Source organism: Chironomus tepperi, unplaced genomic scaffold (assembly GCF_022539635.2).
Source record: "Chironomus tepperi strain 1889 unplaced genomic scaffold, CSIRO-AGI_Ctep_v1 contig_33, whole genome shotgun sequence".
NCBI classification, from domain to species: Eukaryota; Metazoa; Arthropoda; class Insecta; order Diptera; family Chironomidae; genus Chironomus; species Chironomus tepperi.
The window spans coordinates 933,492-984,057 of record NW_027226155.1 but is presented as its reverse complement, the minus strand read 5'-3'; the positions used below and the strand labels follow the sequence as shown (position 1 = coordinate 984,057).

The 50,566-nt window shown below is 31.7% G+C and overlaps 1 protein-coding gene across 1 annotated transcript; it reads right to left on the bottom strand.

Moving 5' to 3' along the window:
- Nucleotides 1-7,665: 7,665 nt before the first annotated feature.
- Nucleotides 7,666-35,064, bottom strand: Sox15 (Sox box protein 15). The gene is made up of 4 exons (XM_070645651.1): nt 34,840-35,064; nt 26,120-26,559; nt 25,956-26,042; nt 7,666-10,106 (listed from the first exon to the last, which is right to left on the bottom strand). Exons 1-4 carry the CDS (start codon nt 34,923-34,925, stop codon nt 8,284-8,286), a joined length of 2,436 nt encoding a protein of 811 aa, XP_070501752.1. The 5' UTR covers nt 34,926-35,064; the 3' UTR covers nt 7,666-8,283.
- Nucleotides 35,065-50,566: the final 15,502 nt, after the last annotated feature.

The following is a 50,566-nucleotide window of genomic DNA, read 5'->3' as shown; positions in this document are numbered from 1 at the left end:
GTCGCTATGTAAAAGACAAAGTATCACAGAGACATGGGAGTATCTTAAAAATTCTGTGATAGCTTCCGAAAGGCACAAGATGTGAAAAAATTGGAAAAATGTGTTTTCATGTCGATTAGACTCAGGCTTTGAGTCGGAATCGGCAAAATTCGATAGTACGCTAGAGTCATGCTAGCCTATACTTAGTTACTTGTTTACATGCTGACCTATGGACCCTATTTTCAGACTATTTCACTATATTAGTCTTTTTGGATTCATTCTACACCACAACAATTTAATCCTCAAAATCAAGTTGCTTAATAAATCATAAAACTACTCAATTACATGCTTCACAACATTAAACGCCATTAAATCAACATTTTTGCAAATCAAAACAAATTAAATTCATCAAAAAGCTTTATCGTCAAAATAAAAATGAAAGTAAAAATGTGTTTAGATTCATTAAAAAGAAATAAAAAGTGAGAGACTAGAAGAATTACTTAAACATGTGAGGTATAATAAACCCATAATGCGATAAATGCAAAGCACATCGATTATCACATAACGAGTAAAGTAATGCAAAAAAAAAAGTCTCTTTTCAGTTTCGTTTATCGCACTTGAGAGAACGCTTAATGTACATGTAAAACGTATGATATTTTAGATCTCATTTTGCAGTATGTAATCTGCATGAAAATTGAAAGTACAAATAAACTCATGATGTCGAAATGGAAAGCAAAAATAAAATCTGTGCGCAAAATTATGCTTTTGTGAAAATGACAATTTTTTTCCCTTATTTTCGTCATGATCACGATGATGATGATGATTATATTGCGCTCATGAGTAAATTACCCTAAATAATTGAACTCTATTTCTTACAATTTAACTCATATTTCTTCATGCAACAAAGTTTTCACTTTTTTTAAACTTCTTTTATACTAAAAAATATTATGTGTATGTAAATGAAATAAAATTGTTCAAGTTAAGTGGTTTTTGATATGAGACAAAGTTGCGGAAATTAGATTTGGTTGACTTTGTGGTTGACTAAAGCGCTTTATTTACTTCCTTACTTCGCTGGTCGTACATATCAGTTGTGCTCCATGTCTTCCCACAGGTGTCACTTGACGCTGGATTTATCGCTGGTTTCCTTTTGCCAAATTCCAATACCTAGTGTAATAGTTTCACTATTTAGACAACTAAAGCCCTTTAAAGATACTAAGTTGCTAAAGCTTCTTCATATATAGAGCATTTTGTTTAATAAGTGATAAACTTCACACCAGACTATCGCCATTTCAAATATTGACCGTTATTATTTGAATGAAAAAACGGGGATAAAAACTACGTTTTCAAATAATAAATGACCGTTGAAATTTTCTAAAATAAAAAAATACGTTACAAACATAAAGTCAATATTTATTTAAATTCTGGTGCTTGTAACTGTTTTCTTTCAAATGAGCAATGATATTAATGATCATTTGAGTCTTAATTTCATGGAATTTCATGAAAAGAATTGATAATTTTTAAAAATATTTTTCGTTGTTTGCATTCATATCAACGGTAAAATATTTTTTGAATTTTCGCATACAATTTCGAATCCTTCGAAACCAATGTCGAATCCTTTCGAAATGAAATGGCGCTAGTCTGCTTCACACGACCAGCCCAAGGAGCTTTGCAAGAAATAGAAGGAAAGTTTGACCAAAATGGAAAGGAAAGGGTTTTTGACTTTTTAAAATTCTAGCAAATTAAAGACTGTTTTCCAAAGAGCCTCTCTCCCTCAATAACAGCCCAATGCTCTCCTCTACTTCTATTTTAATACATTCCAGATAGATCCCTATCATTCTTATAAAAGAGGATCATTTGAATAAAACATAGAAAGAGACAGTTTAGTGACACAGCAAAGAAACTGCAATTGAAATTTGGGAATCCCTAGACCGGGACCGAGACTACACTGGAAGATTTGGTCTTGGTTTCGGGATCGAAAATTCTTAACTGGGCGTCATGGACAGAAGCTGTTGATAGAGATAGTGAAGCATTTGGTATTCGTAATTTATAATTGACAAAGGGCAGTCTGCAATAGAGTCAGCTTTAGACGCCAAATGAGAGAAGCCATGGGCTTAAGAGGATCTGTACGGCCAGCAACGTAAGAAAGTATTGCCAAATAAAAGAGAATACAACTAAGGAATCGCTTACTCGGATTCCAACACAAATTAAATATTCAAGTCCAAAAAAGTAGACAAAATGCTTAAAGTTCCTACCATAAACTTCTCAATTTTCTAGTGCAAAACTTTACCTCAATATCAAAATTTATTAATTTCCATAATAAAAAGTACTAAAGATACGGGCGTAAACTGATTATGACAATGTAAAAAAGGTGCACTATGGTAATTACTTATGACTTTTTAATATGATTAGCAACAAAATATGTTCCTTATTTCATTCAACTTATGAATAAATAAGAACGAAGGCAAAAAGAAGAAGTCACAACAACAACACAAAACTTTTATCGCTAAAAAAACACATTTTATGCGAACCAACGATGCATAAAAATTAAAGAAAAATACCTTCCTAACCTAACAGGTAATTTTAATGCTGATCATCATTAAAATAGTATTTTTTTCGTCATTATATCGTCAAATAGTGGAACTAAAAAGTACTTTTATTCTTTTCTTTACGCTTCTTCAAGTTAAAAGTATTTTTAAATATCAGCATATGTGTACGGGAAGAGGCAACAAGTCGGAATGGCAAATTGTGAGTTGAAAAATATTCAGTCTTGATGATAGAATTGTATTAATGAATATTTCTTGTATGCTATAATGTTGACACTTTCAAAGTTAAGTAATTCATATGATTATTTTCTTCATGTACGGTTTATACTTATAATTTTCTATTTCACTTATTGCTTATGAATATTTGAGGGATGAGTGTTGTGGGTTGACTTCCAGGTGGTCTATGAAAATTCAGGTTTTGGAAATATGGACCTAGAACTAGCTGTGGCAATGATATGATTAATTTAATCTTTATTAGAGCTAGGTCAAGAATTCAGGATCAGGCCACCTCGGAGGACTTATGTGCTTAGTCATCCATATGCTCCTCAACTTACCAAGATTCTGATTCAAACGACTTTTAGGCTAGCAGCACTTCTAACAATTTAATCAACTAAATTCCCGAATTGCAGCTCCAAATTCCTCAAAACTGCAACAATTCAAAACCATTCACCCCCTCATCCACCTGGAAGTCAACAACGACATTAACATGAAAGCGATAGAAAAAGGCAGAAATTGTAAAAAAATACATTAATGAGCTTTTGAGGGGAAATAAAATTGTTTTTGCGTGTGAAATTGCGTGTTTGATGAGTGTATGATACATTTATGTCGCATTTAATAGTTAAGAAAATTGATTTTACTTTGTATAATATTTAATGCGCAACGCTTTACGTTTCTTTTTACTTATCACACCGAATGACATTATGTGTGTGCACCGAGCGAAGTATGTGAATAGATTTTGGTTTTTGTGGATAGGTAATGTATTTGGTTGCAACTTGCAATTGATAAATGGTATCCTGAAAGGCACATGGAACTGAAATGGTCAAAAGTCTGACTTTAGGCTGATTTAGCTCTGATCTTAGACCAGGTTTGATGAAATCCGATTTCACGCCAGAGTCAAGTCGGACTGGGGGTCGGATTTTTGATCTGGGTAGATGCTGTCGATAGAGATGGTAATTCACTTGGCATCATTAATTTGCAAGCGGTTGCCAGCGATAGACCAAGCTTTAGATTGAGATAGAGTCACTCTGGTCATCATTTTAAGGTTAAAAAAGACAGAATCGATCAGATTCTTATCAATTTTAATAAATACAATAATTATTTATCATTTTTAACCAGTTTTTAGGTACATGGAACTCGACAAACCTACTAAATTGCTTATTATCACCCAATAATCATAAGTTTGGTCATGAATCCTATATTTTGGTCTGCTTCTTCATGTAAATATGACTTTCAAGCCTTTCAAAGCAAGTTTGACTGAAAATAAAAATTTAATTGTAAAAGTCTAACCACTTACGATTATACGCTGAGTGCATTGCCCGGGTTTTGTTTACGTACATATCTTTTTGAACCACAATATGCTAATAAAGTTGGAGTTTCTTCACTTTTAATTATCTTTTTGATGGTTTTCTGAACTTTTTTTTGTGTCTTCTTCTTTTACTTCTTATTATTTGTGAATAATATGTATATATGGTTAGATTGTGTATATGTATTTTTGATATGGAGATATTATCGCGACCATACAAAACTTTTCAACGGTAATAAATGAAGTAAAAGGGAGAAAAACACCAAAAACTCATTAAAATATTCATGCCAAAAAGAGGAAATGCTGGAATATATCAACCATACATGCTTCAATGTCCAGAAAACCGAAACAGATTGAGAATTTCTTTTTTTTTCAAGTATGTTAAAGTTTATGTTTTGAGGAAACCGCTAAACTAACTTAACGTCAAACGACGATCATGATGATGATGATGAGGATTCATGGACTTTTAATTGCGCTTTTTGAACTGAAAAAAGAAGATTAAAAAAAAATGAATATTATTATGAGATTTATGAACTCTAAGACGGTCTTCATTTAAATTGTCTGGAGATGATTATTTCACTTTATTTAGACTAAAAAAAATTATTATACAAAGGTTTTTTCATGTTTATATTTAACTATTTTGAATATTGCTGCTAGAAAAGAATCTCTTAATTATTATTTTATAATCTTTACAGTTGTAGATTGCTGATAATTTTTTAATTTGCTTATATAATTTTTTGCTTTAACTATCTATCTATAATAACTTTTTATATTTAACATTCCTTAAAGTTATTTAAAGTTTTATAAAATAATAATTTTATATTACAAGAATATTTTATTTTAAATTGAATTAAAATTGCATACACAATATTAAAATTTAATTTTTTTAACTTTCAAAGTTTTAAATTTTTAAAATCTTAAATTTTAATATTTTTTAATTTTTTAAATTTAAAAATTCTTTTTTTTAGTTTTTTATTGAATTTAAAATTTCACATTTTTTTAGATTTTTTAAAATTGAAATCTGATTTTATTTTCAATTCTTAAAATTCAAAATTTGAATTTTTCATCAATTTTTCAAATTTGAGATTTTAAAATTTTGCCAATTTATACAAATTTTTCAGTTTTGAAATTTAATTTCAAATTTTGAAATTTTTCAATTTTAAATTTTGAAATTTTTCAATTATAAATTTTGAAATTTGTCAATTTTAAAAAACTAAATTTCAATCCATTCAAAAAAATCCAATTTCAAATTTCATTAAAAATTCAAACAAAGTCTAAAGCATGTATGAATAACATAGCCCAATAGTTCTGTTTTGCATTTATTTTAAACTGAATATCTATTTTTAATAGAATAAGAAGCATTGTAGCTGTAGAATGAGCCATGTAGTTTTAAAAAGAACATAAAATCGCACCCTTGAATTTCTAATGTTTAGTCATTTTTTAGGTGCGATCGCATTCTTGCACAAATTAAGTTTTTTTTTGCACATGTGAGGCTTGTTAAAATTTGATTTATTGGACATATTGTTTGATTCATCGTGATTTGTAATGACAAATTTGTTTTATTTTGAATGTTTATAGATTGACAAATATTCGGGAAGTTAAAGTATCTGATTGACTTCGAGCAATTATTGTGTTAGACCGAATAGCGCACGTTGGTTAATCGATCCAAAATCCGGCATCAGTCTGATGTAATTCTGGGACTGTGTCGAATCGAGTCATGTCAGTCCGAGGCCGGATTATTGGTCGTTTAATCGATTTGTGTTATTCGGCTAACTTTGTTCTAATTTGTTCTAATTTCACTAGCTCAAGACTTTATTTAAATTTTTTTATTCATCAAAAACATATTTTTATATCTTTTTTAACTATAATACTTAATATTGCATCCTTAAATTGAATAGTTTGTTCAAAACAAACAAAATAGTACGAAGATAATTTGTGTAACTCATACCAAATTATCATCTGAATTTTAAATAACTCACTCAAGTGTGAAGACACAAAGGTACACATTAATCAAGACTTCCACATGATCCTTTTTTTGTGACAGGCATAAGAATAATCGACAAGATAAAATAAGGAGCTATGTAATTTGTTAACTATTTGGTCGCCTTACATATGCTACGTGGTAGTCTTAATTAATATGTATCTTCAATTTTTGATGATATTATACAAGTGGAACTTAAGTGATATAATTTTTTATGCTTAATGTCTTAAAATTATTTCAATAAAATATATACAGCAATATGTTTTAATCTAATATTTCATGTCTAGAATTTATAGTATACAATGTACATTTTGGATATAGTTATTGTCACTTTGTTAGACTTGGAGAATTAGAGGTATACAGAAATTAGTTTATTTGAATTTTAACAATATTTTTTTATATTTTCGTATTCCTTCCGCATGTCTTAATAAAAGTTCTAATTCCGAGGTATACCTTCTCTATTAAGGGTCTATTACATTCTTGTCCAAACTGTGTGCAGCGAAAGACCGAATATTTTGGATATACCTCAAACAGGATGCTTAATGCGGTCTTGGTCGCAGCTCACGACTAAGGTGTGCCATGGCGCAAAAAGGTTTGAACAACACTGCTCTAATTCGTCGTTGTGTTAACGACGAGAGTCATAGGTACCCTGACGACATCGTGACGACTGATTTTTGTACATTTTTACGGTAAAAAATGAAAATTGCCGCGTTATGCTTTTATATGTATCTAAAATAGAATTTTTGCTCTAAAATTCCAAGTCTTGGTGCTTATAAACCTCATTCCTTTTAAAGATATTTAAACCTATTCATTCACATTTTGGAATGTTATAATATTTGCAATTTCCTAAACTTATTTAACCTTAATAACATAAACTAGAGTTTCTTTTCATACCCTTGAATCCCCTATTAAATCATTATATATAATCAAATGCCTTTATAATATTTACAAAAATATTCATATTTATTTTAAAAATCGAAAATATTTTTTTGAGGAGAATTTAAAAAAAAAAAATCTTTGGCAACAATGCAAAAGGAGAAATAAGCAATAACAGCAGCAGTAACAAGAAGATATATTTATTTTTAATGAAAGGAAAAAAAAAATATTGTTCAATTTTGTCTCTTTTTTTCATGTTTATCTCATTAACATGCTTAAATCATTCATTTTTAGCACCAATGGTAAAGATACTACTATAATATTCAACACAGACAATAGACGATCATTTTCTGTAGTCAATTTGTAAGAGCTCACGATGACTTCTGTATTTGCTGAGCGCAATTTTTATATTGAAGGTTATGGATTGAATTCATTTTGGGTTTTGGTATGAGATTTAGAAGTTTATGGATTTTTAAATATGATTGCTGAACTCTTGCCAACTTTTTTCATTGAATTTCATTTAAATTGACCAAAAATCATGTTTAAATTCCAAAATATTCAACAAAAACTTTTCGAGGTGGAAAAATTCGCCATTTTGTTTTTCAACTTTAATTTTTCAAAATTTAAATTTGAAAATTTCGTTAAATTATCAACATTTTTATGGAATCATCAAAAGTTTTAAGGAATTGAACGAATTTAGGACATAAAATGCAATATGATCACAAAAACTCTCAAATCAGCTCCAAACCTTCTTAAACTGCGCTCAAAACATTCTAACCTACAAAACTCCCCAACTGAGCTCCCCAACTAGCATTTCTTTCATATTTAATTCTATGCATAAATAATCGCACACGTGAAACAATATTTACGTGCTCGAAAAGTACTTTATAGAATTTTTATCTACATATATTCATAAAAGAAGGGTATAAAAAATATAATAAAGAAGCGATAATAACGACATGCGATATGAAAATTATTCCAACTAAGTACATTTTCATATTGAAAATTTATTTACATGAAGGAATGGAATATAATAAGGAGAGAAGTCGGAACAACAAGAAATAAACATTACCAATTGCTACCACACATCATGAAATTTCATGATCATTGATTCATTCCTTCTGATTATTTTTTTTACAGTGTCTTTTTAAAAATTTGCAAATTGGATTTGTTGCTATAGCATGTTTTGTGGGATTATGAGTTGGATTATAGTAATGAGGTTAAGAATTTGGCCACGGTCTGGTCATTCTTAAGGAACAATCAGATAATAAAGTGGGATCATTAAGGATTTATAGTCTTGAATATTGAAATTATGCATATTATTAAGCATGATCCCATTATGAACCCCGCTTATACTAGACCCCTTGACCTGATCCTCCACCTCAGTTACTATAACAAGTCTTCCTCACACCTGCTAAAATATTACTAAAATCATCATCCTTCAACTGCTCCGGTGTCGAGTATGGATCAGCAGCCATCAAGTTCTGCCCTGGATGATGTAATGTAGCACCAATAACAGCATCAATTTTTGTCACCATCGGTTGAACAAGTGTTGCTGTTGTGGCACCAGTACTAATTGTATTTGTAACACCTGTTGTACCCATTGAATACGATTGATGATAATACTCAGGATTAGTGACATAAAATGTTGTTGGTGATGCAATTGCTGATCCTGTTGGATGTGCAAAATGTGTCGTCGGATGATAATAGATTGGATTATTTTGATAAGGATCATATTCGGCGGCAGCAGCAGCCGCAAAATTATTGTATTTATTTGCCTCAGCAATTTCATCTTGCATTTGTTGCTGTTGTTGTTGCTGTAATGCTGCTGTCTGTTGATCAGAATAATTGATGTGATTCTTATATTGTGATAAATACGATTGATGATGATATGGAGACAATGCGGCAGCAGCTGACGTTGGTGATGACAGGACCAATCGAGACATATCAGACATCTTATTGCCACTACTATTATTCTTATTGTCCGGATGATTATTATTGTTTGTATCATTTTTGATTAATTTGTCGTCAATATCGTCAATATTGTTGCTCTTTTGGCCACCGACTTTGTTGTCTTTGTAAGCTTTAAAGCTTTTACTTTCATTTTTGATGTTCATTTCATTCAATTTATTTGATTTATTACTATTACTATTGTTATTATTATTATTATTATTGTTGTTCTCACTTCCATGCTTATTATTGTTACTGTCATTTATTTTATTACTACTTCCACTAATAATTTGATTTGACGTAGTTTGTGAATAGTGTTGAGGATGATGATGCTGATGATGGTGACTAGATGATGTAAGTATATTATTTGATCCCAAATTTTGATGATCTTGTGATGTTGGCAATGGTGGAAAGTATGTTCCAGTCACAACATGTCCTTGATCGAGTACACCACGATTACTGCACATTACATACATTCCATTACCCATAGCAGCGATTGTTGTTGAAGGTGCTGATGCTATTGGCATACTATATCCATGTTGGGATTTAGATTTATCAATTAAATGTTGTTGTTGTTGATGCTGGAGATGCTGATGATGATTAGACATTTGTTCCTCATAAATTTGCCGATCATTGGATGATCCATAATGACTTTCATATCCACCACCACCATTGTCATAACTATAGCGACTTTTATTTGAGCTATTATATGAAGCTGTTGTTGTTGCTGGTAGTGCCTGCTCATAATCAATTTTTGATGACGATGAGTGGATACTTTCATTCATTTCCATCGGACTCATTTCAGGTGTTGGAACATTTTCCATTTTAAAGCCACTATTCATTTTCTTATTATGAGAATTCGGAGGTGATGGTGACGGTGACGATGGAATCGGTGACGTAATTGTACTTCCATCATTATAATACATACCATTATAATTATATGGACTCATTCCGCGATCATATTGAATCTCTGATGACGATGACTGATTGTGAGTTGACGGCGTTGACGATGGTGTATTATTTGACGATAACTGTACGCCACTGGATGCATTGCTGTTTGAATTATTATTTGCATTTGATGTATTATTTCCGTTACCGTTGCCACTCTGCGGTCCCGTTCTTGGTTTCGTATGCTTTCGTCTTCTCGGTCGATATTTATAGTTTGGATGTTCAGTCATATGAATAACTCGAAGACGTTCCGCTTCCTCTACAAATGGACGACGATCTTGTGGTGTTAATGATCGCCACTTTTTGCCTGTAAATTGGATGAAAAATGGAGAAATAAATCATCAATATTCATTAGCACATTATTTGTTAGCTATTTAGAATCTCGTATATAAGGAAAGAGAGAGGCTTGAGTAAGAAGAAAATGTTCGGGCGTGCCACGTGTTCGAATTGCAATACATACTGAGATCGTTTGTAATAAATGATGAAAAAAATAAGTACTTTTTTAAGTTAAAAACAGTGAAACAGCAAAAAAGTTGCAAGTTAGGAACGCACTTTTAGGAGATGCATGAAGCGCATTTTTGGGGTCTTTTGCTCAAAATCCACAATTTATTATCTCGAAAAGAAGATCCAATAATCCACAATATTGTCTCAAACCATCCCAAATTGATCACAAATTTCACAAAATTTTAAATAATCATCAAAATGAGGAAGAAGCAACGAAGCAATCGCTTATTTTTATACACAAACAGAACCTTTTAAAAATGAGCAAAAAAAAGAGCAAATGTAATGAAATAATGAAGAAATATGGGCATCGCAGCAAAAAGCGTGTCGTTTGTTAAATTCAATTTTCCAATATTTTATCGTTTCACGTCTTTTTTTTTGTTATTCTTCTCTTTACTTCTCGTCCCTTCCTATCCTATTACCGTATGTTGTCGCACAAAATCGCATTAAATTATGCTCTTTGATCCAATTTAAAATAAGGCAAGAGAGCGAGAAGACCTTTGAATAATGGAAAATAAAAGGTACGAGTTTTTTGTTGTTGTTGTTGTTGTTGTTCCTTACTGACTCACTCGTGTACGGTAGATTTTTAACAAAAGATTTAGTCTCGTGTGTCATTGCAAAACTTGCATAATAAGAAGGCATAAGAGAGAGATTCTCGAGAAGGCTATTTATATGTGACAAGCTGATTAAGATTATTGATGTGTTTAGATAAGTTGAAACGGTGAGATGTTAGAGGAGTTGGATATGAAGGTATAAAAAGTGGCAGAGGTTGTGGATGAGTTGACCTGGGATGTTGAGCAAGTGAGAATGTAACATTGGAAAGCACGTAATCTACCAAAAGCCACAAATAAACTCTAATCTAGTACAGCAACTAGATTCAAATTTTGTACGAAGCTGTGCCTATACATACCCAAATCCACATCAAGTTCTACTCAAATCCAACAATTTCTACCTCAATCTCCCGCTAGTCTTCATAAAATCCCATCAAAATTCAACTCAACAAACAAATTACTATCAACATCCAACAGCAATACCATAAATAAAATCAAATCATAACGAAAAAGTAAAGCATCTCAAATGGAAAGACTTGAATGCCCGACTGTGTCACATATTCTTTCATCTTTCTCGAAAAAAAATTACAAACACAAAAATTTCTATGCACGTAGTATAGATATGACAAACGTAAAATAAAATTATGTCATACCCGTTGTGATTTCCTGGAAGGAATGATTGAGATCTATAGTGCTGCATTGCCAAATTTTGGATGTTTTGGAGGAAGTTGAGACGAGTTTTGTGAAAGGGAATTTTTGGTAGAATTTTGAAGTTAAATTAATATGATTTCTATGAATTTCTAGTATATTTAGCTACTTAGGATAGCTTAGTAGAAGAAGAGGTCAAATCTGATCTCAGACTGGGTTCATGTCGGTTTGAGTCTTCATTTTCTGCTTTTTTCAAGCCTTCCGAGGAGAGTGCTACTGGATATTATTGCCAGACCAGTGTAGTCTAAACTGTGCGCTGCGGTACAATAGTATGCCGCTACAAACCGCATGTCGTGTGAAGTTTTGATCGTGACCTACCACTAATGTGTGCAGTGATCCAAAAAGGTTTGGATAAACTGGATTAGATGATCAAGTTTCCCAATTTTTACACATTTGCGTAAGTTTCAAGAGTCTTTAGACAGTTTCAGTTCCATAAGATGTCTTTTAAGTCACAAAAAATCTAAAAATCACAATTTATTCACTTAAAACCTTTAACAAGACTTCAAATCATTTTCCCAAAAAAAGAACCTTCAACCTTAAAAAATTATCTTCTAATTCTAATCTAAATCTCCTCAATCATGTGTCGTTTTCGCCAAGGTCGTTATATCAAAAACAACACATAGAACTCAGTAACAAGACAAAGAAAACGAAAATGAAAATAACAATGATTTGTGTACGTGTAAATATAGTCAAATTTGGCAACACAAGAAATAATAATCAACAACAAAAAAAATTGTTGATATCTGTGGCTTGTAATCTGATGATGATGAAGATGAAATAGAAGCTTGTTTACCCTTTGTGACCTTAGGAAGAGTTGAAGAGTTGAGATGGTAGAAGTTGAGTTGGGAATTTTTGATCGGATGAAGTTGGGGATTGCTTGATGGCAATAGCTGTAAGTGGAACTGCACAACGGGCTCCGTAGGGTATCGCTAAGTAGTTAAATTAATTTACGTCAGTTTTATGTCGAAAAATGCAGTAAACCGCATTTGTTCCGCTTGAGTGAATGATATTGGGAATAAGTTGAGGATAGAGCTAGCTTCAGGTGATATCTATGGGAAGTAAGTAAGTAAAGGAATAGTTAGACTCAAATTCTTACATCAATTGTCAATACTTTATCCAGAGCTGACGAAACAAGTTCTTAAACCCCGCAACTGCAACATGATACCAACAACTTCAATTCCATCAAAAACCAGCCACGCTAAACATTCAAATTTATCATCATAAAGAATATTCCTACATTACCCACAAAGAAGATTCATTCTTGATATGATACAAGTAATTTATCATCTAATGAACGATCAGTCACACAACAACAAGTACGATCGTCATTGAATCGTTTCTTGATGAGCACATCAAGCTTGTGGGCTGATAAATATTATTAAAAAAAAAAATTTACTCGTATTTTTTGTGACAGGAAATCATCAAAAATTACTACAAGAAATTATAATATTTATACTTATGAGACAGACATGAGCGGTAATTGTACATTGAGAATAAGAAATATTATAATTTTGTGTCACACCTTAAAAAATATGATTCTCTCTTCTCGCATTTTGATATGATTAACTTTTTTATACAAGAAATACAGGAATTAAAGAAGACGAAGAAGAAAACAGACTGTGATCGATAATGTTCCTCTTAATATGTTCAAAAAATTGATGAATGAACGAGAATTTCGTGGAATAAATTAATCACTTTGAGTTTTTCTTATTTTTTGTGAATGAACATGAATAGGTTGAGGATTTAGATGGAAGAGAGAGTTTTATTAGCAGTAGAATTTATTAATGTTACAGTTATCGTTCATGAACATAAGCCTTCATTCGGTGAGAAATTAGTTAAATTGAGAAATAAATTTATTTTAACGAGTATGAAGACTGGCTTAAATGGGGTCGTAAAACTTTTTAACAAAAATTATTTCAGGCTTTAAAGCTTTTTAAGTTATAGCCAAACTGTACAAGGAGTTTTTATTGTTTGTCTGCTTTTAAAGTATCCATTTTGGTTTGTTAATTAGGATGATAGCCCGAGTGACACAAATTTGGATAAAACGGATCTATAAGCATAACGTTAAGTCAATTGAAGATGGAAACAAGAGCCTAAATTTATTTGAAGCCTAGGCTTGTTATGAAAGTTGTATTTTTGTTTCAATACCTGATACTACATCATCAATAATCAATATGAAATGAATTACTAACTATGAATGTGCAAAATTAATTCCAGGACCGGAATCAGGACTGGGACCAAGACCGAGACTTGGATCAAGAACGAGTCTGGGATCAAGATGGAAACATCAAGAGCATTTTACGATGTGAGACATGTTGGTTTTGACCAAGATTTGAAGAATTTGGAGACATATATTGAGATATCTTGGTCGCGGTCTCGAGAACGCTTAAACGAAACAAGCTCCTAACTCGAGAAAGCTGTCAATTGGATCTATTTGTCTCCTGGTTATTTTTACATTATGAGAAACGTGGAAATTGTAACTCAGTCATCCAATTCTCGGAATATTTAGACCTAAATACTCCAATGTTGGAAAGTTTTGATTCCGATGGTTTAGGGATTTTTGTAGGGTTGGGCCAAGAACCATATGCGCATCCCATCAGTTTTCGGTTGTACCTTAAAGTTTGTTTAAGGCAGCAGGTTTGCATTTTTTGTATGCAAATTGAAAAATATGGTCGATGCAAGTTGACTGAAAGAGAGGATCTTGACCTTTAGCTCCACTCTTGAACTCATTTGTAGTACAAAAACTTTACAAAAATTTAATATCTACAATGTAGAAACAAAACCATTAACAGGATTATTCAAATAATTCGGCATATCCAACTAATTTTCCTAATTAATCATATCTACATGTCAGACATACACTTTCATTTATGACTCCCCCAAAAACAGTCACCTAACCAAACACGAGAGTGACAAATATAATAAAAACTATTGCCAAAAAAGTAGAAATAGATTAAACGACAGCAACAACAGCAATGAATTAGCATAAGCCTAATAAATTTATCCATTGTGCCCTCGTTTCACTCTTGACATTAACTGCGTGCGTATATTTTCTTCATTTTTATGTACATAAGTGATAATTTCAACGAAAAAAAAAAATAGAGTTTAAATAAAAAGAAGAACTCCCCACTGACTGATGTGGATATTAATAAGATTTTTTGTAGAGCAACAGGCATGTAATATTTATAGTTTCTCTAGTCTAGCGTTTTCTGGTGCAATAATAATTTTTATAATTTTAAAAAGAGAGAAGCAACTCTAAAAATAAATACATACATACGAATTTAAAGCAGAAATAAAAAATCTGGACTGTGGGAATTTTTCATGGGAACTGCTCATTGTTTTCAACAATCCGGGTTGTTGTGTGTGTTTTTTTGATATTTTTTTTTCTAGTCGGGTAAATTATTTCATATACATATTTTTAAAAGAAGCTTCTTTTTTAGGGGAGTTGAGGTAGAAATGATGAAGCTTTGGACACTTTGTCTATTGAACAGACAAGGAGCATGTTCATAAGTACGCTTACTAAATTGAGCATGTTCAATGATCTTGATTAAATTTACTCAAAAACTAGCTCATTTAGGTGAGTATGCTCATTGTCTGTTAGGATCTACAGTTTTAATAGCAAGTTTAGTAAAATGTTCTCCTGCAAATGACGTCCATACCTTTTATTACGGACCATGGGTTGTCCCTTAAGAGCCAGATGCAGTAAATTTCATTATTTTGCAGTAAAAGTGGGCCGAAAACAGCCTTCTTGAGCCGTCAAGGTATCATCATGTCTTGTCGTCAACCAGGGTACCTATCGACACCCCAGCGACCTAAATGTATTGCATATAAACTAATTTATTTGAGAATGATCCCTTGAGTGACTTTAAAATTGATCAAAATATAATAAATCTTTAAAATTGACATAAAATAGCAAATTTTTCAAAAATGCGCTCTAAATTCTTTTTTAAAAATTTCCCAACTTGCCAAGAAATACTTCGTGCCATATTTTTAAGGGTAATACACGCAAACATTTTTTTTGCAACATTTTTACATACTCAACAAACATTTCATTAACTTGAAACTATTTTCTGCCCCCCATCTCACTCATTCACCTGACTTACATGAAATAATTTCATAAATTAATTGTAATTATGCTGATGTATTCCCTCTTGAGCATTAAATTTCTTACAACCATCGAGTTAAAAAGAAAAATGTAAAAGTAATAATAATTTTTAATATGGGAAAAAAATGTGAAATCTGAACCGAAATCAACAAAAACTAACTGGATTAGGGTAATTTTATAAACAGATCTCTTCATCGCCATGAGCAATTTAGATTTTTATTTTTCAATTTCTGTTTTATGCTTTTACTTTAATTGCATTTTGTGGTGGAGAGGACGGAGAAGGTGGAACTACTAGATTTAGTAGATTAAGTTGCTTTTTGCCGGTTTCTGTGTGTTCATATGGAAGTTGGTTAAGATCTAGTTTTGTAGAATTAAAATAGTAAGTTTCATGCAGGATACCCGAATATCACAAATTGGCTAATCGATCAAAATTCCGAATTTAGACCGGGGTGACTCTAACTTGATGCTGAATTCGGTTTAATTCCGACACAAAGCCAGGGTAACTCTAAATTGTTATCAGATTCGATTTAGATCTGGCACCAGACAGACGTGACTCTAACTTGCTCTCAAATTCAGTTCAAATCAGGCACCAGCCCGGAGTATCTCTGATTTTGGATTCACTTACCGACTTGTGCTATTCGACAGACACCTAACTGTTAAAATATCGCTTAAATCTTGTTTTAAAATCAGTTTAAAAATTCACCACTCAAAAATTCATGAACTGCATCTGTAATTATTTGGTAAACACCAATGATGTCTTTGTCCACAATTTTAATGAATTAATTTGATTTACTTTTGCAACGTTCGTTAAGTGCAAATTTATTTTAATGGCTTAAAATTTTAATTGTGGTCATTTTTAAAAGTCAATTTTCTTGTTATTTTGCTTCATTTTCATATTTATGAATTTCTGATTTTTATTTTTAATTTTGTAAAATTAATTTTATTTGTAATTTATGAAATAATAAAGATTTTGATTGAGGAAGTATGCAGCTTATGAATAAGAGAATGACCGTTTCACAGCACAAAGTGTGATTTCCTTGTCATTTCCTCGCTTAAATGCATTTTACTCTGGTCAGTAACTCAGTAACAGTTTACTGTCAAAGAATCAGTAAATGTTTGTAGATTTTGATACTCTTAAGCTTTATCGGCCAGCTTGACAGCCATTACGGATTATCCAAAAACAGTACCTTTGGTGGTTTGTTAATACGCAATGAAAGCCGCCTCTATTTTGAAGTCATATTGGGACCACAGGGGTCAGAATCCATTTGGTGTTATTAAAAGAGTCTTATCGGAGCATTAAAGCTCGATAGCTGAGCCTTCTGCATTTGTCACTCAGGAATACTTCAATAAGTTTGCACAAATCTTTTAAAATTGACAAAAATTCTCAATTTTCTATTCAAAATTTTACAAAAATACTAATTTCATTCTAAATTTTTAATACCTTTTCAACACCCAATTATCACCCATCTAACACACTATTAGCCCTTCTAAATTCACAACAAAGCATAAACATTACAACAATAAAAATGCTTTAACATTCTCCCATTCAAAAAAGTCATCATTAAGTAAAGCACAAACACTAAAAGCGTAATTTGATAAAAATAAAACTAAGTCGCGTGTTATGTTTATGGTCAGTTGACGATATGCATCAGGCATACATTATTATTAATATTTCTCATATTTCTCTTCGTTTTGTCGCCCGTTGTTCGAGCACTCTGCACTCAATTATTGAAATAAGACTTATTGTAGTTGGGATTGTGAGTAAGGAATTGAGAATAGAGCGCATTTTGAAAGGGATATTTAAATTTGAGTTTTAAAATGACGTAAAAAAGCTAGGAAAAATTTGAAAAAATTGAAAATTGTAAAAGTGCAAGTTAGGAATTGAGGACATTAAGCGCATTTTTGAGGAGGTAGTCAAATTTGATCTTTAAAAAGATGCAAAAAAGTTAAGAGAAATTTGAAAAAAATTGAAAATTGTTAAAATTTCCATTAAGATCATCAAAAATAACACAATATGCAAAAACATGCACATCAAAAAAAAGTATGTATAGTAATGTGCCATTTAAAATACGTGCAACGATTGAGAAAAGATAAGCAAAAATGCAATTTTGCAACACATTTGTATATTCATTGTAGTCTATGCTTCCGAATATTTCATTAATGTCACATGGCTAACTCACTAAAAAAATCAATGTTTTTTTGTCTCACAACTTTGTGTTATTTTCGAGTCTTGTGTAGATTATTTCAACTTGTTACTATATATTTTCTATGTATGCATTAAAATCGTTGTCAGTTTGTACAGTGGGAAAATATAACGGCACATTTTCATAAAGATTAATTTAAATTCTACATTCTATTGTTTTCGGTTTTATAAGGAATATTAATTATAGAGAGGAATATGTATTAAACTTTTAAATACACACATACACAGTCATAGTCATTGTGTTTGCCTTACTTCTTGTTCATATGCCATAGACATTGTTGTAATGAAACTCTTTAACTCATTTCTTTTTCGACATTTGTGAATTATCGCAAAAGAATAAATTATGAGACAATTTTGAACTCTACTCGACAATTTATGTGAATGGATTTAAAATGCTTCTGTAGAAATAATAATAAAGTAAATAAAAATGAGGAGAATTATGAAAGAGTTTATGTTACTTTTAAGTGCTGTAATTTGATTTAATTTAATTTTGATGAATTTTAAGCAATCTGAGCTATTTTGTTGCTGACTTAGAGTAGTTTTTAGACTGAAATGTAGACTTTAAAACATTTTTAAGGCTTGTCTTTTATGGAAAAAATGACTGATTAGTTGGCATAAATAGGCTAAGTTTAGTTTTGGGATTGAGCAGAGCTTTGCAGAGTTTAAGCTTACGTTAGATTAATAAAAAGTTGAAGCTGACTCAATGAGTTTGAATTTGAGTTTTGTGCTTGAGATTTATTCAGGGCTTATTTCTTGCAATCTACAATTTTTAACCTTAACAGTCAAAGATACTGCTCTCTATGTACCATGAAAGCTTTACTCTTTGCCCATTAGGATAAGCGAGTAAAGGATTAAGAGGTTTACATCAAAATCTGTCCTAACATTCAAGCATATGCTCAAGTATCTTACGGTACTAATGAGCATTCTTGTATGCTAGTATGCTAAGGCTGATAGTCAAATGTGTAGAAATGACGAAAAATTTGAATACGGTCGGCGGAAATCTAGCTTTAAGCAGAAGTTCATCAAATCTTGTCCCAGACTAGAGTCATGCTAGCTTGATACTGGATTTTTAATCATTCTTGGGACGACTGCTTTCTGAGATTCAAGCAGTTAAAGACAGATACAGAGACATTGAAGGTTGCTAGGCAAGCAATCCTCAAATGATCCTCTGCATGACTAACCCTGTCTTAATCAATTTACATTACATGTCAATGACAAATCTCTTCCTAGAAGAATAAATATCCATACTTAACTATTCATCATACTTATCATCAACAGCACATGACAAAAGCTATTAAAAATTCATCAAAAATTATTTTTATTCATCATTCGTTCAAGTCATATTTCTTAAAAATTGACACATTTGTTCGCAATTTATGACAAGATACAATTTGAATATTTGATGAAAGACAGTATTTTTGGATGTTTCTGTGTAAGACAAGTGTCGCTGATAATTTTTATGAAGGGACATAAAATTGAAATGTTATTGCCAAAGTCAAGAATATTTTTATGACTTTTAAGTCTTCCGGTTAGTGAATTGCAAGTTGTTCTTTTTTGGACATTGACAATTCAGTTCTATGCTTAAGAACTGACAATCTATTAAACGGTTTATCAATAATTCATCAACTAATCTATCGTACTTCCTCTAACATAATCACGTAAGTGTCTTTGACCCTCTAATTACCAAAAAGTTTGATTCAACCTCAATTGTCGACATGTTATTCCTCTTTATTCTTCAGATAATGTTATTTTCGACATGAACTTTTCTCCGTCTTTCGTTGATATTTACGCATATTAATATGCATTGAGTATAGCTTTCAAACTATCTACTTAGCTTCATTGACAAACATCTACAAAGGAGGAAAGTTGGGAAGTTGATTGTGGTAAAGTCAATGGCTTGTGCGCATAACTGATTTGAAGTTTAGAGGGATTTTGTTGGAAACTTGTGTGTTGGTTCAATACGATGATAAGAGCTGTGCAATGAGGATTGTACCCTAATAGGCAAAGAGCATGCTCTCGAGAGCTTGCTTACATGAAATATACTGGATGAGCATGTTCATTTGCGTTGCTTTGAGCTTGTTCTGCTCTTGAGAGCACCCTATTTACCTGTTAGGACATATAAAGAAGAAGCTATAAGTGAGCATTGTACTACACTGGAGATAAGAGCACTTGACATGCAAATGAGAGGACTTGTGTTAGTGTTCCAATCAGGCTATGATGTAGTATCCAGGCAGGGCACATTAGACTACCCAAGAAACCTGACTCAAATTCAAAGTTTTTCCATAATAATCAAATATCATACAATACTCAGCCATAAGCTTAGCCCCGTTAATCCCATACCGACAAACTACGACCATCAAACTCTTCACATTTTCCCACAAAGTCCACTAAAAATCACCATAAGTAAAGAAAACAGAGAAAAAAAAACACAGTTTTCATGTTGTTTATGTTAAGGCACACGCGGCTCTTTCCGGAATATTTTAATCTATGACTTGAATATTAAATGCTACTAACTATGAGAGACTATGGAATAAAAAATCTTTAAATCACGACATTGTTCGGTCACATAATCAATCTTATTTAAAAAGACTGTTCATGCAACATTGCTACCTTTATACGCACATACGTGTATGTTGAAACTGCCTCTTAATTTTCTCAAAATGAAAATTTTAAATTTTTTCTCAAAATCGACCCGCAACACACGTAAGATTCGAATTAGCATTAATGCGTGTATCCCGCATTTCATAACAAGTCAATGGCAAAAAAATTACTTTAAAAATTTTATTTCGTTGCCTTTTCCGCTCTTAATTTGCTTTCTTGTTAATTATTCTCGGAACAGATTATGGCTTTTAATTCTGTTGTTTCTGTCTCAACAAAATGGCAAGCTTAGAGGGTTTTTTAATTTAGTTTCATTGAATGCTTTAAATTATAGACAGTTATGTAGTCATGTTTGCCATGATGAAATTACTTTAATGATTTCGCGTTTTTTTTTCGGTCAAGTCAAAATGGTAGGTTTATGGGTAGTAAATTTTGGAGATCAGATTAAATTAAGGTGGATTTTGAAGTTTTTAATTGAATTAAATTTTTGGAAGTAATTAAAAACTTTAGTTGGATGTTTTAGGCATTTTTGAAAGGAATTTGTTTATTCACAAGATTGATCATCCTCAAACATATTGATTGAATATACTCATATGCAATCTCATACAAGTGTGTCTGTTAGCTCACTAAGCCATAATTTCAAATCAAGGCATTGGCAATCGAATAAACCAATCAAAAATGATCATCCAAGTATCAAAATGTGATTTTTCAGTTCCTTTTTTCTTGTTTCAATGCTGGATTTTAGTTAAAATTACAATTCATCCCAAATTACACACCTGTTGACAAAAAATTGAGGCCTGTACCCTAGGACGACCTGTAAGGTACATTAGAAAGCTCTAGGCTTGCGCAAGAAATGCAGACCTACGGTTCTTACTCGAAACTAGTCTAGAATCCACAAATAGTCTTTAATTGTTCGAAAAGAATCAATTTGAAGACCATCAATAATTTATTAGTAATTTATATTGTTAACTTGCAAATTTCAAAGCCCAAAATTGACAAAATTGATTTTAAATTAAAATCCAATTCATTCCTATTTTAATTTAATTTAAAACTAAATTTAACTTTATTTTTATATAAAAAAATAAACAAAATTAAATTTTCATGTAGTTTTATGTTCCTCTTATACTCTGTGTTTCTCATTAAAATTTACTAAACGTTTCGCTCAGTTGATTGAAGGAAGGGATCGTCATCACATCCGGTTAAAAATATTTTCATACTCTTTCAAAAAATTGTGTATACTTGAGAGAGTCTGATAGAAACTCACATGCTAGTAAATCGTTTTTCAAATGTAGATTATTTTAATTTTTTTTATGTATAAACGTTTAAGGTCATTTTTGCATAATTAAATAAATTATTTTGATCTTTTAGAACTTATCTGATTTTTTACTTGCTTGATATCTAAGATTTATGAATAGTTTGCAGGATACAGAGTACTCTAGTAGCCTAAACTCGAATAGACATGGAGCATACTCATGAGTATGTTGACATGGAGCATACTCATGTTTGACTTCACTTAGGAACATGCTCATTTAGGTAAGTATTACCACAGCCTTCTAGGAAATTGTAAAGAAATAAAGCACAATCCTTACAAATCACAACACTAGTCATCCCAGGGGCTAGTCCACAAAGCGAATCTTTCATTTTATTTTCGGCATAGACTTAATCGACTTAATGCATTCATTACAAAAAGTGCCGTAACATTTATTTAAATTTTTTTTATTTCTACATTTTTTTTGTGATGTTTCTCAAGCTGTATAAAGAGCCTCGAAGATGTCAAATAGACCATGAATTGAAGTACAGAGGTGTCTTGGCTTTTTTTCTCTCTTTTGCTACTACTTCTGACTGTTTTATGTATGGCACTTCTGTTATTTATTGTCGAAAAAGGAGAAAAGAGACATGAGCGAAAAAAAATTGTACAAGGGGGGAATAAAGAAAGAGATTCAAAGAACAGTTTTTGACCTTTTATGTTTCCTTTCCTTTCTCTATTGGCTCTCGTTCACTCGCATGTACAGAAGCATTTAATGCATATATCTTCTGCCGTAATTTCATTATTTTTTTCGATGATTTAAATAGCGGAAAGTTTTAAATCATTTTGATGGCTCTCTCATTAATCATCATAAAAGACTTTCTTATGTGATGTGAAATAAATTAAGACTGAGAGGCAGAAATGACGAGAATTAATTGGATTTTTTTTTTTTGGGAGGAATTGAAGGAAAATTTATTTGGATTTTTTTTATGGTGGCTGTAAAAATGTGAACTCATTTTCATAAATTTTATGTTCTTGGATGCATAATTCAAATGAAAAGCTGACTCAACTATGAAAAACTTTAATGTCAAATGCGATAAAATTATTCAACTTTAAATAAATTTACAATTACAGTAGCTAAGTGTACAGCAGTAATTTTAATACTTGGCAACATTTCAAGTTATCACGAATAATAGAAAATATTTATTACACTACATTAAAAGTGCGTGGTAGATAAGACTTTCCTTATTACGGCAATAATTATAAATAACAAAACTTTAAATAAAGTTGATGTGGCTGGTTATGACTGGTTGTTGGGTGGAAGGTGTTTGAAAAATAGTTCTGGAAAATCCGGTATAGATTTGAAAAATGGTTGATCAGACTTAATAAACATTTATACGAGATCAAGACAACCTTTGAGCTCTGGCCAGCATTACGTAGATTAAGGAACGGGTCAATAATATGTAATGTAGTTGGATAATAGGAACGGGAGCTTTAAGAGTACCTTAGGAATGAAATATTGATAGAATAGACCTAAAAGTATCACGGTATACATAAGAATAAAGTTGAAACAAATTTTATATGGAGTTGAGTAGACTTGAGTGGACTTTTTCATACAAAATTCTAGTCAAATTCGAGCTCTGCTATATATCAATTAAATACTGCAATAAGTATGCTCTCGAAAACTTGTTCACCTTAATTATACTAAATGAGGTTGCCCATGAAAATACATGATCCTACATCATGAAAAACCAATTTTAAATGCATTCCTAATTAAATTTGTACAAAAATGAATAAATTTCTGGTATGTGTGTTAAGTATCGATCCCGATCCGCGCTTATTCAAGTGTTGCTGCCTCGTCGTCGTGGTTTAATGTGTACCGATTGGAAGTTTTACAAAAAATTCAGAAACGATGAAGAAATTGCAAAAATAATTAGTCTAGAATTCCTGCTTTGGGATATCAAAATCTAAGTTCTTCAAATTAAGCTTACAATAAATGAGCCAGATTGATTCAATTTGGATTCAACGATAGTTTTAAAAACAGAAAGATCTGGCGATCTTTAAATCTGGTAATCTCGATAAAATGGGATAAAATCTATCAATAATCATAACTATTCCTATCGTCTTATCCTCAGACAGGAGAAAGAAACCACATAGATTAGAGAAGATAATTTCATAGATAATAAAAAGTCCCGCTTTTGTCCAAACATAAGCAGTAAATATCACTAATAATAATAAATATAAAAACTTTTCAAAGTAAATATTTCTTTCTTTTTTTCTGCATTTCTCTCCACTTAATATCGAAAAAAAGCACCACAAATGAATAAAGCATGCAGCATATATTGTAGAATTATGCCAAATATCTCATTGCAAATTTATTTTTTCATTCAATAAAATGCACACACGATGCTACGATAATTTCGCTTCCATTTTATTATCATCATGATTTATTTTAAGTAGCTCCTTTCCCTGGCTTGTTTCAGCAAACAAGATCATAAAACTTATCGGCAATTCTTCTTCATTCTGTACATTCTTTCTCCGTATATCTCCGTACCCTGCTTAAGAAGGCACTAAAAGTGATCGCCTGACTTTGAAATTTTAAAAAAGAAAAATCTTGAGCAATATTTTATCAGTCTTTTGCTTTAACATGTTCAACACAGAAACAAGCTTTTGGTCGATGCTACTCGTCCATCCGAATACAACCAGTCTACATAAATCCCAAAAATGGAGCCAATAGCTAAAAGGTGTATGTGGAAATGAAGAAAAAAAAATAAATATAAAAAATCAATAGGTGGGGCCATTACATTTTCAACCGTGAACAGCGCGGAGAGCAACAGAAAAAAAAGTTGTATATACAGCGGAAAGAGAATAAATATGAAAAAAAAAATCACGACCAAAAGCCGACCAACACAGCACACAGAAATATGTGAAACGAGAAATGAAGATTAAAATGAAGCACTGTAGGAACAAAAAAAAAGTGTGTGCGTTTCTCGACCGTAGCGATTCGGCTTCAGAAAGAGATAAATCTATTTTTAATTGGATTTAACAATTTTTTTTCCTCAACTTCACGGATTAGCTACCGTATTTAGTATTACAAAATGATTTGTTACATTCTCCATCCATTTGGACATGCTTCTCAACTCTCGATTCTGTAGCATGGAATGATGTCGAAAGGGCTCACTTTTATTTTGATGCACTATTGAGCAATGAATGTTAAGTGAAGTAAAAAAATGTATCGCATGTACAAGATCTTGTTCAATTTAATATATGGAGCATGAATATTAGATTGAGAATGGATGATGTAGAATTGCATAAATATAGATGACTCAGCGTGGATGATGGAAGATGAAAGATGGTGTCTGTCCATTGTGTGGCATCATATTTTAATTAGTTTAAAAGATGAAAGATGGATGTTGATGGCATGGAATTGTAATGCAGTCGTGAGTTTGTGTTACGAAAATTGTTTTATTTAATGAAGACTAAAATGTGATGAATTTCATATTTATTCTGATTTTGAAACTTTTTTAGGCTTCAATGTTGACAGTCGTGCAGAATTTTTTAAAAATAAATTGGATGTCATTTGCTAAATGTTAGCTAATTGGGCTCTTTTTTGTGTTAAGTTTAAGGTTTCTGAAATATTACACTTGAAAATGATGTTGATAAAAATGAGGACTTCATCATTTCAACTAATGTCCAAGCTTTTTTGTGCCATGGCACACCTTGAGGGTAACCGCACACTTCATACTTTTCACGGCAATTTCAAAATAATTTGACGGATTACTAGTACGTAGCGGTATTCAGTTTGGACGACACCGCTTAAAATCATAAACTGGAATCGGGATTTGACTAATGGAAGTCAACGATAGAACCAACTTCAGGCTACATCAACACATGGGATTTCATGAACCCTACTTGATGTGTTTGGCCAGAAAAGTAAAAGATTTATTTTATAATTATCAATTTTTGAGTTTCTTATCGACTTATTCTCTAATTCAGGTCGGAGTGTTCTTGTGAATTTTGGATCGATTACTCGACTTATGCTTTTTGGGAACCCTGTTTGTTATTACTCGCATTTAAATTACTTCGATATGACCTATCTCTTACAGAACTAGCAAGAAACGCCAAGAGCAGTTTCAATTGCCAATCATTCGAACATCTTCTTCCCAAATCAATAAAATGATATATTTTGAGATTCTAACACTAACCAAAATTCTAAAAATTCCAAAAAAATACTCATCACTCACCTAACATTTTACTGAGATCAGCATTATGAAGATCGGGATTTTCATCAGCCAATTTTTTACGTTCCACTTTAGCCCACACCATGAATGCTAATATGGAATATACAAAAATATATAAATTAGCAATTAAATCTTCAAGCAAATAAAAAAACTTATATTTAATTTACCATTCATGGGTCGACGAATGCGAGCTTCTTTTATACTTTTCATGTTGGCACCGGGTCCAATTTTGGCACCATATTGTTGACGTTGCATAATGCTATAATTTGAAGCACAAAATTCTGTCTGATATGGACTCATATTTGATGATCCATTCAATCCACCCACATTACCACAATTCCATTGCTGATTATCACTACCACTTAACACAACATCTTGATGTGATGATATTATTGCTCCTGATGGTATCACCGTTGAATAACCATATTGATTTATGGATGGTGAACTTGTCGTTAATAATGAAGGTGAGTGAGGTGATTGGATGATTGTATTGTTGACTGATGACGGTGTCTGTTGGGATTGCTGTTGTGGTGATTGTGATGAGTGGATGGGTGATCCACCAATTGGTATGTATTCATCATAACTTCGATAATATGACTGTGGTGTACTGGAAAGATAATAAGGAATAAATGATTAGTTACTGTTTGGTATGATTATTCAGAGTGTGCCAAGGATGTGTCCAGGAGGTAACAGCAATTAATAAGGATCATGGCGGTTGATATGCTTGACTTAAAATTCAAAGTTTCATGAAAAAATCTTAAAAATATTCCGATATCGTCAGTGACATCACTAACATCACATTAATTCTAATTTTATGGAATGTAAAGAATGACAAACTTCTCATCCGATAATTTCCTTATGATGAATTGATGACAGCGACAAAAAAAAATTACAAATTCAAATTAGCTACGATCGCAGTAACTTGAAGCACGTGTTCAACTATGTCGAGAATTCAGCATTAATTCCTCATCTCATCTCATCATTTACAAGACACACAACATGATGCCATCAAGTTCATTTTCTCATAATTAAATGCTAGCTATTAAGTGTCATTATTCAATCTATCGTACATCCAATCAACAATTATTACAAACAAATATCATCATAAATTATTATTTGATTCCATATGAATCATGAACGCTCACATATTTTTAGTTTCGCTTTAAAAATGTCATCACGTATTTATTGCTCATAAATCAAAATGAGAAGAAAAAGAAGAAGTTCGAGCTTATTCAAAATGAATTCCAATAAAAAGTGCATTAATCTCTTCCACAAATACATTGCACACATTAAAAAATTCAAATTAATATTGCATTCCATATTATGAATCATAAATGCAAGTCACAGATGTTAATTAAGTTTCTATACTTAGGAGACAACTTCATAAAGCACTTCTAGTCGTGGACATTTTATAAGGATGATTATGATTATTTTTGTGAATTGTAAAAATGTTTAATGAGACGAGATTTTTATATTTGGTGTGTCGCGTATAAAAATAAACTTCTGGTAGTTCCATTTGAGGTAGTGGAAGAAATCGAGACTTGAAAATGATTAATTAAGTATAAAAATAAGAATTTTTCAAATTGACATGAAGTTGTGAAGTTTGTTTGGTAGATGCAATAGGTAGGGCGTATTTAACTTGGGAGGTAAGGGAGTCGACACCCTAACCATCCCTCCTCCCGTTTTGAAAGAAATTTTTCATTTTTCTAAGGTTTTTCGAGACAAAAATCCCAAAAACCCCTAAATTGCGTACCATACAAAGGAGATGAGGTAGGTAGATCCTATGTAGGTTAGAATGTGATGGAATTAGACTAAGGAGAGTCAATTTGTGGACCTTATCAAATCACAAAATATGTGAAAAATTCATAAAAAGTTGAAACCTTCAACATATTTTAACTAAAATTACTTCAGTCCATCTGGTCAAGCTTCATTTTCTTAATTATCCTTTCATTCTCACTAATTAGTCAATTAAAAAATTCTTGACCTCCAACACTCAAAGCTCATGTCAACTTCTTCTTCTTCACCTCAACACAATTTCAAAATTTACTCATTTTCCAACACTTTTCAACATTTTTTTTTCATCCACACATTGAACCTCCCGAAAAAAAAGATACAACACAATTATAAGCATTTAAAAAAATTACACGATTACCGTACAATGTGAGAAAAAGAGTCATTTCAATCTATTGTAATCGGCCGGTGTAAGTGACCGGTGTAATAGCACAAACAGAGCGATTGAACAATAAAGAAACAATAAAAAAATTATTAATGAATGAAAAAGAGATACAAGAAGATCGAAATGGAACAGAAATAATAAAAAAAAGTACAAAACAAATCAATCGTGATAAAAAGGAATGTGTGGTTGAGTTTGAAGTAAATGGTTGGGTTAGATGGTGGATGGAACGCAATTTTGAAATAAAGTTGTACTTTATAGCTGATATACCGGATTATATTTAGCTTAAGACCTGTGTTGCTTTAGCTTGAAGCCAGATCCGGTAAAATTCAGCCCTTAAAAGAGACTCGAAGTCTCAATCCCAGCAATGAGAACCTTTATTGCCGACGAGAAACGAAATATTCATTTTTTCTCCGATGTATGCCTTGCAGGTATATTATGAAGTTGTTTTATTTTGGAATTAAATGGACAATCCCTTTTCGTAGTTGAAAATTCGTAATTTGATTGACCAAATGAACAGCAAGTTCGAGTGAAACGAGTCTCAATCTTTCAACAGTGTTCCTAGCTTTAAGAGCAACTTAAGTCATCTAAATCCAGACTAGTCGAGTTTCAAATTGATTTCTGTGGTCTAGCTTTCAACCAGAACGGCATTCGAATATAAAAGGAGTTAAGTCGACTTTTCTATACGAATTCGAATTGACTTCAAGCTCCGCTTTCAACTAAATCTGTATTTGGATTGAAGTTTCAACTTTTGATGCTTAAAGCCAATGCTTTATGATTTGATAGTGATGGATTATGAGCTCATGAGCGTTCAATAACCATAATCATCAAAATCTAATTTAAAATTCAAAGCCGTTTAAGAAACTCTAAGTTAGTCTATATGAAGTTATCCTTGTTATTAACTTGCTTAAAATTAACTTTTGAATCTTGTGATTAATTAATATATTCCAACAAATCCTAAATTTTGCAGCCCTAACTTTATCATTTTATATTGTTTTGATGAACTGAACAGAGCAATTAGGTAATAGATACGAAATCCATTACCAGACCATGGAGACTCTTTTAAATTGAATTCGCATTTCGATAACTAATTATCATATCCAGTCACCCAATCTGCTCTTAATCCAATTCATTCAACTTCAATCTCACTTAACAAGGTGTCTAATAGACTCAATAATAGTATTAATAACAAGAGAATAGTAAATGATAATAACAATAATAATAATTCATAAGAGAGATACAAACACAATTTTTTTTTTTCATATAAAAAAGGAGAGAGAAAGAAGGAAAGAGAATCAAAAAAAGTAAAGTAAAGTAAAGTAAGTGAGATGAAGCATAATAACAATGAAATGTTTACTATAAAGTAGCCGTTATGACAAATAGACAGGTAGATTATATCAAACAACAAGGCAAAAAACAGTATAGAAATTAAAATACAATAGCTTTTTCTCTCTCTCCCTTCTTTATATATATATATTTTTGAGCGCACACGGCTCAAAGTATCGAGCGCGACGAAAAAGAAATGAAAATTAAAATTATTATTTGTTTTTATTATTCGTATTATTGTTATTACTGTCTATTTTTTTCAGGATTGTTTACTTTTTTTTCATCGTCACAAAAAAAAGCTTGCATACTTTTAAAGTCAGTCACATGGCATGTCAATTGCCGTTTAATAATTTCATTATGTAGGCAGCACACAATTGAAGAGAAGTGCCATTGTCTAGGCGCTCACTTGAGATTTGCCTTTTTATTATATTTTTCGTCAATCGGACGTCACAGAATTGTGCACATTTATACACAAGTAGTAAGAGGGGAAGTGTGGGGCACTCATATTTTCATATTTATTGTTACTGTTTCAATTGTGAAAAAGAAGAAGTTGGAGAAATGAATGTGAAACAATTCCCCGGCTGATTGTTTTACAATTGATTATGATTGTGAACTTGAACTTGCGACATCTGCAATTGTTTTGATGTCTGGATTTAATTTTGTTTTCATTTTTTGAGGGAAATTGAGGGTGTGTGATGGTATGTGATTGTAGATTTTTGAGGGCTTTATAGGTCTATTTGGCTTATTTTACTATTAAGATGAATCAGTGTTGTTCAAACTCTGTGCTGCGCGATAAACCAGTGTGCCGTCGCATATTGTGTTCGATCTGATCGTGGTTTGATCAACAAGATGCCCTAGTAGACAAAAATACATTAAATCTAGTTATCAACTGGTCATTAACTTGCCATGAACTAGTTATAACGCATTTTTGTCCACTCGGAGTGCCTTGACACAATAAAATTTGGACAACACTGCGATAAATAGTCCTAAAATGCTCGTATTTGAATTATGATATGTCACACTACCTAGCAGGCATAGAACATGCCCTCAAGAGGATGGGATCTCGATCTCAAGAGGACATACCTTCAAACTGAGAATACGCTCACGAGTATGCTGAGTAGTGTATGGTTAACTAGTGTATTTAAGTAGAGTAATCTCTTGAAAGCATGATTTTTGCGTGTTAAGGACTAAATGCTTAATACCTCACAAAGAACTACACATCACCATTCCAACAGTCCCACCCCACCCCCTACATCAATTCCCTCTAATTTATCAAAGAACAAAGAAGACTTCCACCTCAATAAAGTTCATTTAAATATTCTTAATTCATAATAATTAATGAATGATTCATAAAAGACTCACCGACTTGCAGTGTCTTAATGAATTCTTAAAAAATAATCAAGTGTTATCGTGTTAAAATGAACTTGAAATGATTTAAATTTTAAATATTTACTGAGCTTCTGCATGCAATATTCATACTTTTAATAAAAAAATTTACAAGTCAATATTAAGTTCGTGTATTTGATTGCAAATTTTTAAGTGCACATATGTGTGTTGATATCATGTGGATGGAAAATTATGTGATTTTTTTTTTGAGAAGCATTTCCAGGTTGTGAATTGCGAGATATTCAGTAATAAATTTATCTGGGTAATTAATTTATTTTATGGAAATTTGAATTTTGTGTTCGTGCTTGTTCTTTGATTGAAGTCTCTTGATTTTTCTGAATGGGGTTTTCCGTAGTCAAACTTATGAAACTAGCATTAATTTGAAATTTGAGTCAAGTTTGAGCATTTGATCCAGTGTTGTCGAAACACATTAGTGTGTCGAGGTTCATAGTTTGGACAACACTGATTTAATCTTGTTTTAAGGACTTATCGAAGTGCTTCTCAAGACTTGAAAGTTAAACGACACTTGAACATGCCAAATTTAGTATTTTATACCCAAATTCTGGTCCATATTTCACTAAAACTGATCATCAATGCAATAATGAGGATTATAATATGGTATAAGTTATTATTGAAACTTTTAGTCTTGACTTACAGAATGATTTAGGATAAATTGAACTTTTGTGAATAAAAATGTCTGTTTGGCTAAAACAGTCTAAAGACTTTGACTAAAATGAGTGATTCAAAATGTTTTTACCCAAATATAAACTTTTGCCAGTGACACAATAGACAAAGAGTCCGTTAAAGCTCTTTTATTAACACCAAATGGAAGCCACCTCCATAGCACCATGGCTAAGTCTTCTTTATTTCCATCACTCGAGTATTTAAACCATTTGATGCAATTAACACTACAATTTTGTACAGGAAACAAGGATTATTCAAAAAAATTAAGCAATCAAGATCTAAAACCTCAAAATATAGCACAGCAATTTTAAAAACTGTACAAAAATGTTTATGAATATTTACTTTTTAAAAAAAGATTGAAGCATTAATTTTAGAGGACATATTTGAAATTTAAAAGTTATGAAGGTGAACTGTAAACACATTTTTTTGTCGCTTTTTGCGTCTTTTTTCATGCATAATCTTATAATTATAGCTTATGATGATTTATTTATTTTTTGGAAGTGTGCTTGTTTATTTTTAATGTGAAGATCATTTTAGTAAATATTTTTGGCTTTGAATATTATCATAAATTTATAAATATTGCCACAATGTACGAGATCAAGCCTAATTTGAAATTCTGGGCAACGTTGGATTAAGGAACGGGTCATAAACTTGAAGTGTAGCGAGAGACAAAGGGACGAGAGCTACTAGATTACCTAATGATTGGAATTGGATAGAACGAACCTGAAAAGTATCACGTAATATACTAGATAGCCGCCGAAACGAGAGCCTAAATTTATTTGAAACCTAGATTTGAAAAATTGTTAACTTGATCCTACATATCAATGTGTCTTAAAATACTGTGTACCAAAAAATTCAACTGTATCAATCTCATTTGTAAATCAAAATACCTTTATGGTAAATAGGGTTTTCAATACCGAACCAAATTTTCAATACCGGTATTTCGGTATTGAAAAATCTCAATACCGGTATACCGGTATCATACCGGTATTCGAAATTCGGACAAAATTGCTGTCTCAGGGCAAGAAATTGGTGAAATTTTGTGTTTTCTGACATTTTTCTGTTAATTAAAATCTTTAATAAATCTTCAAACCGTTTTAAAATATCATTTTAAGTATGTAAAAAACCTTAAAAAATTGTTTCCTTTTTAGAAAAATTTTAAAATTTTCCATATGAAGGGACACATTTTTCGATATTATTGGAACTATTTTTCACATGTTCATATGAATGGGTTTATAATTGCAAAAAAATTAACCAACCCTAAGCAGACAAAAATTCGTTATAACTAACTAATAGCAAGTTAATGTGCACTCGATGACTAGTTTTAACGTATCAGAAATAACGCTCAAAAATAATATTGCGCATCATTTTTTAATAATGAAAACTAAAATCAGTTAAAACAATTTTCCAAATAATGGTTCAATATAAAATTCATATGTTAAGTTTAATTAATTAATTTGACAATAAATGAGTGTAAATAATTTTTTTTGACGATTTTTTATGGACTCCAAATACTCAACATTTCATTTAATAGAAACATTTTGAAAAGTTACCTGAAATTTACTCAAAATATTAAAATTTTTCCTACATTTTTCCATACCGAGAATACCGGTATTCAAAAATCTTTAATACCGGTATTTCGGTTTTCAAATAATTTCGGTATACCGGTATTTCGATACCGGTATTGAAAACCCTAATGGTAAATAAAGAAAACTACTACTACAAAAATTTAAGTTTGCTGCTGATTTTAATTTTGTTTAGAATGCCAAAACTAAGTTTGAATCAAGGTAAGGATCAAAAACTAAACTTAGATCAAAAACCAATCAATGTCTTTAAATTTATTTGAATCTTGATCATAGAGTAACAGCACTACAAACAGGATAGGATTCAGCTTTCTCTTCAACAAAGGAGAAGGTGACTTGGGGCTCCAAAAAGAACATGGCGTGGGACATTTAAGAGAATGTCTGTTGGATACGAAAATTAATAACTTCAAAGCTCGATCTATCGACTTGAATTTTGTATAGAAAAGTTGACTCTATTTAATTTAAAATTCGACTCGACTACGAGCTCGGATATCACTCAAATGACTAATATGTTCCTTCCAAATAATTTGTCAACAAAATACAATTTAATTATAAATCTTTCGTAACACCAATTATTAAATTCATATGATCCTCTGTCAATAATCATTCAAAATTGTCATCCAATGAGTCACAACAATTGTCAATCGCACTTCAAATAATCTATCAACGCATTTGTTTCTACACTAAATCACCCATATGTTTCCGAACTTCAATAAATGCATCCGTAATTTGAAAACTAATTAAGTTACACACCTCGTGTGCATTAGTAATTCTATTCTGAATTTCCCATTACGTTACGTGCTTCCACATTATCACTTCCTTTCGAGAATCTGGTTTTTGAGTATTTCTCCAAAATGTTGAGTATTTTCACGATTAGAAGTTGATGAGGTAACGAGTTTGGGGATTTGTGAGGTGGATTGTGTGTGATTTTGATGATTAAGGCTGTTTACTTGAATTTTTGGAAAGATCGATGAGGATTTTAGTGTGTTTTTGAAATTTCTTAAATTTTTGAAAGTTTTCATGCCTTATTCTCATATATCTTCAAATTAACATTCAAAATTACTGTAAAAATTACAAAATTATCTCCAAAAAACCATTTAGAAGCCAATTAACTCAATATGAGCATTAAAATTCACCTTCTAAATATCACACACAAAAACCGAGCACACTTAATTTAACAAAACGAAGTTTATTTATTCCAGCATTTATGGAAGTAATCCTTCGTTCACGGTTGCATGGTCAATGCGGGTTTCCCGTTTCCTTGTCTTTTTTTACGACTACTTTTTCTTGTGTCTTTAATTCCAAAAAAACACTCAATTTTTAATTTCTTCTTCTATGAAATAAAAAACAGAAAACAAATTATTGTCATTGACAGTCCACAAGAAGAATCCCGCAAGTGAAAAAAGAAGTCAAGAAGTAGACGTAAATTTAAATTTCCTCCGAAAATTCCTCATGCGTAACACATACTTTTTTATTAAAAATTCACGTCGAAAGAATATTCACTGTGTAATCATGTGTTATTGCCTCATCATCAAGTCACAAGAAGTTTCACACAGTCCACGATCATTTCCTCAATTCCGTATTTATTTACACACATGTTTTTGTGCGGGGGATATAGGAATAGGAGTAATAAAAAAATTAATTGCATGTATCCTTTTGACTCGTCCATTGACACATAAAAGGGGGTCGATTTTTATCGTTTTGTTGATTAATTTATAATTTCATTATGATGTACCTGTATGCATAATTTGCTGGTTCCGTTTCAATATCCATTACGGGATTTTCGAGATAATAATTCACTTCCATTGATGCTAGTTTCATGGGTGGATTTGGTTAATTGATTTTTATTTATTCTCTTTTTTTTTGTCTTTTTATCAATTTTTAAAATTTTTATTCACTTTTTATCCTTTTTTGATTTTTAAATGCGACGGCATTTTAGTTTTTGAATTTTAACACTGAGGATAATCTTAACCTTTTTTTAATCCAATTCGATATTAATTTGAATTCTTTGATAGTTATTTGAATGTTCCTAGTTGAATTCTAGGCTGTTTTATGGGTTTGATATTGATTTAATTATTTTTTGAAATGTCATTTTTAAGAATTCCTTTAAATTTTTTCAAAATTGTTATGAATTTTTTGATTTTTTAAGTTTCAAATATTGATTGAATTTGTTCACTATTTATTGTTTTTAGATTTTAAAGTCATTAAATTGCAATAAAATTGAACTTTATCATGAATTTTTGAATTTTCAACTTATTTTTCTTGATTGAAATTAACTTTAAAAGTTTAAAAGTTTTGAAGATTAAATGTTTATGATGATTGTGAAACTTCAACAGGTTGACGATGATTCTAGCTTCTATTTCTTCACTTTTTCATCAATTTTCAATTTATTTTGTTCTAAAGTTGTGAAATAAAGTCCATTAATACAAATTTATCAAATTTCATTCAACAACTTCTTCAATTCGATGATATTTTCCACTTTTTCTCAATTTTTCATCCTTTCCAAATATCATAAGTCTTTAAAATTCAAATTTCCTTACTTTTTCAATCCTTAACACAATTTTAATTTTTTGATGTGATTTTACACTTAATTTTAATTTTTGAATCTAATATTGTTTGCTGCTTAAGCTGAAAAATCCACTTAAATCTCAATTTCAAATCCACTTTAAAAATTGTATTTTCTCTTTACTTAAAATTTTAAATTTTTCTTTCCTCTTCAACTCGATTAAAAAACTTTATTTCTCACAAAATATAAACATATAATTCTCAAAAAAACCGAAAGAGGAAGCGTAACACGAAAATGCGCGTTCACCGCTCGACAGACGATACATGAATGAATATTTGAATGAAATAAAAAAAAAGAAAAGAACAGCGATCGGTGGAAGTAAAGAAGTTAAAAGTATAAGCGTAAGAAGTGCAACAACAACAATCGCAGCACTGAAATATATCATATCTGTTTGTAAAAACCAGTTTGAGATCGTCTCAACACGCTTTAATTAAATCTGCAGGTGTATTGCGCGGCGAGTTGTTGATGTATTTTGGTGAGATGGTGATGATGACGCATTTTATGATGTTGTAGCTAACTTATATAAGGAAAGTTGTTAATAAAGACAATATACTTAGAATTGCAAATTGACAAGCAATAGCATGCAATTAATCAGGACTCAGGAGACATTTTAGAGACACTTTTGATCACAATTGATCTGTATGGGTATGAAAAAAACAAAAAGGAGAAGGAATGCTTATAAAACTAACTCGAAACAAGTTTAAAGTTTAAGTCTCTATAGTAAGACACCGAAACAGAGATCGAGAACACGATCGGGATCGGAATCTGCAATGAAATTCGTCAAAGTCTTGATCTTGACAAATCTAGAGACTGAAATTTAGAAGTCTTGGGTCTCCATTTTAAGAAAACCTTAGCCTCAATCTTGTTTTCAACAAGAGCTCGAAGTCGACTCTGATTTTGTATGGAAAAGTCGACTTCGTGTCGAATTGACTCGATTTAAAATTCAAGCTGACTTCAAACTCTGTTTTCAACTAAACCATTAAATATATAAATAATTTTTAAGCACAGTTCAATATTCACTTAAAAAAACATTTAAATAATAAAAAGTCGTGATTATCTAATAAGTAAACCTTATTAAGTACAATATAAAAGTTATGACTGAATAATTAAAATTTTTATAGTAATTTTTAGGTTTGTGTGTCATTAAACTTGATAACTGATATTCTGGGAAAGAAAATTGAATTCTACTTAAAATCTATGGATAGTTTTTCATAGTTTAAAGAGTTCATTTGGAAGTAATATGATCATTCCTTTCTGGATATTGTGGGAAAGTCTTACATTCGACAATAGACTAGATGTTGACTTTGAAGTCGATTCGAATGGCTATTTCAATACAAATTCTGAATCAACTTCTAGCTCTGGTGTCCCGACTGTTGCATTCATGGCTCTTTCATTTAAAAAGTAGTAAAAAACCATTTAAAATGTCGATGAACTATTAAACAGAGTTTTATGGCAATTTTGCGAGAAGTAATTAAGCTGACAAATAATGCTTTTGTATATCGCAAGCTCTAAGCCGTTCGGATTTGTTTATTAAGCTATAAAATTAAGATTTATGATCTTATTATCTACAAGCAAAAATTACTTATTTGTCCTCATTACATGCCGCAATCCATACAGTAAATCATTTATCCAAATTCCTCAAACTTCTTTGAAAACAGTCAACGAGACATTCTTGACTTCAACAACACCTTCTCTCCCTCATCACCAATATTCCAGCTAACACAAAATGAGATAGAAAACCCAACATACGAAACTTAATCATTGGATGTGTGAAAGAGATAAACATATAAGTCTGATCGTCAGAGATGGCAATACCTCAACACCAACGTAGCTTCAATACATTTAAATTGCACAAATACAGACAAACATTTAAAGACTTTGATCATATTTGTGCGAAATATTGTCCATGAAATTGCGACAGTCGATCGCGATTACTAGAAAATTTATGATCATAAAGGAACTAGATTTAATTAAAATATTGAATAAAAATTTGCATTTAAATTTCCAATAATTGATGAAATTAAATTAAGAACATTGCCAGTCAATTCCGCATACCTTTTATTTCTAATCGCAATAAATATCGAGCAAAGTCCACAAGTAAGTTTGATAGTAGTGACGATGACTTGTGCCAAAAAGTAAAGAGCAATACACAAAAATGTATTGGCCGTGAGAAAATATTAATTATGCTGATAAAACCCAACACAATGGAGGAATAAAAAAAAAATTAAGCAATCGACCGTCCAGTGGCGTCAACATTTTTTCTGACTTTGTTTTATATTTTTTTTTTGTGCCTTCGGTCAAAAGAAGATCAAGTAAGAAGAAGTGCTATTGAATTGACTAAACTGCCGTAAGATAACTTAATTAGTTTAAATCCGTTATGAAGGAACAAAGAATTAAAGTAAATCTGAATGAAGATTTAAGCACTTAATTAAAGTGTCCAGCTGATTTAACATTATTCTGTTCACAGAAATACTTTTTTGGATGAGAGCAATATTTATTGTTGGCATGTCACGCCATGTTCGTCACCTGTTGCTATCGACGGAAGTTTGTTTTTGATGTTCGAAATAAAAAACAATCAAATTGAGTTTGAAGGAGCTTTGTGGATTAACGAGGCGCATTTTTTTAAAGGGGTGTTGATGATTATTTTCAGATTTTGGAGTTTTGGAGCCTAACTTGTTAGATATGATATGGAATAGTTAACTAATTACGTAAAGTGAATCTATTCCCTCCATCCTAAAAGCGTTACGTAATAAGTGAATCCCGAGTGGACAAAAATACGCTAGAACTAGTCATCAACTGGACATTAACTTGCGATCAACTTAGTTATAGCGTATTTTTGTCCACTCAGGAACGGATCCTAATTTGCGCAACCCAAATGAAGACAGTTTCGCCATGGAATTTTAAAGGTGTTTGATCTGGCAGAAAAACTATAATTCCGAATAACAGAGCCCGAATGGGACTCGAGAACCCACTTGCGATCTATGATTTCTTACGATTTCCGGTCGTGTGCTCCTACCTCTGAATAAAAGAAGTGGCTTTTATTTGGTTTTGGCAAAATAAAGTGAATGAGCCTGCTTCATTTGAGTCACTCCGGTAATACTCAATATGATTTAAAGTCTTACCTGTTACTTGAGTTTTTGACAACAATTTTGATCGAGTTATGTGATATTTTTGGATTATTTGGTGATTAAATCCTGGATCAAATGCAATATTTTTATGCAAGTTCTTATTAAATTTTGGTAATGGTTACTAAGTCCAAAAACCCTTTAAAACTCAAAATTGATGTTTACATTGATTCTTAAATATCAAAACCAACTGTTCTATACATTGTAACTAATCATTCAAAAACAAACAAACTGAACCCTTAACATAAAGTTGTCACCCAATTTTCTATGTCAATCATATTCATTCTAGTTGATATTATTCGAAAATGTATTTTCGTTGTCATAGTAAACTTGTTAATTTTATTTATTTATCATAAACATTACAAGCCGAGCACAAAAAATTTCAATTTCAATTTTTATTTCTGCAAAAACAGTTCTTTGTGCTGTAATTTAATTGCAAATTTAATTTAACTCATAAAAAATTCTGTCGCTCAAGCATAAAACTTCATCGTTCAGCCACAGAATGCACACAAAAGTTAAAAGAAAATTTTTAGCTGAACTAAAGCAATTAAAAATTCGCCAAAAGTGTGCCGAAAAGACCATCACGTGGCCAATTAAATTATGTGATCTTGAGGATGATGAATTAGAGTATCTGAAAGTTGTTGAAAAAATGAAAGCGGACAACGACAAGAGATACAAGGCGTCACTAAATGAGGCTAAAGCAACTGTACTTGAGTGCTTGAGGAAAGTCCACAAATTTCAACAAACAATTTCCAATTATGATGAGGATTTGCTTGCAACTAGACCATCGGAGCTGTTGGTTGTCATGGCAGAGATTAATATTTTGCTGTCAGAGAATCTTTATATGTGTAACAAGGAAATGACATCGCTGAAGTTTCAAAGTGAACAGTGAATGAGTGGATTTGTGGATTTAAGAATGCAATCTAAATGTAATTTGAATTAAATTATTTTAATAAATGCTTTGAATTAAATGGTAATTAAGAAGATGTCTGAATAGCTCAAGTCGGTTAATAGATTCAAAATTCGATCCCAGGTCGGCATGACTCTGGAATTGTACCGGATTCAAATTGAATCAATGTCCGATTTTTGATAGATTTTCCGATTTGTGCTTTTCGAAATACATTTAATGTGTGTCTTTATTCCAAATAACATTATGTGCTTTGACTGTTAGCAGTTAAAAAGAAGAATATAGCCCAAAAGAAGCACGCCGTAGAAAAGGAAACAACTCAGACCCAGGCTATCGTGACTAAATAGAGGATGATATTGCAAGAAAGGTCAAAGTAAATAGACTCCGATGGGCTGGACACGCTTTTAGAAGACCTGCAGAAGCTCCACTAAATAAGGTCGTTAGATCAGACTCTGTGGCTCATGGTAGACCGAAGATTTCCTGGAACGAAGCTGTCGATAGAGACAGCTTTGAATATGGCATTGGCATTTGGCAAGTGGAAGCCGTTGATAGAACTAGTTATAGGCGACATCTGAGGAAGGCCATGGATCACAGTTGATCCATACGGCCAGAGAAGTTGGTAAGTAAATATCTCGAACAGAAAAGAGGCATGCTCATGTATTTGGTCACAAAAGTTTATTAATTTACAACTATATTGATAGAGTATTCTCAATAACACGCTTATTTAGGTGAGTATGCTCATTGTCTGTTAGGGTATGTTTTCCGGGTAATCTATCAAGGACGTACATATAAGGGAAGAGCAACTAAAGAGCAACAACGTGCTTTTAAACCCCGTCATTGCAGAATTCATTAAAACTATTGTAATTCCTCAAAATACTTGAGTCTACAAAACTTAAATCTCCTCTCACTTCAGCTACTCATCAAAAAAAGAAAACATAAAGTCAACAGATCCATAATCAGTTCATTGACTTTCAACACACAACTGTAATTGTATTCATTAATTTGCAATAACGAGAGCACTTTACGAGAGCACCAGATAGCATGTTAACATAAAGAAAAAAAATTAATACATAAAAAAAAATGCAGAATAAGCACCGTGTCTTGGAAAACAATTGATGAAATTCTCATAGAAATGAAGTTAAGACAACAAAAAAAGTTCTCACAGTCCAAATTCTTTTGAGTAATGAAATGAAACATACGTGTGTATTTTGAAATTACAGTCATATAGCGAGCATGAGAGGGGGAAGCCCTTAATTTATACATTACGTTAGAATTAATGTTGAAAGCATCATATTAAGTAGATATCTCTAGTCTTAATTTTGTTCATGCATTTATGGTGTTCCAGTTTCTAATTCCTCAAATCTGTTATTAAGAAACATTTTTTTAATGAAGTTCAACCTGTAGCATGGATGAATATTCTGTGCACAAATGATGCAAATTGTATGGTAGCGAGTTTGATCAACTCACAATCGGTAAACATAAAAATTACATTAAGCCTCTCATATCAGTGATGAAAAATATCTTCATTGCCTTTCTTTTAATTCCTTATTTCGCTCCTCTTACTGCCAACGATGTGTTTCGATTTTGTTAAATTTGCTTGTTTGGTATGCGGTAGGTATCGAATAAGGTGGAAGCTTAATATTCTCTGTAATGATAGAAGTCCAGCAGAAGGCTTAAAGTTTTTATCTTTTGATTGAAGTTATCAGAGAAAAATATTTTTTTAGTAGAGAGGTATTTTTGGCACAAGCATTGAAGTTTTTAATGATTTTTGGACTTTTAATGTTGAATTTGGCGGTAATTAATTTTATTTCTTCAGGATGGCTCTGACTTGATGTTGAATTTGATTTCAATCCGGTACCATGCCAGAGTAACGTCGATCAGATGGTGGATTTTGGATTGATTAATCGACGTGTTCTATTCGGAATGTTATAATACTTTCGATTTAAAATATGTATTTATTGATTTACTGATACTAAGTTTTGACTTTGACTCTAGGATGCTGCATAAGGTTGTTTATCTGTCTTTATTGCTGGCTGAGTCACAAAGCTTGAAGAAATTTGCAGTTTTGACGTCAATTCATTTATTACCGTCCTATTTTAAAATGCTTATCTATGTTTATCTATAGATCATGAATATAATTTTGATATCCAGGTTTTGAATACATTTAGGATTTCGTTTTGATCTTCAAATTGCATGACATAATATTCTCAGGTTTGATCTAACAATATTCCATTTAATAGGGATATTACCCCCTAATTCCGATTTTTAATGCCGTGCTTCCAGAAATCTACTTCAATCAACGAATTTGATCAGTTTTTAGTTTATTCAGAAATCATCGCAAAAAATGAAAGCTGAAAATAAACTCCAACTTACGCAACAAATCTACCAAAAATCCTCCAATTTTCCACCATCTTCAAAATTTCCAATTCACTAATTTTTATTTCATAATTCCATCCTAACCTTCATCAACAGATTTCACTTTTTACACTCGTCAGCACAAAATGTAGTGATAACTATAATTATCAAATGAAGGAAAAACACCACATACGTTTTGTGTTGTCATTCAATGACTTTAAATCAGTTTGTGCTTCTTACATAACACATTCACATAAGTGATGATTAGTGGTGTTTAACGATCTTTAAAATTATCAAAGTATAAAGCAAAAAATTGAGTCGCAATATCAACGAAGTGGAAAATTGATAAAAAAACAAGAAGAGAATTGCATAAGGCAAGACTTAGTTTTTTTGGTGACAATCATAAAAAATTATTATGCAATTCATGGCATCTTTTATCGCGCGAAGAGCATCGTGTTATATTCTATTATTGTGCATAAATAGACACGAAGAATGAATGTTGAACAAATTTGAATTTTATAAATAGAAAAATAGAATATGAAAACGAGCCTAACAAGTTATTGTGTACCACAGCACCACCAGCCAACAACAATGACGAACAAAATCGAGAATATTATTGCAATTCGAAGTCAATTTGTTGTAAATTCATGATATATTAAATCGACAATAATCATGAGCCAAAGGAAAGAATTGAATTTTCAATTGAAAAATTATTCAAATTGTTTGGCTGCTGCTTTACATAGAAAGCTGCTAAAATATATGCAACAGCCACACAACATAAATTTTTTTTTCTCTCTCTTCGTTTTGTGTTTTTTTCAGAGACTAAAATTAATCTAAAAAATCATGAGCAAAAAAAATCATTTATTTTCATGAGTAAAAAAATCACTGATTTTTTTGCTCATACGTAAATATTTACGTAGAAAAAAATCACGTAACGAAAAATATTTACGTAGCAAAAAATCATGACGTCATAATTTTTCGTAAAAATAATTTTTCTTCGGGAATATTTTACTTATGATCATTCGTGTCAATGATAGTGAATTTAACTAATCAAATATTGCTTGACATGTGATTTTAACATAGTTAATGTAACTGTTTACTCTTAAATTCAATTACTTTAATTAAATTATTTTTGATAATTCGTCTTAATTAATTTAATTCATCAAATTTTGTTTCATGTATTTAGTAACTTTTCAATGGATTTGACTTGACTAATCCGACAAAAAAGTACTAAATATACCTATACTGTAATTAATTAATTAAGATGAATTATCTAACATAATTTAATTAAAGTAATTGAATTTAAGAGTAAACAGTTACATTAATTATGTTAAAATCACATGTCAAGCAATATTTGATTAGTTAAATTCACTATCATTGACACGAATGATCAATAAAATATTCCCGAATTGAAAAATTATTTTTACGAAAAATTATGACGTCATGATTTTTTGCTACGTAAATATTTTTCGTTACGTGATTTTTTTCTAAAATATTTACGTATGAGCAAAAAATCAGTGATTTTTTTACTCATGAAAATAAATGATTTTTTTTCTCATGATTTTTTAGTTTTGTCTGTGTTTTTTTACTAGTTTTTTGCTACTTTTATTTTCGCCACTTTGAAAATGAATGCAGTATTAGCATCATAAATGTTGCGGTTCCGTTTAACAATTGATAGTTTACTAATCAGATGCTGAACATCGATAGATTATTGACCGACAATAAATTGTCGTTATTTGGTTTTTTATTGATGGAAATTATTTGAAAAAGTATCGATTTGTGAACGGGGAGCGTTGACTATGATTCATTCTGAGAGAATCCACTGCGCATTTAGTTGATCTCAATCGAGTTTAAGTTTGTTGACTTTACAGTAATGTCATTGCATTAAAAATTCGAACTAGAAAAAAATAATTAAAATAATACAAAGTAATCACTGTAATATCATAGCTGATCCTGTATACTAAAGTTTCTCGAAATCGAGAGCATGAATTCCCAGATCCGAGACCGAGACCAAGACTTCCTAGGCTCACCCCTATGATTAATTTTGACAGAAAAAGAGTAACCTTTCGAGATTGACCTAGACAGAGACTGGGAAGTCGTGGTCTGGGTCTAGAACGAGACTTCCGATAATTCCCTTGTTGTGCTGTTTTCTGTTCCGTTTTCGGTGCTGGTATCTGTGTTAGTCTCCTAAATTGGTTGAAATCGAGACTTCGGGAAAACTTAGTTTATATGAAAGCTACTGTTGAGTTTGTTTGACCTTTTCTGCGAGAATAAACAATGTAATAATGATGCCACATAAATTATCACAATAGAGTCAAAATAGCCGAATTCTGGAAATTGCACTTAATATTATATTAATGTTAATTTGCTCCAGATGTTCTAGAATGCCGAATATAGTTAAGGAAAGTAAAATCTACACACATTTTTTAAAAACTTTAATTTTTATTTATCAACATTCCTTTAAATACCTAATATAAAAATGGCTATAGTGATTACATATTCACATCAATTAAAAATTGCATTCTAGCATCTCCATGGACATGTGTAGGAAAGTGCTCTCCAAGGGAATCTAGTTTGTGTTCTTCCAACTATGAATGAACTGCCTCCGCATCCTTGTTTTGAATAAACTTTGCAATGATATGCTGAATTTTCGGAATTGCCCCAATAATATGAATTTCCGATAATATTAATGCAAGTTCTTTTGTAACTTGTTACAGATTTGCAATTCTTTTTGTTTATGTCACAAATTTTGATGTAGCCTAATCCGGTTGCACCATTGTATGGCCAGCAAATGGACTGGACTGCAACTATGAGACACAAAGTAAGGAAAACGAATTTTAACATTTTTGTAAGGTTTTAAGTATTAAAGTTCCTTTAAAAAATTATGACTTTTGAAGATTTTGTGGTTTTGTAGAACTTCCTTGTTGCTTTGCAACTAATTTTGAACTGATGAATTAGTTTGAAATAATGTCCCAATTTATACCCCTTTCATTCATGGTCTTATATTTGGGTTTATTGATAAATTAAACACTTGTGGCTGTTTGATAAATATTTTATTGGCATAATCAATACTTTGTTAGTATAATCAGTCATTATGGGAATCACTGTCTTCAAGAGGGTAAAAGTATTCATAAGAAACACCTCGTGACTTTGTAAGATCCAAGATATATACATAGATTTGAATGTTGTGTCTCTTATTTTTAAAAAAACCGACTTTTATGTCAGTAAGGAACAGTTAGGTTATACTTAGACATAAGATTGAGAGATTTAGAAGAACTAGATGAACTCCTTGTACACTTTCTATTGAATTACTAGTCCCTTCTTTATATGTCACGTCATACGGTCATAAGGAAGTAAACTCGAACTCAAAGTAAACTCGGATTTTCGTAATGTTTACTCGACTCCATATAAAATCCAAATCGAATTCGAGCTTTTGTCATAAGGTTGTAAATAATCATCATTATATATTATACATTAACATAAACTTTAAAATCAAAATTAGGATATTCAACTAAGGCATCCCGCCATCCCCATAAAGATATCCGTAATAAACAAAATAATATATGATGAATTTCCTAGAATAGATAATCTTTCTTTAAAATTTCAAGTGGTTTTTATTAAAGGAATATGAAGAGCTCAGTAGTAAAATTATTATCAACATAGCATACTGACTTAGTTATTATTGCAGCGAGCTTATCATTCATATTTGAGTGGCCTACTTAAAGATATTTACATTCAATTATAATTGCCTTTTAGGAACCACACGTTTTTGTACTTATATTTAGTTTGGCACATTTTCAATTTATCTTCAAAATTATGCACAAAATGGTAAAGATTTTCATCATCTGAATAACATAAATCGGTTAATCGATCAAAATTCCGACTAGTGCGACTATGAATTCGTATTAGATTCCAGAATCAAGCATTCATGGTGCCAGATTTTGTGTTGATTAACCAATCAACTCATGCTATTTGGATTAGTATACATTCCAACTCATATATGCTCAACAACCCTAGTTGAACTCAAATGATCCCTTAAATGATCTTAACACTCAAATGTAAAAGCTCCTGAAACTCTTCATAAATTACTTTTCATTACCCAAACTTTCATTTTCTCTCCCCTAACCCAAAACTCAAAGCATTTCGTATCCAAAAAAATATGAATATGAGTCTCAAAAAAAAAACAGCAACTATCATGTGCACAAATTATTTTTAGGTAGGTAATTGACATTGCTTGTGCGACGAAATGAGTGGAAAGAAGCAAAAGTTGTCAATTACGTGCAATGTCGTAACGTCAATTGCTTTCATGATTTTCTCGTTTTCTAAATCGCAACACCGTGATAAAGCTTTCAATTTTCAAAAAATATATATAAGTATAAGAAAAAGTTGAGGCAAAAAATAAAAAATGAGCAAGAAGAAATTGTTTTGGCATGCAAGCAGCATGAAATATCTGTTTAAGCCATAAATTTGGATCATTAAAATCTGCGCGCCCCGAAATAATAATGTGCATAAAGGCTGAGGCGAAACAGAAGAGAATAAAATATGTAACACACACAAAAAACTGTCACCGAGGAGAAGTTTAAAATCCAAAAAAAAGGCTTAGTTGACTGGCTTTTTTTTTATGCAACAGCAGCATCGGCAGTCGGTAGTCTTCGTTTATTTAGATTTTTGTTATGTTATGGTCGCTTTTTTTAATACATACTGTATATTCCTTATAATATTATATGAAATTCATGAGGCATGCATTTGAGCATATTTTATGTTGTTGCCGATGCTGGCTTCTCTCGCCACAATAAATACTTTTATTTATGTATTTAAAGTGATCACAAAGAAGGAAGAGGAGGAAAATAAAGAAAAACGACACAGAGCAGCAAGTCAAGAATCGAATTTTCTCTGGCTTTAAAAATATTGTTTTTTGAGAATTTGTCTGGATTTTCGGCTATAGTTTTCTATATTGAGAATTAACTATGTATCTTTAACTAGAAGCTAGATTGAATAGCACAAATAGGACAATCGTTAATAAACTGAAACCAGGCCGGCCTTACTCTTCATTGGTGCCAAATTCAGTTTGAATTAAGCTTTATGCTAGGATCACCTCGGCCTGGTATCATAATTTAGTTCTCGGTCTGTTTTTTTCCGGCTGTACAGTGGAACAATGCAACGTTCTTAGTATGAGCTATTAAGAATTCCAAGTTAAGCTCTAAAAATTATTTCTTGACTAGACACGAATTTGGAAAATTAAAAACTTCATTCTTAAACAGCACTCAATGTTCACTATGGCACCGATACGTCGTCGAATTAACAGTAAGATGTGAAGTTGCCCTAATGACAAAATTGATCCATTGTGATGATTGGTTTCTATTGATCCGTTAATGAAACGATTTCACAGGTTTCTGTTCTTGGTCAGAAATGCTTTTTTTGCTAGTTTCTTGTGTTGTTGCTCTGCATCCTTCTCTACGGTTGTACGTTAAGTGATTTTCCTTCTAACAACACTCCTTTTGCTGATTACGCTTGAAATTGACCCAATGTGCCGCTCGGAAGTACAAATTCCACAATTTCCTCTTAAAACCAATACCTGCCAATCTTAACAGCATCCAATTCCTAGTATTCAATATTTTAATAAGACACTAAATTCTCTCCTGTTTAATATATTTTATTGAGCATCATCGCCATATTATAGGGGCCTGTTCTTCATGCATATTCACCAACACCAATTTGAGCACTTCCTCATTAGTCTCTTTACCATATCTAATGTTTAGAAAATCAACCATATACAGTAACGGTTGCAATTTACTATCATGATTCTATGATGTGAAAAAAAGCTACATTCAGCACATAGAAGTATCATAATTATTGCACTCGAAGAATATTTTTTTTAAACTAATCTCATACAAATTAATGAGATGCGTCTGTAGCATAAATTATCCTATTGTGTCGGCCTCTCACATTGGTAAATAATTTGCTTACAGTTTTTTTTATTTTTTTCATGCCGCTATATGCTGGCAATATGATGCAGAATAAATGTTACGATAATCTTGATAGTTCAACAGCACCTGAAAATGAATACTACACTCAATTCATTAAAGAGTTTCTCATTTACTTCATATCGACTTATAGTCTACCTTCTTTTGCTGCATTATCAGCTGTAAAGTTAACCGCGAAATTAAAAATTGCTGGAGAAATGAGTGGAATGTGGGAAATTTCTGTTGATAGAATTAATTTAGAGCGCATCTAATGAAAGTTAGTGGAAATAATGGGAGATAATTTGATTAAAGAAGCTCATATTAAATCATTTATATCATTTTAATCAGATGAAGTTTGGTTTTGTGTGAAATGATAAATGAAGTGGCCGAGATGTCTCTGATTTGATGACGGATTCTCTTCAAATCTGCCACCATGATAAAGTCATGATGACCTGGGGCCAGAAGGTTGTTCAGAAGGTTCCCGAGACCGAGATCGAGACTTCCCGGCTAGTCTTGATTTTGCTCTTAGTCTCGGTCTCGGTTTTGAGAATTTGCTTGAGAATTTGCCGAGATCGAGACTTTGGGAAATCTTAACTGGTGTTTTTTGGGATGTCTTCAATTAAAATTACACAGTAAGTAGATTCAATTTCTTACTCAAATTGATTTTTAACTCAAAATAAATGCTAAAATTAAGGTTACTAATGATAATTATGATGCCATAACATTCCATTGAGGCTCTAATTCAATAGAGATAGTATTACACTTGGAATTAGGAATTGGCAAGCGGTAGCCAGTGATAGAGCTTCAGGCGCCAATTGAGGGAGGCCATGAATCACACTTGATCTGTACGACCAGCGAACGAATGAACGAGGCTCTAAGTAGAACTAAACACTAAGTCAGCAATATAAAATTGTAGAGTCACCCAAAATGACCCCCAATTTCCCACACCTCTCCTCTAAACAGCTCTAAAGAATATTTTCATCAATAAATTCTCCCCTTCTTCAGCTTGCCACACATTAAAGTGCAATTGAAGTATTTTTTAGGTATAACTTGCATCTTATCAACACTTCACGTTGATAAGCTTCAACATATTACTGCAATGCGCGCAATATTGAAAGCTATAAGGCAGCGATCGAGTTTCATCGTATAAAAGTTGACAAGCACAGGCAATATTCAATTTACATTTAAAACTAACGATATGTGTGTACATATTTTGTATAATCTTTCGACTTTTTCTTGCCTCTTTCGTTTATTTACTTTGTACATACGTTACGATAAATAAACGGTCGGTCACATGAAAAGGGAAGCTTTCTGTAGCTGTTTTCGCTGTTTTGTTCAAAAAATGTATATAAAATAAAATCGAAAGGAGAGGAAAAATCGAAGATGCTGATATGCTGCTCATGTTTTGATTTCTTTTCTTTCGCTTAGTTAACTTCTGAATTATCAGCAGCTTCATATAAAAGGATGAGGGCTCTTTAGTGAAAATTGGTTTAATTGGATTTACTTTAAAATTCATTAGGCATTGAGTTGAGAGTGTTAATGAGATTTGAAACAGATGTCTGGTGTTGGAAGTAATTAATTTGTAGTTTTAGGGGTTGCTATGTGAAGTTTGTGGGATGTGTGAGCAGCAAAACGTGTTCTGAACTGTTTGTCATTAAATTCAATTCCAGTAGATCAATAAGCACAACAAAAGTGCATACATAACTAATAAGTTATGACAACCTCAGCTCATAAAGTCTAATATCCTCCAGGTTCCCCATTTCGATCTTTCATCGATATCAACAGCAACAAAATATACAAAAAAAGAGAATTCAAGCATTAAAAAAATATATTGAGCATTGATTTATGCTTTTTTGCATGTTGTATACGTTTTGCCTGCTATCCGCGCGACTGTCATCTCCCTCGTTTTATTATCTTTTATTTATATTATAATACTGTTCAACTTTTATTCAGAAGTTATGCACATTGGAAATTCTTGAAAACATATCACTTTTTTTCTTTTCCTTTTTGCTGCCCTTTTTCTTATGTGCCATGCCGCAATATTGATCTTTTCTTACGTTTTGTGTGCGCGCCTAGCAAGTTTGTAGATTCTCGATTTTTTGTTCAGACTTTTTTTTTTGTTTCTGTTCCTCGCTTTCTCATAACGAAACGTTCCGGTGATCTTCTGGTATTTCACTTCTCGCCGATAGTCTCTTTTGGAGGTTGCTTCAGTTTTTAATCTGTTTGATAGTTTTGTTAGCGGGATTTATGGATTATAAGTTTGTCACTTTAGGAAAGGTGCCTTAGATAAAGCATGATTAGCTTGGATTTAGCTGGATGAGACTACACAGGATAATTTTGGAAATAAATCTATTGATCATTTGCCACTTAATGCATGTTCCTATTGGGGAAAGCTTAGGTTATAACAAAAGACATTCCCGAACCGTACTTTCAATTGTGATCCATGGCTTCCCAAAGATGCCGCCTGAAACTGGCTCTTATTGCAGGATTACGCTTGCCAATTTATAATACGAAACGCAGCACGGTCTCTTTCAACAGCTTCCCTG

Excerpts from the sequence above, each read along its gene's own strand:
- Sox15 (XM_070645651.1), bottom strand. The coding sequence starts at position 34,925 with ATGAAACTAGCATCAATGGAAGTGAATTATTATCTCGAAAATCCCGTA. Across the intron at positions 26,560-34,839 it reads CCAGCAAATTATGCATACAG|TACACCACAGTCATATTATC; the intron begins GTACATCATAAT and ends TTATCTTTCCAG. Across the intron at positions 10,107-25,955 it reads TGATCTCAGTAAAATGTTAG|GCAAAAAGTGGCGATCATTA; the intron begins GTGAGTGATGAG and ends TCCAATTTACAG.